Source organism: Solea solea, chromosome 17 (assembly GCF_958295425.1).
Source record: "Solea solea chromosome 17, fSolSol10.1, whole genome shotgun sequence".
In the NCBI taxonomy this organism is placed as follows: domain Eukaryota; kingdom Metazoa; phylum Chordata; class Actinopteri; order Pleuronectiformes; family Soleidae; genus Solea; species Solea solea.
The window spans coordinates 20,047,825-20,118,255 of NC_081150.1; the positions used below are offsets into that span (position 1 = coordinate 20,047,825).

Sequence of the window (70,431 nt, forward strand, 5' to 3'; positions counted from 1 at the left end):
TCAGAACTATGACTTTTATCTCAAATTTCTGACTTTTCTCCCAGAATTATTACTTCAATCTTAGAATTATGACTTTTATCTTAGAATTATGACTTTTATCTCAGAATTCATGCTGTTTTATTTGTATTATTTTTTTATTTAATAATTTTTTTTTTTTTTTTTTAATAATCTTCCGTTTACAGCTCACATCAGTGTCTGAAGATTTTTGGACAGAATCCGTGCAGCATTTGAAATATATGAGTTCTGCTGCTGCTGCTTTGGGTTGTATGACGTCATCGATAGGGCGGTGCTTTGAGGGAGGATGTGAAGTCGGTCACTCCCATCTTCATCATCATCATCTTCCTCCTCATCCTCTGAGGGGTGTCTGTGTCGGAGTCTGTGTCTGTGCCGCCGGAGCTTCAGACGGTGACCAGAGTAAAACCGAAGCGAACCTCTGTCTGTCTTTCTGTCTCTGTCTTTGCTCGTGATTCCTTCACGGAATCCTACACGGAAAATGGCGTCAAAATGTCCCAAATGCGACAAGACGGTGTATTTCGGTAAGTGAAACATCATCATCATCGTCGTTGTCATCGTGTGACTGTTGTTAGAATCAGCTGTGACTGGTGTTTCCACCAGAGACACCACTTTTATTAATGATCATAATAATAATAATAATAATAATAATGATAATAATAATAACAATAATAATTTAAATTTCATCCAATATAATTATAATTATTTTATTCATACGACTGTCAATAATCTCAACGTCTGCAGTTGGATTATTTCAACTGCTCCCACAAAAAATAAAAAGGAAATCAAATTAATAAAAGTAATTGTTTATTGCCTTTTAAACTGAATGTTTGAAGTGTGCCCTCTACTGGCTAACCTGTGTAACTGCAAGACAGAAACAAAAGTCAATTCTATGTTTATTGGAGGTTTAAGTGGAGAACTCGAAAAAATGTCAGAAGATGTTTCTGAAAAACCTTGACATGACGATATTCTGAAACGTCTGACGTTGACATCGAAACTCCGAGGTCGGAACTGAAAAGGATGGGCCTCCCAGGTGACCGTGTTTTCCAATTGAGAATATGCGAAAAAGAAAACTTTGAAGCGAATGTATCTTGGGCTCGCCGTTGTTAAAAATGACGGATGACTACAGACGGATTACAGCATTAAGCTTTTTACTATTTTTTTTTAACATTCGCTCCAGTATAGCTATAAATGATTGTTTATTACCGTTTAAACTATTAAACTGTGAAGTCTGCCCTCTACTTGCTAACATGTGTTACTGCAGGAGAGAGAGAAAAAAAAGGTTGGTCGGTTTTCCAGAGTGACGTCACCTCCGAGTTCTGACGTAAATGTAAACATTATAAAGTGAAACGCTACACGATATTCGCGTACATTTCATAATCCGGTTTAATCTGGTTAATCTGGGTAACCGGGTTAATCTGTGGTGACTGGACACGCGTGGTAATAAGATTAAAGGTCAGTGACGTTTGCTAAATGTCAGTGTCGTTAGTTTTTATGTGTGAGAGACGCAGAGAGAGAAAGAGAGCGGCACCAAATGTCACGGTGTAAATATTTAATCCACTGCACATGTTCAATTTCTCTGGAGATTAGAGGAGGACCACGCCCCTTTTTCCATTAGCTCTCTTGTATAAAATACCTTTAAAGTGATACTTGAGTAAAAGTACAAGGATGATTTTTGATACTTAAGTACAGTTAATGCCATAAACCTTAAGACTTTTTACTTAAGTAATAGAATTCTAGATATTTCTCATAATTCTGGATCTCTCTCATAAATCTGAATGACTTTATTCTCAGAATTCTGACTTGAATCTGACTTTAATCTCAGAATTCGATTTTTCTTCTCAGAATTATGACTTTAAAGGCGACATAGACCAGAAGCTCCAAACAGTTCAACAAACAGTTCAACAAACAGTTCAACAAACAGTTCAACAAACAGTTCAACAAACAGTTCAACAAACAGTTCAACAAACAGTTCAACAAACAGTTAATGACGTCACTTCCAGTGCTAATGACGTCACTTCCAGGTACCTGGCCAATCACAGGACAGTGGGAAAGCTCTCGTTGGCTGGCCAATCACAACACAGTCCACGTTCTCAGGGTGGGATTTTGGTCTGAAACAGCACGGCTGACGAGAGCGTCGGTGAGGAGATATTTTGATCGGCTCGTTTGCAGCGACTAGCAGGTTTTTAACCACGAAAACAAGTTAATATATGCAAGTAGGTAATAAATAAATTAATTAATTAATAAATTAAGGTTCATCATCGAGTAATCTGTCGACTATTTCCTCGATTAATCGAGTCGTCAAACACTGTAAATGACGACATTCTCAAACGTCTTGTTTTTGTCGACAAACTGAAATGATTCAGTTTTTAATGTTTTCTTTGTTTCATGGAGCAAAGAAACCAGAAAATAAGATGAAAAAATCAGAGAAACATGAGTTGATTATTAAAATAGACGACGACTAAACGAGCTATTGTTTCAGCCCTGATTTTAATACGACGATTTCTAAATTAAACGATTAAAAAAATGCGATTTCATTCACTCACTCAGCTGAATACATGAAACATGCCCCAAATTCCATTCAAAATTCTCCCTATTTTAGATTATTCTTTGCAAAATGTCGGTGAATAATGTTCATTCTTGATTATACGTGTGTATTTTTTATTTTTATTTTTTTCTTAAAACCCGCTTGGTCATGGAAATATTAAAGTGACTTAATGGACACACTTATGTGGACACACGTGGTTGACCGTGAAGTCCTCTGTTCCCCCGTGTGACCGGCGTGACGTCCTCTCACATAACGCAGTGACAGCTCCAGCCGTCAGGGAGTCTGAACAGGAAGTGCCTCGTCGTATCTGCGTGGGATATTTTGGGAGACGCACACACACAGATAAATCACAGTTCAAGTACTTGGGTAAAATTGGACAAGGGCTTTTTCCTTTTGCAGAAATGTTTGAGGTCAGAGGTCAGACTAAGACTCACAGGAGGTTTGGTAGTTCATTTTTGCTGACTGAGGTCGTGTCCAACTTTTCAGGCAACTTCTTTCTCCTTATTACCGATTCATACAGTTAAAAATTAGCTTTTCGTTGGAGCTTAAAGCTATTGTGGACAGGCAGCTAACTTAGCTTAGCATTAAGACTGTAAAATGTCCCCTGTCCTTGTCCACATTTGTCCCAGCAGGAAATATTCCAATACAAATACTATACCAATACTTAGGTTTTGTTGTTTCTCCCCTTATTTTATGCATTGTTATGCTAACATAGCTTAGCATAGAGACTATAATCTCTTGTCGTTCTCCAAGAAATAAACTAATATAATAACTGACTTTTAAACTTTTTTTGTCTTACTTTATACTAGGTTTCAAAGCTAACGTGAAAAGAGACCATAGCTAGCTTTTATTACGTTATATTTTAACCTTTTTTTGGATGTAAAGTCCTGATTTCTTTCTGTTTCCTTTTCTTCTGCAGCTGAAAAAGTGTCGTCTTTAGGTAAAGATTGGCACAAGTTCTGTCTGAAGTGTGAACGATGCAACAAGACGCTGAATCCCGGAGGCCACGCCGAGGTGAGACCAGCTCTCAAACTCAACAACTACAAATAACTACTGATGAAAAATGTAATTAGAAATGATGTAACTTAATCAATTAATTGTAAGAAGTAGTAAATCTATTTGACCAGCGTCTAAAAGTCCACTGCAAAAGAAATCTTTTGGTTTGTGGACAAAACAAGACATTTGTGGACATCATTATTTGACTCTGGACTCAACTGCTGTAAAAACACCATTTCCTCTTTGGGTAAAAACATTAAAAAGACGTCTTTTCTTACTCTTCCCTTAGCACGACGGGAAGCCTTTTTGCCACAAGCCATGCTATGCCGCCCTCTTTGGGCCGAAAGGTGAACTACAGCCCCCGACAAAACCCAGAATATGCTGAGCATTTTCCACGTTTTTATAAATAAGTGTTTGTTTTCTTAACGGTGTTCCAGGCGTCAACATCGGCGGAGCCGGTTCCTACGTGTACGACACTCCTGCCAATGAAGCGCCTGCAGCCGTTTCCATGGAAACAGATGCTAAACCGGAGCAAGGGGAGGGGGAGCGAAAAGCCCCTGTGCGTGGACCAGTGAAGGGTGAGGAAATAATGTGTATGTGAGGAAGAGGAGGAAGAACAGGAAGTCAGTGAGTGTTTGTGAGGTCACTTTATTTTCAGGGATAATGACTGTGACGTTATTTGTTTGTAAACATTAAAAAAAAGTCAGAAAAAATAAGTTTTTTGTTTGTTTTTGTTTTTTGCCGTCACAGCTGCGAGTTTCTCGTCTTTCTCTGGAGGACCCAACATCTGTCCCAGGTGCAACAAGACGGTGTATTTTGGTGAGCGGATGACTCATGTCTTCATTATTCCTGTGTTTGCCAAGAAATAACTCAGCCACTGTTACCATAGTGACCGTCTCCACGGTGTGTGTGTGTGTGTGTGTGTGTGCAGCTGAGAAGGTGTCGTCTCTGGGTAAGAACTGGCACCGTCCTTGTCTCCGCTGTGACAGGTGCAGTAAGACTCTGAGCCCCGGCAGCCACGCCGAGGTGAGCAAGTGAACGTTTTATACAAGCGAAAGAAAAATGTCATCTTTGTTTTAGTTCATTCATTCACCTAAAATTGTTTTTTAAAAAAGGGCTCTGCTTTTACAAAGTTTTTTTTCTGTTTTTATGAGATTTTGTGAGTGAGTGAATGACTAAGTGAGTGTTTGAATGAGTGAGTGATGATCTGGGTGAATGAATGAGTGAGTGTCTGAGGGAGTGAATGAGTGAGTAAGCATCTGAGGGAGTGAATGAGTCAGTGATTTAATGAGTATCTAAGTGAGTGAATGAGTGAGTGTCTGAATGAGTGAGTGAATGTCTGAGTGAGTGAGTGAGTGATTAAATGAGTGAGTGATTGAATGAGTGAGTGAGTGAATAAATGAGTGTATGAGTGAGTGAATGAGTGTCTGAATGAGTGAGTGACTGAACAAATGAGTGAGTGATTGAATGAGTGAGTGAATGAGTGTCTAAGTGAGCGAATGAATGAGTGAATGTCTGAATGAGTGAGGGAATGAACGAGTGAGTGTCTGAATGAGTGATTTAGTGAATGAGCGAATGAATGTGAGTGAGTGAGTGAATGTGAGAGTCTCTGAGTGAGATAATGAGTGAGTGTGTGCGTGAGATGAGTGTGAATGAGTGAGTGAGTGTCTGAATGAGGAGTTGGATTGAGCCATAGTGGATCAGTGGTAGGGCAATTTGTCTTTCAACTGGAAGGTTGTGGGTTAAATTCCTGGCTCTGCTCTTTTACATATCCTTGAGCAAAGACTTAAGAATGAAGAGACTTTTATCCATGGATGGTTCAGTTCAGTTCTGTTGCTGTTTCAGCACGACGGACAGCCGTACTGTCACAAACCCTGCTACGCTGTGATGTTTGGACCCAAAGGTATGAACTCTGACGCACACTCAGTACGTTTACAGTCACAGTTTAATCCGGCTAAGGTCATAGTCTGACTAAGACAGACACAATCGGATAACTTGCAGTACCAGTGTACACACAAACCAATTTATTGGACACATACGACGGACCCAGCCCCTGTAGTTGTCTCCTTCTACTCCCTTTGCGTGTGCAGAACAACAAGTCCGACTCCAGTCTGACTAGGTGTATACATGCAGGAGTAATCGGACTATGAATCGCATTATCCAGGTATCTTAGTCCAACTAAGACTAACCTCGATTTTAGTCAGACTATCATGTATTAATGACATTAAGAAAACTGAATTATTGTCTTAGTCCGACCAAAATCAGACTTTTAACATGAATGTAAAAGCACATGTCCTTAAAGTGTCCTTAAAAATTTACGTCCACATGTCCAATGTAAATGGAACGAACCATAATTCTGGTTCTAGTTTTAATTTAAAGTCACATGTAGTATCGCTAACAGTCTAAAACATAAGTTTAGCATAAAAAGAATCTAAAGTAAAGCTGACACACTGTCACTGTCTCTCAGGCGTAAACACCGGCGGCGTCGGCAGCTACATCTACGACGACCCTGAAGCCAAAGAGGAGCCTTGAGAACTCGACCCGCCCCCTAGAGCTCAGACGAAGAACAACCTCCAGGTCCCTCCACGTCTCTCTCTTTGATCTGCCTTCAAGCGTCCTGGCGACAAATGATACGTACTGTACTCCAGGGACTGATATTCATATGTTTATGTTGTATTTGCACATTGTTTATATTATTATTAGGGACCGAGCACTCACACAGTGTGCGAGGACCTATTGTAATTCAAGGAATTATTATTATTATTACTATTGTTATTGTACTATTTTTTTGTACTGAACCTTTGATATATCCTCCCAGTGTGAGCTCCTTGGTTGTCTTTGCCAAATAATGTATTCGCCTCAAATTATGACTTTCACGTTACCCCCCCCCCCCCCCCCCCCCCGATGATTGTGCACTTGAAAAACATCGTAACTTAACGCAGAGAAGAAGAAATGGTACCAGCTGCCACATGTATGTACTGTCAGTGTTGAATTCTCTAAAGTGAACGCGGCGCAGTGACGAGACACATTTTTACCGAATTTTGTGAAGCTTTTAGAGTTTAGAGTCTGACAAAATAAGTGGTCGAGCACATTTTCTACAGTAAAACTGTGTGAAACCAAACCTGTGTGTTTTCTCATATTTATTCTGTATTTCCTCCTATTTTAAAATCAAAAACAAACATGTCACATAATAGATTTTCCTCCGACTGATGTTATTTTCTCCTAATCGCATATAGCACAATGAAACTTTATCCCAAAACTCCAGAACATAGAACCATTACCTTCAACTTTTCTTATATTTACCTTTACTTTCCCCCAATGTAAATAAATACAGACAGACAGACAGACCGCCCGACCGCCCGCCCGCCCGCCCGCCCTCACGTGCCCCTGATCTTGTTGTGGAGGTTCCAAACTCCTGTTTCTGTAACTTGTCCAAAACAGATGAAAAACAGAGAAGGCAATGTGTTTTTAAAGTCGTTGTATTTCAAGAACAGTTGATGATACAGATTATATTTTTGGTTTGTGAGCGTTGCGAGGCTTTCAGGAACTCCCACATTTACATTTGGAAAGACAGAGAAATGACAGTTTTAAAAGCACCCTCATCTTCATTTGAAAAAAAACACCATAAAAATAACCTCCAGAGCTGAGTTTTAACATGGGAGTGAATTGGATGTTTGGTTTCTCTGTGCTTTTAGGTGATTTTAAGAAAAACCACAAGTCATATGAAAATGAAAACAACACACAGAGTTAGACGACAACTATTGCAACATTTTTTATGTAAAATGATCTGTGTAGGTTGGAAGTTGTGGGCAGGAGAAGAGTTTGTTTAGAGATTTTTGTGATTATTTTGATGAACCTCAGCTTGAGTGTGGCACTGCGGTGCAATACACACTCATTATAAAATCCAAAAAGTAAAAAAAAGAAGAAGCACAAAACGATTGTTTAAAAACCGTAATGTGTATCAAAACTTTGATTTAGGTGAAAAAAGTGTCAGGACCTGTTTCAAGTTCCAACCGCATCTCTACATTAAAGTGTGACGACGCTGTGAGGCTCCAAAGTGGGCTGGGTTATGATCTTTTTTTTTTCAACCGTTTTCCCATTGTGTGTATGTGGAAGTTATCACAGTTTTTTTGCGATTTTTGTCACCATGGTTTCTTGAAACGCTCAGAAAAGTCATAGCACACCATTCCAAGGTCAAACTGCACGTTTTGATATAGGATGTGTGGGGTTTTTCGTACTCCATTATTATACTGCACTTTTTTAATTTTATGTGTTTATGTTTTAAATAACAAGCATAAAAATCACAAAAAACATCTCTTCTCGGAAAAGCTTTGTTTACTAATTTCAAAATGATATAATAGGTGTTAATTAAATCAGTTGTGTCATTAGGCAAAATAAATGTACTCACTAATCAGGATTTACACTGTGATTCAAACAATAGTTTTCCAACTTTATAAAGTTGGTCCATGTGTAGAATTTCCCCCATTATAGTGGGGAAATTAAAATAAGGGTGGGGTTGACATGGTAGTTTATTTTTACAGAAAAAGGCTTAATTTTAGCATAAAAAAAATAAACTTTTCTAGTTTTCTGTACATTTAATATACACAAAAAAGTGTATAAATGTGTTCTGCAGCTCAATCCCCCAACATTTGTCTTCAATTTAAGGATATTCCTTGTTGTAATCTGTCCGTGGACCTGAAATAAATTCATCTTTAAATCACTTTGAGGAAAAAATGTCTCAACCTCACTCACAACAATCCAGACACCTGACTCACTGTGTTTCTGAAGGTGCAGCCAAACAAAAAAAAAGGTATAAAAAAACAAACACAAAACGTCACTGACAGGATGAAGTTTGGCAACAACCTTCTTACCGGAAGAGGAGATTTGTCAAGCTACAAAGAATGAAGACATTTTGGAGGAAACGTCTACAAAATAATGGCGCAGAGAGACGTGAAAGCAGGTACTGGTATGAACGTGTTTACATCTCTCTGTTCATTCAAGGAACTTCTGGAAAGAACCATTGGACAGTTGTCGATTAATGGAGGGATAGACAAACAAATGGAAGGACAGGCAGACATTCTGCTACTATTAAAAGAAACTATTAAAAGAAAACTCAGACTGTTTAGTTGGAGATGCTGCGTTAGCATTCTCAACTAATAACAACAAGTACACAGAAATTTGAAAATTATTTTTATTTTTCAGGCCCGTTATACCGTTATACAAGTACATGTTCCATGGATGGTCTTTTATCTACCAGGTGACCTTTAATACCTTATTTTGAAACGTAATAACCGGAAGCAGACCTGTGTATTGGTTAATTTACCGTTGGTGCTATATCCGTTTTTTCGGACTCGCAGTGAAACGTCCGTCGGTGTTATTTTTAGCAGAACACCCAGTTAAACCACGGTTATGGTTTTACTCGCGACACGATAACATTTTATATAAGTACTCGCACCAATTCTTGTCTTTTTGAAAAAGCAGGAGGAGAATAATCGTTCGCTCGTAGCTAGCTGTTAGTCTGTTACGTTGTTAGCGGAAGCGTTGAGCCGCGGGGGGATTTTTGTTTTCCACAACTCAGTTTATGTGTTCGACAATTCACAGAAATGTTGGACGGTTCTTTGACTCCGGGCGATGAAACGAACATCGGCAACGCCGAGAACAACAACAACAACCACCTGATGGTGAAGTTGTTGTGCGGCGGCGATGCGTTTCTCACCGGGAACAAAGCGAGGCAGCCGATGCTGCTCAAGAAAGGAGGGAAGAAGCTGCGGACAACGACTGCGGCGACGACGCAGCAGCTCAACCATCAGCACCAGAAACACGCGAGAATCACTCCGATCATCCGTCTGTTCGACCACAACAACAACACGACCGGTCTGACTTCTAACAAAGCCGCAAGTCAGTCCGGAACCGAACCTGCTGCTGTAACACAGACGGTTCTGAGCCTGCATCCTCTCAAACAGGGCGCCAGGAAAGACGTAAGTCACTTACCGGTTTATAATGCGACAATACAGCGGTTTAAGTTTACTGTACGATATTTATCGTGAATTTATCAAAATACATTTAACCTATTATTAGTCGTTTCCTAATCGATTAGTTTATTTTAAGTTCGACCCAGCAAATTTAAAAACAATGCCGAACTGTATATCATTTAAAAGTACACATATATAACAAATCAATTACCATGTTCTCCAACATTCTGCGAGGAATCGTTGAAAAGATCAAGAATTTTAAATGGACTTTGGTTAGTTTGTTTCATTCACATCTGTGGAGCTGTGGATCTTGCCTGTGCACGTCAAGAGATTGTGAGGTTTTGTTTTCTCTACATGAAACTACATCAAAATGTTTTTTAATCAAATAATTGAGAAATCGTCTTATTAAGATTAGGGCTGAAACAATTACTCGATTAATTGATGGCTAAATTACCAATTTTGAGTGTTTTATTACTGTTACTAATAAAAATAATAATTGTTATTGTTATTATAAATAATAATAATATTATTGTCCGGTTTCTTTGCTCCATAACGAAGAAAGAATAGACTATTGAAAACTATTAATTATAGTATCATACATAGTAGAAAAACTATATTTTATAGTAATTTTAGGTTTAGGTCTTTTTGAAAATGATCACAATAATGTTTTCAATTGCAGGATTATTGAGACAGGACATTCTCATATCATCCCCTTCCTATTCAGCACCAAGTTTATTGATTTATGCCCCTATATTTTAACAAAGGTCAATGTTTCAAAACAATATTCAGACATTGTTTTTGAAACTAAATTATAACTGATTGACTCCAGGTTAAATATACTGTTTAGTCACAGTAATGTTCACACATGTGTGAAGAACTGAGTTGTATTTGAATTAAATGGATTGATTAAATCCACTGCAGTGCCTGAGGCTCTTTGCAGTGACGCACTTCCTAATCCTGGTGCTGATGAAAGTCGTCATGTGACAGAGAAGTTGAGTCTTCCGCCTTCTTACCAGCTGTGTCACAGAGGGAGAACAAAAAAACCCAAACACAACATGCTGCGGGCGGTTTATTGCCGTCTAATTTGTCTGTGAAACCAAAAGGGAGCGGAAGCTACAGCTTTAGAATCAAAACACGTCGCTGCCCCGACAGTTCCAATGTTGTTCACTCAGACATCAAGGTGAAATAGACGTATTAAAGTTTGATCACCACAAATGAGATTTAACAACTCCTCTGAAACACAAAACATGTTTTTTATGCCTTTGGGTCACATGTCTGCCTGTTATTTACCTTTAGATATTATATAGATATTGTTTCGTATTTTGGTGGTGAAATTACCAAAAATGTCCTCCCGTTTTCACAAAACAAAAAAGTTTGACTTTTCCTTCATGTATGAGCAAAGAAATTATTTACAATGTAAATATATAAAAAATATTTACTGTGAGAACCCTTTTGTTTGAAATTTTGCTTGGAAAATGGACTACATCTTATCTATCTTATACCATTTTACTCTGGTACCCCAAGGGAATCATCCCAAACAATGGAACAGTTGGGGCTGCTTATTTTGGTACTTTTCCCAATGGAAACGCAAAAAAAACGTACCATACTGTACAAAACAGAACTGTTGCACTCAACAGAAATGCAGCTTAAGTGAATCTAAGCCCAAGTTGGGCTCACAACGCCCTCTGCTGGACCATGTACTAATGGCTCCTAATGGTCCGATGTGCATCGAGGCGATATCATTTGAATTTGAAAGGGTTTCAAAGATTCTGAGGTAGATTTTTGCCTCAAGTCCGAACAGATATCGGAATTTCAGATAAAAACCTTACTGTACCGCTTTACTTTGGTACTGCAAGGGAAGGTTGCCAATCAATGGAGCGCTTGTAATAATGACTTCCAGTGGTCTGATGTGCCGCTATATCTTTTGAATTTGAAAGGGTTTTGAGGTAGATTTCTGCCCCAAGTTCAAACAGATATGAGAATTTCAAATAAAAACCTGTATCTTTCGTCTTTATAGGTGCTGAAATCCAAAGGTGGCAGATTGGATCGCGGGCCCGGACAGACAGGAGGACACACCATCCACAACCTTCCCAGACACGACCACCTGGCGTCCCAAAATGTCAACAACCATGGCCACAAGCCCAAGACTGCGAGCCAAACGCCCGGTGCTCCTCGCGCAAAGAAGCGTCACGACCACCACCACAGCAGCCCCAACAAGACGTGCTCTCCTCACCAGCCACCATCACAAGAGCAGAAGAGGCCTCTCCACGCCTCCAACAACGTGAAGACTGTGAGCGCGCCACCGCCCGCTGAAACCACCACAGAATACCTCAAAGACGGCGAGAAAGTCTACGCGGGAGCTAAATTCAGCGAGCCACCGTCACCCAGTGTCTTACCCAAACCGCCCAGCCACTGGGTCGGAGAGAACCGGCCTCACCACGGTCACCAGAGCCGAGAGCAAATGGCCGTTCAGTTAAAGTCACTGCTGAAAGTTCAAGATGTGCCGTGACGGCGCCCTGGTGCGCGCCTAATCTGACCCAACAGCAAGAAAAGGGAAATGCCAACAATCAGAAAAATTATAATCCCACAAATGGAATTTGACCTTTAACACACTGCAATACCACGGAGGGAGTTTTTTTTTCTTCTCTTAATCAACATTAGTACAATTTCAACGTTACGCCCACGCGTTTCCTGCATGTGTGAACATTCCGGTGACATCATGCTGTGTCAGGAGATACAGATGTTTACTGTTACCGATGATACAGACTTTATTCTTTTGGCATTGTGTAGAATTTTTGACCAGTATTGGACACAATATACCGATGTGTATCGTATCAGCTTGTGACTGACATGCTGTGTATGTCAGTGTTTAATCAAATATTCTTCTTCCGGGGTTTTTTTTTGGTCTCCAGCAGCAACGTGATCGGTGTTTACGTTCTGCAGAAGAAGAAAAACCTGACGACGACGGCACTTTGTTAGCGTGGACGCGTTTGAAGAGGCAGCATTTGTGCGATTGACTTTTTACTGAGCGTTTTTTTTTTAAATATATCATATCTGTGCGTAATTTTAGTTTTGTTACTCAGTTATTATTTTTATTATTTTTTTACTTATGTTATTTTTGTTCTGCTTCAAATGTCACCCTGCTAACTGAGGCACTTTGCTACGGATCCTTCAACGCAACACACAGTGGACGTTAAGAAAGAACGCTTCTTACGCAGTTGCACTGAAAAAAACAAACAAAAGACGTGCGTTAAAGGGCAGGAATCCTGGAGTTGACCAGCCACTTTGATTAAGGAGAGGACCTCGGAGGGAGTTTTCCTCTTCTTTGAACGTGGGTCCTGCTGGTGGGAAGTTTCGTGTCGCATCAGGGACAAATGAAGCTGCCGAGGCCGTTAAGGCCGTTAAGGCCGTTAAGGCCGTTAAAGCCGTTAAATGAACGGAGTAAAACATGATGATGATGAGAATGATGTGAAAAGTCTGAACCAGCTGCTACAGAACGTCTGTAATCCAGCAACTGTAGTTATTTCTTTTACTTCACCGCACTGATGTCGGCACGTCCACATCAAACCGGAACTTTGCAACGCTTTTTCTCTGTGGAGCTCCCCCTGCAGTTTCGGAGTGCATGTTTTCTCGAGGCCACCGCAAACATCCATTCATCCATCCATCGTCTATCTCTTTATCCTCACTGTTTAACGGAGCCGGCAAACACAAGTCGTGGAGTCATGTCCATGGCGGCCGGCATCCGTTTTTCACGCTTCTGTGTTCTTAAAATGTCCGACATTTACCCGTGTGTCGTTTCCTCTTCCTCTTTTCCTCTGGCAACGGTTTTCTCTGCGTCTTTTTCGCCGGCTCTGCCACGATGAGCGTCTAAAATCACAACATCACTACCTTGATCTTCTCGACTGTTTATGTTTTAGTGCCATGAAGCAAAATTCAAAAGCAAGATTCTCCTGATTCGTAAGGACTCTGCGTCGCCTGCCCTGATCTTGCAAGGCTGGTTTCCCGCTAAGACAGTAGGGGGCAGTGGTGTCAGCCCCTTAATCTCCTCACAACAAGACATTTAACTGTGACAATGACTCTGAAGATGCTACATTTCGCCGCCTTTTCACACCAAGTTGTTTTTTTATAGTTCATAAACGGGAGTTTTTCGTGTTTTATATAAAGCGGGAGTATCGCGTATCGCTACGTCAGCACATTCCATTCTTTAAAAAATAATGTTCGATAATAAAAATGCGTTAATTCAGAAAACATCTTCTATTTCCCCCGTGAATGCCACGTGCTTCCGAACTAAATTACTCGTGTCATTGTTGTCTGTCGATAAATTTGATTAGCGCTGGAATAATTTGTAGGATAAACTACGTGAATCCTTGTAATTGTTCGAGTCATTATCCAGATGTAAAATGTAACATTTTTGTGTGTTTGTGTTCAAATCACTTAAGCAGTAAAATAATAACGTTATTGATTCGCCGCGGTCGTTAAATATTACACAGATCCACTGAAGTTCAGACAGGTTTTATATGCAACATTTGAATCTGTGTGCACAAGGCATTTGTTATAGATTTTATATTTATAAATAAATGTATATATATATATATTTTTTTATTATTGTTTATTTTTTATTTATAAATGTCGATAAATATCTTTTTTTCCCTCGACTGTTGGGTTACAGTTTGCAGCTACAAGAAAAACAAAGTCGTAGTAGAAAAGCAAACAAACACGTGATATTTATCGATGTTTTATCAATATTGTGCGCACAAGAAAGAAAACAGATCTGGATTTTAGCTGCTCCGTAGGGAACGACCGCTGGTCTGACGGTTTGTTCCAGACAAATAACGATGATGCAGCACAACAGTGGTGACATAATTACTAGCGGTGTTGTGCACGCTGTCCACTGTCTTGACATGAGACTCCATGCAGAACAATGAGCGAGCAAAGTTAAGCAAAGAGAGCGCAAATGCCTGGGAAATGAAAATACCAAGATCTCTGTCTCACCAAAGACAAATGACAAACTTTGACCAAGGTCCTAAAAAGGACAATCACTTGTCCAGAGCGTTGCTGCAGATCAATAAAAGCGGACGCCATCATGGACGAAGACAACACTCGTCCAAGCTGTCCTCCCGTCTTAAGCTGCGTCGGCACATTCTAGTTCTTGAATTTGATGGAAAGACCTTGAAAAGTCCTTGAATTTAATGTCAACCAAGGCGTGGGAACCCTGCGTTAAAGAAAATGGCTGCTGTTCTAAATCGGTACGATTTTGTTGTTTTTCAGGCGTAAATTATATATAGTTTTACTTCTTTCTTGTTTTCACACAACTTCTTTTCACGCATTTTTTTTTAAAGACATTGGAGCACATTCATGTTTACGAGAGCGGTGTGGTGTGGATTTATCACAGAATTTTCTAATTATGTAAAAAAAATTTAAATGTATTCTTTCATGGTGCAGGCAGCTTCTGTGACGTCGCACATAAATGGCAAAAATGTATTAATGTTGTTAAAGGAAAGAACCCCTCCCCTTTTTTAAAAAAAAACAAAAATATTGCAGTGTTTTAGTTCCACGTCACTATTTGGAAAAATGTTTTTATGAAGCCTTTAATAACAAAAATCATATTAAAATATTGGTTTTCCCCGACGACAAAGTTGTTTTTGTGTTTTTTTAAGAGTGAGGTCTCAAACTCGTGCCCCATTATTGTTATGAAATATCGTAGTATAATATTTTGATCTAATTTTAAAATCACATCGTCCACCCTGCTCAATCAACTGTTGCCTTTTCCCCCTAAAGTTGAACTTCTTGTTATTTTAACAAGTAAAACAATTTATTCAAATGTTTTACAAGGATGAAAAGGAATAAGGGGGAGGTATAAAAATAATTTTACTTCCTCTTTTCATCCAGTAGAGGGCGTAGTAGGATGTGGCTCAGTGTGATCCGTTGACGAGGCTTCCTATCCTTCAAATAAATACTGCAGTGTTTTCACATGAGCTTCATTATCGTCGTTGTTTTAACAATACAAATTATCTGAAATGTCCAAATCCATTTTATAAGAAAGGGTGGCCCTTGGGCCAAAACTGCGCTGCCAGCATGAGTATCTGGCCCTGGCAGATGATCTAACAAATCTGAACTTCAATTATTTGCTCATCTTCACCCCAAAAAATTTAAATTTCATATTTGAGTATGTCGGTGAGTTCGACAGGATTTTTAAGTCACTCACATGTTTTTTCTTCTATCAACGATAAACACAATAATAGATAATGCTTTTTGTCACGAAAGCAACAAAGATGTTTTGAATTTAACTTTACAAATCTCTACCAAAGCATTTACGGAATATTCTTATTCTTGGAGTTTAATATACAGTCACATACAGTCACATAAGTCATAGTTTCATTATCTGTGTGTGAAAACACGTGGTTTTTCGTCTCACGGTGAAACAGGAAATGGTGGCTAAATTTAAATCGTCCAACTTCCTGTTGGGTTGAGTTCGTCAGACATGTTCAGGGTTGGTCTCTTCTTTTGAGGCGATCGGTCAACGTATAGCGGAGTTATAGGGCACTTCCTGTTTCGTGGCGAATGGTCGAAACAAACACCAAAATTCAAAACGGCCGACTTCCTGTTGAGTTGAGGCCGTGGTTCTGGTCCACTTTTTTGTAGACCAGAACCAAAGTAGTGCGGCCCAATTTCGGCCACGGGCCAAAACAGTGGCGTTTCGGCGCGTGGCATTCGTGCTCGCGCCCTCATGATACACAAGGTTTTATTTATCGTATGTGTCTTTAAAATGGCTGTTAATTTGTCCGTCACTCATGGGGCCAACATCCTCGTCCTTCCTCGAACGTTTATCAGCGAGTGAACACAAACTCTGTTAAATGAACAGTTTTCAAACAGAGTTATAAAGAGTGAGATCTTTTTATGTGAAATTCACATTAAATAATAATAATAAAAACTACTTTTTAACCTGTTTTTATCACTAAACACAGACAAATTCCCACTGCGTCACCTTAACTGAAAAGTAAAAAAACCAGAAAGAAACAAGTGTCAGGGTGATGCAGATAAAAGGAAGTCACATCTTCACAAGGGTCAGTGTGTGTGTGTGTGTGTGTGAGAGGCACAAGCTTTCAAGTGCAACGCTCCTTGGGAAGAAAAAAGACGAAGAACAAATGGCTCCAACGTCCAGAAACATTTTGTTTCTCGTGGTCCTGCTTCATGTGACGGGTAAGAGTGTTGCTTTTCTAACATTTCAATGACTTCTGACTTCAATCCCAGACAAAAAGTCCCTAATCCTCTTCTGTACTTTTTAAATGAAAACTAAAAACCTTCAAAAAGCCAGTAGTATGTGCTGCTGTATAAGAGAAAGTGTTTTTCTTCTTTTCCAGCCTTTAAGTTAAGCTGTATGTGTATATGTAAAAACTCATGATTCATCATTATTTGCCATCTTTACATCTCCTTTAATGTAATAATAACGTATAAATAACCACGTAGAGTGTGTGTATAAATATGTATGTGAGACGTATGAACCCTGTAAATGTTCAGTAGCTGTTTGAGTGAGGTTTCTCTGCGACAGTGTCCAAAAAGCACAACCACAGCTCAAAACGCTGATGTTCTCATGGACTTTGGTGTTGGAGAGTGAGTGGTTTACAAAGTGAAAAAGTCTGTCTCACAGTGAACTTCCTCTTCACCCTTCGTCTGTTTCACACTTACATCAGACGAAAAGATCAGCAGCGTATGTGTGAGGCTTCTCAGTGGTTTTGTGTTTTAACAAACACAAAAAAACGGAAGTACACAATAAACAACGTCGCATCAATGGAAAATAAAAACTTCTGCATGAATTGTACTCGTTAACGATGTTTCTGACCTGACTGAGAAAACAACACATGTCAGTGTTTGTCGATCAGGTTGAGAAGCACACTGTCTGCAACATTCACAGTTTTAGAGACTCAGAGAAAAAGAAAACATTGATCAATGATAGCAGGTTTGGTTGCCATCAGATCGTCTATCCCGAATTTATTACAGGTTTCTAATCAGAATTAGCTGCAACTTTGACGCCCCCTGGTGCCAAAACTGTGTGACACTAAGTGAAGCTTTAGGTAACTTTTAGTCCTTATCTTGTCCACAGTGAACTCACCAAATTTGACGTTGATCGCAATGAAACTCGAGGAGAAATCCGTCCGAATGCTAAAACGCTGTGATTGATGATTCTGTATGAAGATAAGGATTGGTCCACATTTATGTTATTTTAATGACACAATCGTTACAAACTGAAGCTCTGTGTGTATGTTGGATGATAGGATACATTCCAAATATTACGAGCCAAGAAAGTCCTAAAAATCGATCACTAGCGTGAAAGTTGTGTCGTGTGTTTTTGCCACATCTGTGTAGTGACGCGAGGACCCTGTTGTTGCTTCTCCTCAGGTATCGACGCCACAGTGGACTCCTCTCGTGTTATCGTCAAAGCTGGAGATAATGTCACGTTGTCCTGTGGTGAAGTGAAAAGTACTGTGGACAGATGTGATGGCACGACATGGCTCTTCTCAAGAAGAAACACTACACAAACACTGTTTGAAAACAGCAAGTGTCACACAGGCGCCACATCTAAATGCAACAGACTGAACGTGTTAAGCAACTGTTCTCTGGTCATAAAGACGGTCGCAGTCAGGGATGATGGTTTTTATTCCTGCAGATGGTTCAACAGATCAGGAAAAGAAGAAGGTGAAGTTCGGACAGAATTGTCTGTTGTCAGCAGTGAGTATTTACATCATTTAAATTATTTTTTCTTTTTCTAAAATTTGTTCTTGAAAAGATCCCCTGACAACTGTAATTCTTACAAAACTCCAGAGGAAGCTCTGCTGCTTCCTTGTAGGGTGAACGTGACAAAAACTAAACTCGGTGCATCCATCCACTCTTGCACCGTTCAGTCCAGCTTCGGCCGAAGTCCGACTAAGATGGACAATCGGAGTCAGTAAGACGATTTCCACCAGCAGTGCTGCAGTTTATACGTTGGCGCAGTACGCCAACGCCATGTTTCCACCAAGTGGAATTGTTAGGTTTGCTACGGTACATAGTTTTTGCGTTTCCATCAGGAATGGTACCAAAATAACCAGCCCTTTTTGGTACCTTCCCTTGTGGTACCAGAGTAATGGTACCGTATGGTACGGGTGGTGCTAGACCCACGACAGTCAGCTGACTGCCGTCAGAAAATTGGCACTCCTTGCAACAAAGCTTGACGTCCTCTTGAGACAAAGTGAGCAGAAAAAAGCTGCTGGGCGTCCCGCAATGTTGTCCACTGTGTTGTTGTTGGCTGTCGCACGGCCATCGGGCACAGTGCACGCCCCGCCTACCATGTGAAGGTGCTGTTTTCAGTCGAAACACAAGCCTGACCGAAGCCTTCACCGTTCCAAACTGTACCGCACTGTACCAAGATGGAAACACCTCACATTTGTATGTGTATACATGCAGGAGTCTGCATTGTGTTAGTCCGACTAAGACTAGATCCATTTTAGTCCGACTAACATGTTTACATGACATTAAGAAAACTGGATAACTGTCTTCGTCCGACTAAATTTGCATGTTTAACACGCATGCAAACGCACTGCCGCAATGAAATTTTTGAAGAAAAGCAAAAAATCACAAAAACACACAAAGACAAAGCGGTGGAAGAATCAGAAATATTATCAAACAGATAAAGGTTTTTCATGTTCCATGTTCTCTAACAACGTTTCCTTCTTCTTCACCAGTGACTCAACAAAGAGGTGATAAACAAATGGTGGTAAAATGCTCCGTGTCGTCACAGTCACACTGTGACGGGGAGTACACTGTGAACTGGCTGTCCAACAAGACGGACACCAATCAAAACAAACCCCAGGAGAGATCAGGGAAATCCTTCTGTGAAATATCTCAGATTTTTCCACTGACTTCCACTTTTTTGTCATGTAAAGTGACTGATGTCAGAACCAAGAAAGAGTTCATCTTTAACCTCCAGCTCACACCCGAGAAGTCAGGTATGAACATTACCAGCTGTCATTCACGGGCATTTCTGCTTTCGTTTAACCGTTTACTGCGTTTGTCCAATTGTCCAGGTGACAAAATACCAGTCAATGAAGCTGACGCGACCACGTCCACATCCACGTCCACGTCCACGTCCACGTCCACGTTCTCATCCACGACCACGTCCTCGTCCATGACCACGACCACGTCCACGACCACATCCCAAGAGACTGGTTGAAAGCTCTACTCTGAAGAGACTACCAAGCTGTGGCTAACGTGCTAATGTGCTTAAAAAATAATTGTTGTATTGTCTTTCCAGACTGGTGGTGGTTGTACGTCCTTGTGGCTGTAGTTGTGGTTGCAGCGGTGGCACTTTGTTGTATTTTAGTATTTGTAGTGATGAAGTGGAAGAGAACTAAAGGTAAGAACAACAAAAACGTGACACTTTTTCATTTTTAAAATTTGAGTTCGAGTAAACTTTTTTTTGTTTTTTTTCAGGGAACAAAACGCAGACAAATGTTGATGACGTGAGTCAAAAAGCTGTTTAAATGTATAATCTATGCTATATTCAGAACATGAAACTTCATAGACATATACATATATATATATGTGTGTATATATATATATATAGTTTTTTGGTGTATTTAACCCACATTGAGAGATAAACGTCATTAAATGGCTGATCTTGTTTGGCAGATATAATTCAAATAAAGTTAAAATGGAATAATGTTGTTGTAACTGTATATTTTCTTCTATAGGACGATCCTGAGGAAGGTGTGGCCTATGCCTCCATCAGCTTCACCCAGAAGAACAGCGCTAACGCCCAGGTAAACTGTCATTTTGACTCTTCATTTTTTAAATTAATTTGCCAGGTAATAATAATAACGTAACTGTTGATGGTGAAGAAGCTGTGAAATGATAAATAATAGGCCTTTATCACACTTCCTGGTTCCCATTTCCGGTAAATCGCAGTGTATTGGCACGTGCTGTTGTTACCCTAGTTCAGGGGTGGGCAATCATTTTGCCCAAGGGGCCACATGAGAAACAAAAGAAATTGTTGAGGGCCAGGCCAAATTTGAATTAATTTGAATTAACTTTTATCTCTTTTATCTAAAAAAGCAGTAAATTGTATTGTTTTGGTGTAAATTTGGCAGCAAATAACACCCACAATAAACACAATTACTAACCAACTCTATTCAAAATATCAAATGACTACACTATATAATGAATACTATTATACTATACTACTGTGGTGTAGTGCAGTGACCACAACCCTCCTGCACAGAGCGCACCTGCACGCCTACGCGCGCGCGCGCACACACACACACACACACACTTATTATGCAATCACACCTGATGAGTTTACATACGAGTGACGGTGCTTGGCTGGTTAAATAATAAGATAATAAACAGGGAGGGAGATAATGATAACTCCTGAAGTTAAACCGAGACACTTCCACGGACATCGTTCTTAACGTTGTCTTCGATATCGGCTGCGATATAGTAGCGATTCAGATTGTAATTCTTAAACTCAGCGACTTTTGTACCACAAACTAAGCACACGGTTTTACCTTTGACGACTGTAAAGAAATACTTAGCAGTCCATGTCTTGTTGAAAATGCGCCATTCAGAATTAACGCTAATTTTTTAATGTGAGCCGACATTTGGGCCAGGGGTAACTGATTAGCGTCACCTGTCGCTGTGCAGACAGGAGCAGATACGTGTGTCCATACGTCAGGCCTTTCAAAATACGGGGCAACACAGTTGTATTGCATGCGCAGCATACTTGTTCATCTGTGATTATGACTGACATACCGCGGGCCGGACTGAGACGGCCTACGGGCCGGGGTCTTATGTTTGAAAAGTTAAAATGGAATAATGTTGTTGTTACTGTATATTTTCTTCTATAGTCCGATCCTGAGGAAGGTGTGGCCTACGCCTCCATCAGCTTCACCCAGAAGAACAGTGCTAACGCCCAGGTAAACTTCCATTTTGACTCTTAATTATGTTTTTAATTTGCCAAGTAACAAGAATAACGTAACTGTTTTGATACTTTGAATTTAATATTGTCTATGATTTATGTGTTTCCTTCCAGGCTCTGAGAAAACACAAAGATGATGATGCGACCTACTCTTCTGTCGTGCAGCTGTCAACTAGCTAAACAAAAATCCACTAAGGAATTGGTTCATTGGTTTTAATTTGTTGATGATTTTCAGGCAGAATTGTGTTTCTTGGGTTCACATCTCTTCCTCTTCACTGTGTTACTTTGTTTTTTATTATTTGATATGCAATAAAAAAAAGTGAACTGGCGGACTGTCCAGGGTGTAGCCCAACTTTTGCCCTATATGCCAGCTGGGATTGGCACAAGCTGCGACGGTCGTGTCGATGATAAAGCTGTAGACAATGGATGGATAGATGGAATATCCAGAAACTGTGTTTTCCCCGACCCACCTGGACCCCTGAACATCCATGTGCTCCCTCGGAAGAATCCTTTCCTGACCAACTTTTGCTATTAAAAAAATAATAAAATGCGTACGCACAAAAAGACGGCTTTCGCTTGCTTTCACGCACAGACGGCATGTATAAAAATGTACTTGGCGTGGATGTATCTGAGAATTAATAGATAAAAGGCGGGGAAGATAAAATGGCTCACGAAGGAATGAAATACAGATAAAAAATAAATTTAAAAACTGATATATAATGTAATTGTATTTGGACCTTTAAAAGCCAAGGAAATGGGAGGGGTTTAAAGAAGATTGTTTGTACAAGAAATGCAAGAAAAGGAGTTGAGAACATAATACTTAACATAACATAAGCATTAAAAAATAACTAATAAAGAGGACATGAGCAGTTATGATCCTGTGAGCCTTTGTTTGATGTAACTTGTGATGCAGTGGCCTCTAGTGGCCGGCGAGAGCGTCTCGCAAACACACACACACACAGAGGCGTGGACGGAAACCACAGGTTTTTACTGCAGGCCTCAGCGTTTGTTTACATAGCTCGAGCTGAGCTAATACTGACACAGAAATAGTTTCATAAACTTCCAGATAAGCATGTTAAAGTTATTTTTTCCCACTTGATAATAATTTAAAACTGTGAAATCTTGAGTAACAGTCTTGTGTAATAATGAAAATAAGCAAAAAAAAAAGCTCTACATTTCTGATTGAGAGTCTTTAATTATTCTTATAGGCATTAAGGCATTAACAAATGCCTATAACAAAGGCGGCATTTGTTATAGATTTTATATTTATAAATAAATGTATTTTTTTTTATTATTATTGTTTATTTTTTTATTTATAAATGTCGATACATTTTTTTTCCCTCGACTGTTGGGTTACAGTTTGCAGCTACAAGAAAAACAAAGTCGTAATAGAAAAGCAACACAAGATAGAAAACAGATCTGGATTTTAGCTGCTCCGTAGGGAACGACCGCTGGTCTGACGGTTTGTTCCAGACAAATAACGATGATGCAGCACAACAGTGGCGACATAATTACTAGCGGTGTTGTGCACGCTGTACATTGTCTTGACATGAGACTCCATGCAGAACAATGAGCGAGCAAAGTTAAGCAAAGAGAGCGCAAATGCCTGGGAAATGAAAATACCAAGATCTCTGTCTCACCAAAGACAAATGACAAACTTTGACCAAGGTCCTAAAAAGGACAATCACTTGTCCAGAGCGTTGCTGCAGATCAATAAAAGCGGACGCCATCATGGACGAAGACAACACTCGTCCAAGCTGTCCTCCCGTCTTAAGCTGCGTCGGCACATTCTAGTTCTTGAATTTGATGGAAAGACCTTGAAAAGTCCTTGAATTTAATGTCAACCAAGGCGTGGGAACCCTGCGTTAAAGAAAATGGCTGCTGTTCTAAATCGGTACGATTTTGTTGTTTTTCAGGCGTAAATTATATATAGTTTTACTTCTTTCTTGTTTTCACACAACTTCTTTTCACGCATTTTTTTTTAAAGACATTGGAGCACATTAATGTTTACGAGAGCGGTGTGGTGTGGATTTATCGCAGAATTTTCTAATTATGTAAAAAAAATTTAAATGTATTCTTTCATGGTGCAGGCAGCTTCTGTGACGTCGCACATAAATGGCAAAAATGTATTAATGTTGTTAAAGGAAAGAACCCCTCCCTTTTTTTTAAAAAAACAAAAATATTGCAGTGTTTTAGTTCCACGTCACTATTTGGAAAAATGTTTTTATGAAGCCTTTAATAACAAAAATCATATTAAAATATTGGTTTTCCCCGACGACAAAGTAGTTTTTGTGTTTTTTGAAGAGTGAGGTCTCAAACTCGTGCTCCATTATTGTTATGAAATATCGTAGTATAATATTTTGATCTAATTTTAAAATCACATCGTCCACCCTGCTCAATCAACTGTTGCCTTTTCCCCCAAAAGTTGAACTTCTTGTTATTTTAACAAGTAAAACAATTTATTCAAATGTTTTACAAGGATGAAAAGGAATAAGGGGGAGGTATAAAAATAATTTTACTTCCTCTTTTCATCCAGTAGAGGGCGTAGTAGGATGTGGCTCAGTGTGATCCGTTGACGAGGCTTCCTATCCTTCAAATAAATACTGCAGTGTTTTCACATGAGCTTCATTATCGTCGTTGTTTTAACAATACAAATAATCTGAAATGTCCAAATCCATTTTATAAGAAAGCAACTGTTGGCCCGTGGGCCAAAACTGCGCTGCCAGCATGAGTATCTGGCCCTGGCAGATGATCTAACAAATCTGAACTTCAATTATTTGCTCATCTTCACCCCAAAAAATTTAAATTTCATATTTGAGTATGTCGGTGAGTTCGACAGGATTTTTAAGTCACTCACATGTTTTTTCTTCTATCAATGATAAACACAATAATAGAAAGTGCTTTTTGTCACAAAAGCAACAAAGATGTTTTAAATTTAACTTTACAACTCTCTAACAAAGCATTTACGGAATATTCTTATTCTTGGAGTTTAATATACAGTCACATAAGTCATAGTTTCATCATCTGTGTGTGAAAACACGTGGTTTTTCGTCTCACGGTGAAACAGGAAATGGCGGCTAAATTTAAATCGTCCAACTTCCTGTTGGGTTGAGTTCGTCAGACATGTTCAGGGTTGGTCTCTTCTTTTGAGGCGATCGGTCAACGTATAGTGGAGTTATAGGGCACTTCCTGTTTCGTGGCGAATGGTCGAAAGAAACACCAAAATTCCAAACGGCCAACTTCTTGTTGAGTTGAGGCCGTGGTTCTGGTCTACTTTTTTGTAGACCAGAACCACAAAAAAGTGGTTCTGGTCTACAAGAACCACTTTGTAGACCAGAACCAAAGTAGTCCGGCCCAATTTCGGCCACGGGCCAAAACAGTGGCGTTTCGGCGCGTGGCATTCGTGCTCGCGCCCTCATGATACACAAGGTTTTATTTATCGTATGTGTCTTTAAAATGGCTGTTAATTTGTCCGTCACTCATGGGGCCAACATCCTCGTCCTTCCTCGAACGTTTATCAGCGAGTGAACACAAACTCTGTTAAATGAACAGTTTTCAAACAGAGTTATAAAGAGTGAGTTCTTTTTATGTGAAATTCACATTAAATAATAATAATAAAAACTACTTTTTAACCTGTTTTTATCACTAAACACAGACAAATTCCCACTGCGTCACCTTAACTGAAAAGTAAAAAAACCAGAAAGAAACAAGTGTCAGGGTGATGCAGATAAAAGGAAGTCACATCTTCACAAGGGTCAGTGTGTGTGTGTGTGTGTGTGAGAGGCACAAGCTTTCAAGTGCAACGCTCCTTGGGAAGAAAAAAGACGAAGAACAAATGGCTCCAACGTCCAGAAACATTTTGTTTCTCGTGGTCCTGCTTCATGTGACGGGTAAGAGTGTTGCTTTTCTAACATTTCAATGACTTCTGACTTCAATCCCAGACAAAAAGTCCCTAATCCTCTTCTGTACTTTTTAAATGAAAACTAAAAACCTTCAAAAAGCCAGTAGTATGTGCTGCTGTATAAGAGAAAGTGTTTTTCTTCTTTTCCAGCCTTTAAGTTAAGCTGTATGTGTATATGTAAAAACTCATGATTCATCATTATTTGCCATCTTTACATCTCCTTTAATGTAATAATAACGTATAAATAACCACGTAGAGTGTGTGTATAAATATGTATGTGAGACGTATGAACCCTGTAAATGTTCAGTAGCTGTTTGAGTGAGGTTTCTCTGCGACAGTGTCCAAAAAGCACAACCACAGCTCAAAACGCTGATGTTCTCATGGACTTTGGTGTTGGAGAGTGAGTGGTTTACAAAGTGAAAAAGTCTGTCTAACTTCCTCTTCACCCTTCGTCTGTTTCACACTTACATCAGACGATAAGATCAGCAGCGTATGTGTGAGGCTTCTCAGTGGTTTCCTCAACACGGTGTTCAATCCACTCACTTTATTTGAGTCTCTCATGTTCCAGCTCGGTGACTTCGATGACCTCGGTGACCTCCGATCAATCTTTATTCCGTTTTAACAAAAAAAACGGAAGTACACAATAAACAACGTCGCATCAATGGAAAATAAAAACTTCTGCATGAATTGTACTCGTTAACGATGTTTCTGACCTGACTGAGAAAACAACACATGTCAGTGTTTGTCGATCAGGTTGAGAAGCACACTGTCTGCAACATTCACAGTTTTAGAGACTCAGAGAAAAAGAAAACATTGATCAATGATAGCAGGTTTGGTTGCCATCAGATCGTCTATCCCGAATTTATAACAGGTTTCTAATCAGAATTAGCTGCAACTTTGACGCCCCCTGGTGCCAAAACCGTGTGACACTAAGTGAAGCTTTAGGTAACTTTTAGTCCTTATCTTGTCCACAGTGAACTCACCAAATTTGACGTTGATCGCAATGAAACTCGAGGAGAAATCCGTCCGAATGCTAAAACGCTGTGATTGATGATTCTGTATGAAGATAAGGATTGGTCCACATTTATGTTATTTTAATGACACAATCGTTACAAACTGAAGCTCTGTGTGTATGTTGGATGATAGGATACATTCCAAATATTACGAGCCAAGAAAGTCCTAAAAATCGATCACTAGCGTGAAAGTTGTGTCGTGTGTTTTTGCCACATCTGTGTAGTGACGCGAGGACCCTGTTGTTGCTTCTCCTCAGGTATCGACGCCACAGCGGACTCCTCTCGTGTTATCGTCAAAGCTGGAGATAATGTCACGTTGTCCTGTGGCAAAGTGAAAAGTACTGTGGACAGATGTGGTGGCACGATATGGCTCTTCTCAAGAAGAAACACTACACAAACACTGTTTGAAAACAGCAAGTGTCACAAAGACGCCTCATCTAAATGCAACAGACTGAACGTGTTAAGCAACTGTTCTCTGGTCATAAAGACGGACGCAGTCGGGGATGATGGTGTTTATTACTGCAGATGGTTCAACAGATCAGGAAAAGAAGAAGGTGAAGTTCGGACAGAATTGTCTGTTGTCAGCAGTGAGTATTTACATCATTTAAATTATTTTTATTTTTCTAAAATTTGTTCTTGAAAAGATCCCCTGACAACTGTAATTCTTACAAAACTCCAGAGGAAGCTCTGCTGCTTCCTTGTAGGGTGAACGTGACAAAAACTAAACTTGGTGCATCCATCCACTCATGCACCGTTCAGTCCAGCTTCGGCCGAAGTCCGACTAAGATGGACAATCGGAGTCAGTAAGACGATTTCCACCAGCAGTGCTGCAGTTTATACGGTACATAGTTTTTGCGTTTCCATCAGGAATGGTACCAAAATAACCAGCCCTTTTTGGTACCTTCCCTTGTGGTACCAGAGTAATGGTACCGTATGGTACGGGTGGAGCTAGACCCACGACAGTCAGCTGATTGGTCGACAGAAAATTGGCACTCCTTGTGACAAAGCGTGACTTCCTCTTGAGACAAAGTGAGCAGAAAAAAAGCTGCTGGGCGTCCCGCACTGTTGTCCACTGTGTTGTTGTTGGCTGTCGCACGGCCATCAGGCACAGCGCACGCCCCGCCTCCAAACTGTACCGCACTGTACCAAGATGGAAACACCTCACATGTGTATGTGTATACATGCAGGAGTCTGCATTGTGTTAGTCCGACTAAGACTAGCTCCATTTTAGTCCGACTAACATGTTTACATGACATTAAGAAAACCGGATAACTGTCTTCGTCTGACTAAATTCGCATGTTTAAAGGTGACATAGAATGCTTGTATCACACATATATGTTAGTTATGGAGGTCTACTTACATATATTAACTTGTTTTCATGATTAAAAACCTCCTAATCGCTGCAAACGAGCCGATCAAAATATCTCCTCACTGACGCTCTCGTCAGCCGCGCTGTTTCAGACCAAAACCACACCCCCAGAACGTGAACTGTGTTGTGATTGGCCAGCCAACAAGAGCGTTCCCACTGTCCTGTGATTGGCCAGGTACCTGGAAGTGACTTAATAGATAGGCCAGCTCTCAGATACACAGCTCCCCCTCTGGCACGGTGGATGCTCTGCATCTCAGCAGCTACAACCAGAGTAGTTCTTCTTCTTCTTCTGCGGTTGAATGTACGCAACCGGATGTGCCCGGACTAGTGCCCGCACCGGGAGGCGCTACGGTGGCGAGAGGAGTGGTGAGGATTTCTGATGACGACATCAAACTAAGGAAGTGCCGATCCGCTTCGCAGAGCCCAGGAAAACAATACAACACTATTTTCTCAGCAGTGGCTGAATTGTTTGTTCTGAAGCTTTAGGGTTTCATAAACGAGGTAATGACGCAGATACACACACAAACGCAGCGTTAATTGGAGCTTCCGGTCTATGTGGGCTTTAACACGCATGCAAACGCACTGTCGCAATGACATTTTTGAAGAAAAGCAAAAAATCACAAAAACACACAAAGAAAAAATATTATCAAACAGATAAAGGTTTTTCATGTTCCATGTTCTTTAACAACGTTTCCTTCTTCTTCACCAGTGACTCAACAAAGATGTGATAAACAAATGGCGGTAAAATGCTCCGTGTCGTCACAGTCACACTGTGACGGGGAGTACACTGTGAACTGGCTGTCCAACAAGACGGACACCAATCAAAACAAACCCCAGGAGAGATCAGGGAAATCCTCCTGTGAAATATCTCAGATTTTTCCACTGACTTCCACTTTTTTGTCATGTAAAGTGACTGATGTCAGAACCAAGAAAGAGTTCATCTTTAACCTCCAGCTCACACCCGAGAAGTCAGGTATGAACATTACCAGCTGTCATTCACGGGCATTTCTGCTTTCGTTTAACCGTTTACTGCGTTTGTCCAATTGTCCAGGTGACAAAATACCAGTCAATGAAGCTGACGCGTCCACGTCCACATCCACGTCCACGTTCTCATCCACGACCACGTCCTCGTCCATGACCACGACCACGTCCACGACCACATCCCAAGAGACTGGTTGAAAGCTCTACTCTGAAGAGACTACCAAGCTGTGGCTAACGTGCTAATGTGCTAAAAAATAATTGTTGTATTGTCTTTCCAGACTGGTGGTGGTTGTACGTCCTTGTGGCTGTAGTTGTGGTTGCAGCGGTGGAACTTTGTTGTATTTTAGTATTTGTAGTGATGAAGTGGAAGAGAACTCAAGGTAAGAACAACAAAAACGTGACACTTTTTCATTTTAAAAATTTGAGTTCGAATAAACGTCCAGGTTTTTTTGTTTTTTTTCAGGGAACAAAACGCAGACAAATGTTGATGACGTGAGTCAAAAAGCTGTTTAAATGTATAATCTATGCTATATTCAGAACATGAAACTTCATAGACATATACATATATATATATATGTGTGTATATATATATATAGTTTTTTTGGTGTATTTAACCCACATTGAGAGATAAATGTCCTTAAATGGCTGATGGAATAATGTTGTTGTTACTGTTTATTTCCTTCTATAGTCCGATCCTGAGGAAGGTGTGGCCTACACCTCCATCAGCTTCACCCAGAAGAACAGTGCTAACGCCCAGGTAAACTTCTATTTTGACTCTTAATTATGTTTTTAATTTGCCAAGTAACAATAATAACGTAACTGTTTTGATACTTTGAATTTAATATGGTTTATGATTTATGTGTTTCCTTCCAGGCTCTGAGAAAACACAAAGATGATGATGCGACCTACTCTTCTGTCGACTACAGAAGAGTAGAAACTGAATATCCAGAAACTGTGTTTTCCCCCGACCCACCTGGACCCCTGAACATCCATGTGCTCCCTCGGAAGAATCCTTTCCTGACCAACTTTTGCTATTAAAAAAATAATAAAATAAACATGTATCTGAGTCTTTGTGTCTGCGTTGTTGTGTACAGCTTGAGTAATGCTTGATATCATCTGTATATAAACAAGCATTTTGCCATGCAATCTGAAATTGAAGGCAAAGAAGCAATAAAACAATGAAACAATAAACAATAGGCCTTTATCACACTTCCTGGTTCCCATTTCTGGTAAATCGCAGAGCAGTGTATTCGCAGTCCGGTTGTTACCCTAGTTACTTGACAAACTATGGCTGCCTCCTCTCGCTGGTGCTGTTGCAACATAACGGGCTGTTCAACATCCATACCACAATTTTCCAACAGACAAACATATTCTCCACGGAAGCACGTTTGTGTGCAGCTTGCACTTTGACAAAGAAAGCCTGCATGTCAAAAAGTGGGCAGAAGAGCGGATTTATGTGAAATTATTAGGGAAGACACGGGTACTTCGTCAGTTGCTTTTCAATCGGGTTAATGTGCACATTGGAAAAGGCGAAGAGGCTAATGCTCGCATCTCCACTGTGGAGGAAGAGGACAAACAGCCTACAGTCGGTGAGGCTCAGGAAACCCGCTACTGACCATAACTACGCCTACGGAGTACTAACAGTCCTGGCCAACTTTTGGGAGATGACAGAGCTAAGTTGTCGAGCTATAACTGGCAGTCATGTTTGTCCACTGCTTCGGCGAATTTCGAGGGTTACTTCCGGGAACCAACTGTGACGCGATAAAGGCCTATTCTCATTATTATTAGATCAGGAGCAAAGCAGTGACGGAACCTAGTGTGACTGCAAATACAACAATAACAAACATGAAGTACGTGTTAACCCAGTGAGGGATGGTGCAGCAGTTTGGTTCCAGCATCAGCTGAGTGCAGGTTTGTATGTGTATGCTCTTAGCGACGCGTTCCTCCACTGTCTCATCTGGCTCAATCAACAAGGTTCTCACTTCCGTGCCAAAGGTCTTTGTCAGTTGTTTAACCACACGCTCAGCCACTGGCCTGTACATGGTGATGCATAGCGTGTGCTTCTCTGGAAGATTAAGCACTTCCTGCGTCACCTCCACCAGTCGCGTTATGCGCCTGGCCGCAGTCCTGGGAGGAAAGCTTGATAGTATCCCAGTCAATAGAAAGACATGGTGAATTGTCATAATAAGAAACAGATGGATTTTGCTCTGCATATTATTCTGCATATCTGTCATCGATTGGGATCTTTGTGGGCTCCTTGGCTGCTGGGGTTCCTGTGTCCCCCTCACTTGTCCTTCCTCTTGTGCCTCATTTGGTTGTTGGTTTTCGAGAGTCCTCCTCTCTTCTTGGGCCTCCTGTGTCCAACTAACCTGTTTGTCCTCCTTTGGCCCCTTTGCCTGCCAGTCCTCCTCTATCCCCTTCACATGCTTATCTTCCTGTGTCTCTTTTGCTTGTTGACCCTCCTGAGGTTCCTTTGCATGTTGGGTCTCCTGTGTCTGCCAGTTCTCCCATTTCCCCCTCACTTGCTGGGCTTCCTGTGTCCTGTTTGACTGCAGGGCCTCTTGAGTCTCTTTTGGCTACTGAGCCTCCTGTGTCCCTCTCACTTGCCAGGCCTCCTGTGACCTCTTTGTTTGACGGTCCTTCTGAGTCCCCCTTGCTTGCTGGGCCTCTAGTGTCCCCTTTGCCTGCTGAGCTTCTTGTGTCCCTTTCAGCTGCGAAACCTTCTCTATCCCCCTCATTTGCTTGGCCTGCCGTGTCCCCTTTGCCTGGTGAGCCTCTTGCGTCCCTCTTGGCTTCCGAGCCTTTTGTGTCCCACTCACTGGCCAGGCCTGCCGTGTCCCCTTTGCCTGGTGAGCCTCTTGCATCTCTCTTGGCTTCCGAGCTTCTTGTGTCCCACTCACTGGCCAGGCCTCCTTTGTTCCCCTCGTTTTTTGGTGTTCCCCTGTCCCACTTGCTTGTTTGGCCTCCCGTTTCCCCATCACCTGTCGGACCTTCTGTGTCCCACTTGTTTGACTGTCCTCCACTGTCCTCTTTGCTTGCTGTGTCCCCCCTGACCCCAACACTACCTGACCTACCTTGTCCCCCATGGCAGCTTTGCTGAGGGGAGTACCTCTTCTACACATGTGTTTTTTTGAGTGTTGGTGGGAGAGGCACCAATTTTCATGTCCTTGGAATGCTGAAGACATGGTTTGAACAAGACACACATTCAAATTACTTGGGTGGTCATCTTGGCTCTACGCGGACACATCCTATTCTTTGATGTCATGATATGAAATGTTGCAGAACACTGACATGAAAGTCCAACAACTGAGGACACCTCACGACAGATCTGTGATGTCACCAGAGACATGTTAATCTTATATAATAATCATTTTCTACGTGACATTTATATTTCAGCATCATTTTTAAACTGTAGGTTTGGTTTGGATCAGAACAGACAATAAAGTTGAATCTAATCTAAACACGGATACTTTGTGTGGGTTGAAACAACGGAGCATTTATTTTACGAATTTAGATTTGCTCATGTCATTTGTGTTGAAGCTCAACATTTCTTTTTATAGATCAGAATAATAAAAGAAAAAGTAAATTATGATATGATTTTTGAGGAATGCTACTTATGACTTGGCACTTCATGTATTCATTAACCTTGGAAAACTATAAGACTAAGGCCTTGTTTAAACTGCAGCCCAAATCAAATTTTTAAGCATATCCAGACTGTGTCTAGCTTGTTTTGTTTTTTGTTTTTTTCCAAAAGTGATTCAAACCACATACGGAGGCGATTCTGAAAGTCTCAGTCACTCAGATGGGATTACAAAGTGTCTTTCCTCAGGATTTCACTGAATGTGTATCTGTCGGAAGTGATCAGGCATCCATTTTAGTCAAATTCTCAGCTTCCACCGACTCTGTTTGTCGTACCGGTTCCATTGTTGTTCCGTCAGTCCGTTGCTCCCGTAGGAAATACACAAGTGTTCTATTTTTGCCAGAAGATGGAACATAACGCTTCAATTCAGCAGAATTCAGCACGAGTGGGCCAGGAAGTCAAACAGATACATTAATGGCCCTGGTATACTTCCGAATTGTGTAATCAACGCACAGGCTATGCGTGCAGCCCAGACTTTGGAACGCACGCAGAGTGCGTTGGGTGTGTGTGTGGAGAACTCATGTGAAGTGAACTCCCGCCCCACTGGTAGGTGGTGTATTAAGCCCCGCTCACCAAGCAGAAAAAACATTTTGACAACAGAAGAAGTCGTCGCCAAGGATAGTCATCCAAGCCTCGACCCTTGAACCAGCTGACAACCCGACTCCCCTGCCTGATGGGGAGTTGTAGCATCGTTCTCTTCTTCTTTGGTAGGAATGCGTCCTATTCCCTGCGTCCAGACTTGTACCATCACCCGATGGTGAAGTGGGATACTATAGAACCCTGCAAGTGTACCAGGGTCCGCACAATTGGATGCGCACATGCCACACACGCTGCAGAAGTATACCACGGGCTTAAGCGTCCCTTATTTACATGCATGCAGTGCATGCATGTAAGTCCCTCACAGCATCGAACAACAGCAACTTCAAGAACAATGACGTCAGTTGGAGGCATGTAATGACCTACCCAGTGGAAGAAAATAGTTCAAAAATCTGAAGAAAGTTTGCCCCATGGATTGGCATAACCATTTGGGACCTACACAGGCACAGATGTCTGTCGTCCATTTTGTTTAGGCTACTTGTTTTTCCGGGGCGTGGCCTGTAACTAAAGAAATCCATGTGAAAGACTAAAAACTAATTGACAATGTGAATAATGGACACACTAACAGTTGGTCAGGAGGATAATTACTTTCTTTCACTGAAATTATATAGAGAAAAAAAGCGATCACTCTTCATAACTTAAAACTAGAGCTCAAGATATTTTTTTTTATTTACATTTTGTCTTCTGTCTGTTTTATCAACTTTAGTTGCCAGAAGTGTTCACCTGTTTGTTTGTTTGTCATATGTTATCATATCCAAACACTTCAATAAAATGTGTAAAAACTAGTTTTTAGTTTTTATTTCAGTTCAGTTTTTGTCATTTCGTTAAGTATATCACCTTGTTTGCTAATACTGTTATGTTTGAGTGGAGAAGGAACCGGAAGTAGTTGTGCGTTAGTTCCGGTTGACCTACAAAATGGTTTTCGGTTTAATGTTGGAAGGATTTTGATGTCGGTGCTTGGCTTTTTTGTTTTATTTTTAACGCACATAGGTAGAAATACGCAGAAGTGTATTTACGAAAAGCCAAACTTCATTGAAACACAGGGGTGAGGAGAGGAGAGCTGCTCGGTGAGTTTTACCGCCCGTAAAAGAAGGGAAAATGAACCGAGTTAGTTAGCATGTTGTTAGCTGACGTTTGTCCGGGTATCAAATATCCGCCGCTGTAAACAACACAGCTCAGCTAGCTTCAGATAGCCGTCGCGTATGAATTGTAGCTGAATTATGACTTTATTTTTCTCTCCCACTAAAACGTTAATAACAGCCTTTGAGGAAAAAACGCTAAAAATAAACACAAGCTTTCGATTTGTTTTGCGCGTGCCACTATATTTAAATGCCATGCTAGTTAGCGCTTAGCATTAACTATTTGCGTTGTTTATTTGTTCGTATTAAAACATCATTTATGAAATATCACACTGTTTGTGTGTATGATACATCGGCATCGGACACACGACTACACTTATACCGTTTTGTCCATGCTTTTTTGTATTGTTTTGCTGCTGTGTCATAACAATTTCCCCTCGGGGATGAATAAAGTATTTCTGTTCTATTCTATAACAGTGGCGATTCTGAGATCCTCTACTCACTGCAAGACTATCTCATTTATGATCTGTCACATAGAGCTGCAACGATAAATCGTTTATTAAACTCCATAGAACAAAGACATCAGTAAAACTTTGGTATAATGTAGCACCAAATATAGTAAAATAATCACCAGATTAATTTATTATGAAAATAAAAGCCTTATAACAGCCCTAATATCATGTTGTATGCATAACAGAACAGGAAAACATTATTTCCTTACAGTGTTTGTATTCTTTCACAACAAAATATCTATCAACTGAGATCAAAGAACAGTACTTTACAAAGTCTTAAATCACTACATGAATTAAATAATAATATCAAATAAATAATAATATCAAGTCAGTGCATAGTTGAATGTATGTCTGTGATTTTTCTGCTCTTTCTTGGCAGTGTCCAGGAGTTTGTGGAAATGTGCCTTTCAGTGGTGCCTTTTCCTTGAGTATTTAATTACAGGGAAGCCGGATCTACAGGAGCCGTTCCTTTCAAAGAGCCGTTCAAAACACTCGGCTTGTTCTTATATTTCATTATTTTTCAGAAAAGAATCACTGGTTGTAGGTTATAAGGTAAAATTTGGATCAGAATGATTCAAACTTGCACATCCCACCAATATATTCTTTATTGGTGGAAGTTTTTCTGAAATAGTTGTTATATTTTCATTTGGCATGTGTTTTTATTGTCAACATTCCATAAGGTGGCGCCATGTCTCCATGAGATCACTATTTTGGCTTTTCCCTCACCTAAAAAAACTTTGTGGCGCAATTTAAAAGAAAATTTGCTGGCTACAACTAACTTCTTGCTAAGTTTTCCTCACGTTGGCAGTGTCATTTTAACTTTATCTCCTCCCTTTCTGTGTGTCAGATGTGACTGTGGCTCTCGTCGAACCATGAGTAACAGTCACCCCCTGCGTCCACTGGCCTCTGTCTCAGAGATCGATCACATCCACCTGCTGTCGGAGCAGCTGGGCGCCCTGGTGCTCGGCGAGGAGTACAGCGATGTCACCTTCATCGTGGAGGGGAAGCGTTTCCCGGCGCACCGGGTCATCCTGGCAGCTCGCTGTCACTACTTCAGGTATTTGTACATGTCTGAAGCCTGTGGTCGATGTTTGTTTTCATGGCTTCTATATAACCCTGCAGACTGTGTAATTGAAGATGTAGAGTCTTTCTTGCCAGACTCTCTGAACCTCCCTTTTTCTTTATTTTCTTCACCTTGTCCTTCAGGGCTCTGCTGTACGGCGGGATGAAGGAGTCCCAGCCTCAGGCGGAGGTGTGTCTGGAGGAGACGCGGGCGGAGGCCTTCTCCATGCTGCTGCACTACCTATACACGGGGCGCGCCAGCCTCAGCTCGGCACGGGAGGAGGTGGTGCTGGATTTTCTCGGCCTGGCTCACCGCTACGGCCTGCAGCCGCTGGAGGACTCCACCTCGGAGTTCCTGCGCACCGTGCTGCACACCAACAATGTCTGCCTGGTGTTTGACGTCGCCAGCCTCTACTCTCTGAGTGCCCTCAGTGCGGCCTGCTGCGCCTACATGGACAGACACGCACCTGAAGTGTTGAATTCAGACGGCTTCCTCACTCTCTCTAAGGTAAGGACGCTGCAGGATTTTGTCCATAAACTATAGAGCTGCAACGATTAAAAAACTGTTTATGTGATTTTTCTTAAATGTGAATATTTTCTGCTTTCTTCCCTCCATAAAACAAAGAAATCACTAAAACTGAATTTTTGTGTTTGTTGACACAAGACATTTGAGAAACATAATTTCCAGATTTTCTGAGATTTTATGGACCAAACATTTACTCCATTAATTAAGAAATAGAATATGGACAGATAAATTGATTTTTAAAAATGTATTTATGTTTTTATTTATGTGCAACTTTGGGGTTAATTGTCTTGCTCACATTAAGTCACTGTTTTGAACCGCCTGTTTGTCTTTTAATTGCGTAAATGTCCAACGGTGACTCTGTAACATCACAAGTGTGTCCAACTTTACATCCTTTGGATAAGAAATACAAGAAACATCGGTAGAAATATGACGGTTTCCACTCTCTCACATTTCCTTGATCTGTATGCGCGCTAACGCGGCGACCTCGGCAGTAAAAGTTACACGCTCAACATTATAATAACATTCAAGCATGTGTGTGGTGCCCACTTTGACATATTTCTAGTCCAATCAAGTGGACGAAAGTGTCATAAGAGAAGAATAAATGAATAGATAAAAGGCAGGGAAGACAAAATGGCTCACACGAAGGAATGAAATACAGATAAAAATACATTTAAAAACTGATATAAAATGTAATTTCTGACTGGACCTTTAAAAGCCAAGGAAATGGGAGGGGTTTAAAGAAGATTGTTTGTACAAGAAATGCAAGAAAAGGAGTTGAGAACATAATACTTAACATAACTTAAGCATTAAAAAATAACTAATAAAGAGGAACGTGAGCAGTTATGATCCTGTGAGCCTTTGTTTGATGTAACTTGTGATGCAGTGGCTCTAGTGGCCGGCGAGAGCGTCTCGCACACACACACACAGAGGCGTGGACGGAAACCACAGGTTTTTACTGCAGGCCTCAGCGTTTGTTTACATAGCTCGAGCTGAGCTTATACTGACACAGAAATAGTCTCATAAACTTCCAGATAAACATGTTAAAGTTATTTTTTCCCACTTGATAATAATTTAAAACTGTAAAATTTTAAGTTACAGTCTTGTGTAATAATGAAAATAAGCAAAAAAAAGCTCTACATTTCTGATTGAGAGTCTTTAATTATTATTTCTTGCTTTTTGTGCCACTTGTAATGACTTGAACCCGTCTCTGTGTGCGTTTGCAGACCGCTCTCCTGACTGTGGTCAGCCGTGACTCGTTTGCCGCCAGCGAGAAGGAGATCTTCCTGGCTCTGTCGCGCTGGTGCCGCCAGCAGGGGGACGGTAGTGGGGACGTCGGGGGTGGGGACACACGCGTGGTGATGTCGGCCGTGCGGCTGCCTCTCATGACGTTGACGGAGATGCTGAACGTGGTGCGGCCATCCGGCCTCCTGAGCCCCGACGACCTGCTGGACGCCATCAAGACCCGGTCGGAGAGCCGCAACATGGACCTGAACTACCGGGGGATGCTCAGTCAGTGCTTCCACACTCACCGCCGTGGTCTTGATTGATGGACATTTATCGAATTAATTAAAAACCGGTTTTCTTTTTGTCGTTGTGCAGTACCAGAGGAGAACATTGCCACCATGAAGTACGGTGCTCAGGTGGTGAAGGGGGAGCTGAAGTCGGCGCTGCTGGACGGAGACACACAGAACTACGATCTGGACCACGGCTTCTCCAGGCACCCCATCGAGGAGGACGGCAGGGCCGGGATCCAGGTCAAGCTGGGTCAGCCGTTCATCATCAACCACGTCCGCCTCCTGCTGTGGGACAGAGACAGCAGGTACGGCCAGGAACATGCACCCTGTTGTGGTGCATTTTTTGATGTTTTTCGATGATTTTTTTTCTCTTAACCTCATTAAAATATCCCTGCAAACGCAGCATGAGACTGTTTATGTTGTCATTTAATTTTATACCTGTATATATTTTGTTTTGTGAAGGTCGTACTCGTACTACATCGAGGTGTCGATGGACGAGCTGGACTGGGTGCGCGTCGTGGATCATTCCAAGTACCTGTGCCGCTCCTGGCAGAACCTTTACTTCACGCCACAGGTTTGCAGGTAAACCCCAGCAAACCATTTACAGCCATACACGCGTTAACTTTTTTTTTTCTGCTTATTTTAACCACAAAAGGACCAGAAATTGTCCTGTCAGTGCTTTTGCCCATATTTCCAGAATAACTTTCGATATCTGGCAGTTATTTACAATGTACTGCCATGTTAAAAAAATCCTGTAGTTGTACATAAACATCAGATTTTGAAATTTGAACAGTATAAAACATGATATAAATGACATTTGTTTGAGGTTGTTTTTGTCTCAATGTGCCAAAAAACAGGCAATAAAAATGGAAACTAGCTTTTGTCCAGGTGATTTTCCCACTCTCTCTGTCGATTATTTCCTTGATTAATAGAGCACTTGTTTGGTCCATAAAGTGTCCGAAAATCCTCGGTGTTCACCTGTTAACATGTTCTCAAATGTCTTTGTTTTGTCCACAAACAGAAAATATTCACATTTAAGAAGCTGAAAAATCACAGAAACTTGTTTTAATATTGAAAAAAACACTATAAGTGATCGATTAATAATGGAATAATCCTTGCAGCCCTAAACACCAACAACTACGTATAATTGTGTATTATTTTTGGTGCATTTTCACCGGCTCTACTCGCCTCGCCACGCCGCGGCACGGTTTAAGTTGCGTTTTCACTAGCATAGTACCTGGTACCAGGTACTAAAAATAGTACTAGTACCTCTTACCAGGTACTATTTTTAGTACTTGCTCCGGCGAGGTTCCAAGCGTGCTAGTAGTAGGTACTATGCGGTGATTAGTCAGACTGCCGGCCACTGACTGGCCAGAGTCCCGTCACAGGAAGAGACGTCCTACCCACAAATCAAGCCAAACTGTAGATCACTTAAAGGGGACATATTATACCTTATTTCCCCCATTAAAATAGTTCCCTGGTGTCCTAATGAACATGTCAGTGACATGCCTTGGTCAAAATACCATAAGGATGAAGCACAATAGCAGTTCAATAACCCTGCTAAACCCGCCCCTTTCAGAACGCTCGGTTTTCATGCATGGTCCCTTTATATGCAAATGAGACACAGGCAAACACACACCCACTTCTTCCAGGGGGTTTCTGATTTGTCCTCTTTACAGCGCTCACTCGCTCAGCTGCTTCTCGTCTCCCCCTCCCTCCACTAGTTCTCTGACAATATCAACATGGCAGCATGCGCAGAAAACAGCGAGAGTGCCGTCACAGGAAGAGACGTCCTACATAAGGATCGAGCCGAACAGTGCCGAACTGTAAATCAGTTAAAAACACTTAGGGACAGCACAGCTGATCGCCACCGCTGATCGCCAGCAGCGCGCGGCGAGCTGAATAAACTGGCGCTGTATGTGGCTGTATCAGACCGGTGACTGTATGCTCCGGAGCTGGCGATCAGTTTAGGCAGCTCGATCAGCGGTGGCGATCAGCTGTGCTGTCCCTAAGTATCCATGTGTCGGAGGTCTGTTCCTGTGACGGCACTCACACATACAGCGCCAGTTTAGGCAGCTCACCGTTCGCCGCTGGCGATCAGCGGTGCTGTCTTTTTAACTGATTTTCACAGAGAGTGCAGCACCGCTGATCGCTACCGCTGATCGCCAGTGGCGAGCAGCATAAACGGCCGCTGTATGTGACTGTATCAGACTGAACATTAGCTTCATATATAAAATCCTCTGAGGCTGGAAGTTTGTGTAAAACACTGTGCTCCACTGTGCAGCCACGACAACACACTTGTCCCTCCGCGTTGACATAATACCGCTCTTCCCCCCTTGGCCTGCACTCTCGCAGGGTGGAGCTAAGGTGGAGCTCTCGAGGTAAACTTACTGGTGGGCGGTAACATTCGCGGTGAAATGCGCATGCTGCCGTCATAAGCGCAGGGAATTCAACATCGCGTGTTTTATCGCCTATACTTACACTAAGGGGGACCACGAAAACATGACGGAGTATTCTTTTTCCACACTTTGGTGACTGGTAGGGCCTCCAGAGTCCCAAATATAAGTATTAAAATGGTTAAGAGGCTGGGCTCCGGAGACGTGTGGACAGAAACTACAGAAGTGTGGTGTAAAGTCACTAGTCACTTGTGTGTGTGTGTGTGTGTGTCGTGTATAAAACAAGTCACCGCAGTTTCACTCAGCCGTGCAGTGATGACTCTGCCCACGTTAAGTAGATACTTTTTTGTAGTGGAGATGCAACCTAATCGTGCCGTGTCCTGCCGCGAGGCGAGTAGAGCCGGTGGAAATGCGCCATTAGAGTGCAATCACACAACATTTGTAGATATATTTGCCCTTTACTTTAAAGGTTTTTCATAGCTTCTCTTCTTCTTCCTGTGTTTTTACCGATGTTTCCTTTTCTCCTGCTTGTTTAAAAAGATTGGATTATTTATTTATCTTTTTTATTTTTCTTTTGCGTCAGATACGTTCGCATCGTGGGAACACACAATACCGTCAACAAGGTCTTCCACCTGGTGGCGTTTGAATGCATGTTCACCAACCGCTTGTTCACCCTGGAGAGCGGACTTGTGGGTAAGATTGCAAACGTCGTAGTCGTCGTCGTCCGTACTTCTGACCATACTGTGATATTGTGGTGCTTTTTAAAAAGATTTTATTTCAGTCACTGAAATACTGAAATATACGACGGCTTGTTAGGGCCAAGAATGAAAAAAAAATATATATACAGACCCGGGGAGGGGGGTAATATTAAGAGAAAAAAAGTTGCAGATTTATGAGATTAAAAGTGGCAAGTGAGCATTTTCAGCACCACAGACAGCTTCAGATTGCGCTCACATGAAAGAACAACCAAGCAGGCCACCTGTGAACCAGCAATACAGAGGAGATTGTAGTAATAAGTGGGTTCCCAGCTGCGGTGGACTGTTGTATAGGTGGTGCTGAGAATGTCCAACATAAATCTGCTACTTTGTTTCTCGTAGATTTGCTACTTTCAATCTCATAAATTTGCAACTTTAGTAGCAAATTCTCGTGGCTTTGCTACTTTCAATCTCATAAATTTGCGACTTTATTTTCTCGTAGATTTGCTACTTTTAATCTAATAAATCTGCAACTTTATTTTCTCGTAGATTTGCTACTTTTAATCTCGTAAATCTACTTTATTTTCTCGTAGATTTGCTACTTTCAATCTCATAAATTTGCGACTTTATTTTCTCGTAGATTTGCTACTTTCAATCTCATAAATTTGCGACTATTTACTTGTAGATTTGCTACTTTCAATCTCATTCATTCGCGACTTTATTTTCTCGTAGATTTGCTACTTTTAATCTAATAAATCTGCAACTTTATTTTCTCGTAGATTTGCTACTTTCAATTTCATAAATCTGCTACTTTTTTTTCTCGTAGATTTGCTACTTTTAATCTCGTAAATCTACTTTATTTTCTTGTAGATTTGCTACATTCAATCTCATAAATTTGCGACTTTATTTTCTCGTAGATTTGCTACTTTCAATCTCATAAATCGGCTACTTTATTTTCTTGTAGATTTGCTTTTAATCTCTTAAATCTACTTTATTTTCTCGTAGATTTTCTACTTTCAATCTCATAAATCTGCTACTTTATTTTCTCGTAGATTTGCTACTTTCAATCTCATAAATCTGCTACTTTATTTTCTCGTAGATTTGCTACTTTTAATCTAATAAATCTGCTACTTTATTTTCTCGTAGATTTGCTACTTTCAATCTCATTAATCGGCTACTTTATTTTCTTGTAGATTTGCTTTTAATCTCGTAAATCTACTTTATTTTCTCGAAAATTTGCTACTTTCAATCTCATAAATCTCCTACTTTTATTTTCTCGTAGATTTGCTACTTTCAATCTCATAAATCTGCTACTTTATTTTCTCGTAGATTTGCTACTTTCAATCTCATTAATCGGCTACTTTATTTTCTTGTAGATTTGCTTTTAATCTCGTAAATCTACTTTATTTTCTCGTAGATTTTCTACTTTCAATCTCATAAATCTGCTACTTTATTTTCTCGTAGATTTGCTACTTTCAATCTCATAAATCTGCTACTTTATTTTCTCGTAGATTTGCTACTTTTAATCTAATAAATCTGCGACTTGATTTTCTCGTAGATTTGCTACTTTCAATCTCATAAATCGGCTACTTTATTTTCTTGTAGATTTGCTTTTAATCTCGTAAATCTACTTTATTTTCTCGAAAATTTGCTACTTTCAATCTCATAAATCTGCTACTTTTATTTTCTCGAAAATTTGCTACTTTCAATCTCATAAATCTGCTACTTTATTTTCTCGTAGATTTGCTACTTTCAATCTCATAAATCTGATACTTTATTTTCGCGTAGATTTGCTACTTTCAATCTCATAAATCTGATACTTTATTTTCGCGTAGATTTGCTTTTAATCTCGTAAATATACTTTATTTTCTTGTAGATTTGCTACTTTCAATCTCATAAATCTGCTACTTTATTTTCTCGTAGATTTGCTACTTTTAATCTCATAAATCTGTGACTTTTATTTTAAATATTATCCCCCTCCCCCGGGCTCGTTATATTTTTTTCCATGCTTGGCCACTGAAATACCACTGAACATGGTCGTGATTTGGCTCACGATTGTCTAGACTCTGTTAAATATTGACATTTTTTCAAGTTTTCAGGATTATTAAGTCTTTTTAACTTTGATTTACAGTTCCTCATCGTTGGCTTGTTTCTTGTGTCGGACGTCGCACTCATGACACTCTCTCATGAGTGACACTCTCTCACCAATCAGTGTCCGACAGTCTGTTGACATCAGATTTTAGTATCGGCTCAGCTGAACCTCACACCAAGCCAGGTCGCGCTGGAACATTTTGTGGCAAAGCCTCATTAGAACTCTTTTTTTTTTTTTGTCTTCCTCCACGTCCGCAGTGCCCAGCGACAACGTGGCGACCATCGCGTCCTGCGCCAGCGTCGTCGAGGGCGTGAGCCGCAGCAGAAACGCCTTGCTCAACGGCGACACGCGCAACTACGACTGGGACTCGGGATACACCTGCCATCAGCTGGGCTCTGGAGCCATCGTCATCCAGCTGGCTCAGCCGTACGCCATTGGATCCTTAAGGTAGGTCCAGACACAGATGTCGGACCTTTTAAATTGTACCTTATACACGTACATAAGGTTGTGTTTGTGTGTTCAGGCTGCTGCTGTGGGACTGTGACGAGCGCTCGTACAGTTACTACATCGAAACCTCCACCAACCAGCAGCAGTGGACGAGGGTGGTCGACCGCACCAGGGTGGCCTGTCGGTGAGGCTCCTGTATTCCTGTTTCCAAAAAACACTCTGTCTCTGCCTGTCGCATAAATCACAAACACAACGTGTTCCATGGCCCGTTTCAAAGTAAAAACGTTCCAAAGTCGAGACGCAGGACCACACTGGTGTTGGTAATCAAACGGTTTCAGGGAGGAGATTCCTCTAGGGATGTGGGATCTCACAGACTTGGGAATATAAACAGACTGTGGATGAAGTCATGGCTGAGAAGAATCAACTTGTTCTTGTACAAGTTATGGTTCTAAACTTAAGTTCCTGATTTAAAATCAGGAAGACTCCGACGACATTAAAATCACGTCTGTTAATCCCTCACACGACAACATAATCTGTTTAAATCAGAAGACGCCTACTATTGTCGGAAGACACCGAAATCTGACCCTTACTTTAATGAACTGGAACTGAACATTTTTATTTCGGTATTTATCAATGGGAGTGTTGTTTTTATTCTTCTCTTCTTCTTTATCATTCTTTTCATCAGATTTTCCAAATGTGGACAGTAATGTATCTTTATCTGTACATAAATGTTCGTGTAAAGAGGCTCAGCATCCTCTGAATGTTGTTTCTTCCAGATCGTGGCAGACGTTGAAGTTTGATAAGCAGCCTGCTTCCTTCATCCGAATCGTTGGGACACACAACACTGCTAATGAGGTGAAAATATCGACATTTCGACTTTTAACCCTGGCATAGACACTACAGTTCTTGGAATCATTTTTGGAAAACCTAAAACGCTATTTTTGAAAAAAAAAACCAACTAGTATGTTTTGGAGTTAGTGCAAAGATTAGTCGCATGCTTTGGTGTAGCTCCGTTACAGCGCCTCACACAGACCTGGCATATGAACTACAACATTATTATTTCCTGAAACAGTCGTACAGGAAAGGCTTCTGTTTCAGTGCCTCGTTTGACGCTGTGTGAATTCTTGCCGCAGGTTTTCCACTGCGTTCACTTCGAGTGTCCGGCTCAGCTCGACACCGAGGTCGCTGAGGGCAGTCCCGGCGTCAACTCGTCCGACTCTGGCGCCGCGCCCCTGCAGCCCCGCCCCCAGCGGCCTTCACGCACGCACAGCCTGCTGCCCACCCAGTCCTCCTCCTCCTCCTCCACCTCGCCGCCGTCCTCACATCATTAAGAGTGGAAAAGAGAAGCCTCAGAAATTCCATTTTTGCACAGCCGTCATCATCCAGACTACACTGCTGAGACGCTGCTAAAGGAAAGGCTCATCGTCATTCACCGTGGTCCTTCTGTCGTCAGTGCAACGCTAGGGACGTGGTTTTTTTGATCTGTAGCAGAAACACACGTAACAATCTCCACAGTCTTCCCAGTTTTAAAAACTGAAAAGTTAGATATTGCATCCACTGGCTCATAACATTTTTGTGAAGGTAACTTTTTTAGACTTAACTAGAGTTTTATCCCTGAAAAGGTGTAAAAAAAAAAAAAAAGAAGTGTAATCTTGTCCGGTGACGATAACACGTGCCCACACACACACACTGAAATCAGACAGACGTGGGGTTGTTGAATTTTATGGGTTAGAAATATTTCCAAAACAGAAATGGATTTTATCTCCAAACAAGATATTTTTTTAAAGAAACTCGTCTTAAAGAACGTCTCGGCACTTTTCATACCATCGGGCTAACAGAGTACAAGTCCTAGTATTTTTTCAAACGTTGGAGTCCTTGAGGGTTTTTTGTTTTTTGTGCCAAAGCCGACACTTTCTGCGGCATTTGTGTGCAAATAGCACTTAATTCATTTTATGCATTTGCATTTTTTAAGTAATCGCTGCTTGAGTATTTTGATTGACGGGCAAATCCCGATCTGGTCGTTAAAGTTCGTACCCGAACAAAGAAAACCAGCGCTTTTCCATGACACTGTTCTAGTCACGATATCGACCTTCTAACGCAAAGGTGGAGTTGAGGATCTGACCATGCCCCCCTGTTTTAGCTGCTGTAGCACGACTACCAATGTTAGCTCCTCCCCCTAACCCGAAGCTGTCGGATGTTGTTAACGAGAAAACGTGTGAACAACGTTTTGAGCGCGTAGCAAAGCACAGGAAGTCCTCAAAATTCAACTCGATAACTAGCGCCATAGATGGGTTTGTAGCATCAGTCATGTGACCTTAGTTTAATGAATATAGTGGAACCACGCTACGGAACGCCAAGCAGGTCACGACTCACTACAAAGGTTTCCTTCCATGTGTCATGGCATGTGATCATGCCATTGGAGGTCAGAGGTCACAGGTTAGTGATTGCTGGACCTTCAGAGCGAGTTATTACGACATAAAACCAATGATCTTAGACCAGACTAGAGGAAGACAGATCGAGGATCTGGAGAATCGCTACATGCCTACAAAGCGGTCGTGTAACTGAATCATTAGACTCAGTTTAGATTGAAAAAGATTTGTTTCACAGAATCGTTCAGTACTCGCATTTTAACTCTTTTTAAACCAATCTACAGGTCGGCTTTGTTTGTCTGTTGCCATCACTGCTCAGTTCGCTTTGGATTAATGGAACTGAATCGTGGAAAAGTGTCATGAAACACGCGTTTTTAAGCACAAACGATTATTGCGGCTGAGGGATGGAATCACTAGAGTTGTTAAACATTGGCGCTGAGAGGCCTCGGACCAAAATTTGCACCCCCCCCCCCCCGGTGTTAGTATGTGGCGGTCACGTGTGCAGCTGCCGTCGGCACTTTACTTTTCCTCGTGTGAACGAAGTTGAAAGGCTTTTTTCTGACTGAAGAACAGAACTCGCTGGAGCTGCTGGAAAAAAACCTTTGTTTGGTGTTAAGTTAATTTAAAATGTACTTTGCTCGCTCTCGGGTCGGTGGGGTTTAAGCTGTGTGTGTTTTTATTTTGTGTGTGAATTTAAGCTCGGTGCTGTGGTTTACTGTTTTTGTTTCTCTGTGTCCTGATGTTGCACTTTTGAGTTTGTCCTTGGAAAAAGCTCTTTTTTTGTTTTTATTTGAAACCTCTCGTTTGACGTTAAAGCTGCTGTCAGCAATGCTCGCCGCCGTCGTTGGGATAACTTCCTGTTCGTGATGTGTTCAAAGATATAGAGAAGCTGACGTCACGCGTGTGGCGCGCTGGGGATTCTCGTCCGTGATTGGACGCTTGTCCCCGCGGGAGTCCCGAGGTTCTGCTCTTTGTGGAGTCCTGGCTCCTGATTGGATGAGAGTGTAGAGGAGAATCTGCGCAAAAGTTTTGTTGTTTATTGGCTTTTTTATCCACGGCCTTAAACCCACACTTAAGCTCATCATCTTTGTCGTTTTGTTTTCCGTGTTTTGTTTTCCGTGTTTTGTATTCGGTGTTTTTTTTTTAATTAAATTTTCTGCTGTATGAAAAACACAAACATGGGTCTTTTGTCCGCAGTAGATCTGATCTCCTGAGTCACATGACTGTTTCTTTCTTCTCCTCCGTGACCTTTTTTGCCGTCTTGTACTTCGCTGACAGCAGCTTTAAATCATCGCGGACGACTTTTACCGACGTCGTCGTCGCCTAACTTTACTGTCGGAGGTTGAATGAAGTCTTTTGATTATGTTACAGTGTAATGTATAAAACACACACACGCACACACACTCCCCCCCTACTTCTGACTTAACATATGTGTATAGTTTTGACTAATATATTCATATATATATATGTGTGTATATATATATATATATATGTATATATATATATATATATATATGTGTATGTGTATATATATATGTGTATATATATATATATTTTTGTTTCTGAGCATTCATTCATGTGTGATTGCATTTCACTGCCTCTCACTCACAAACAGACGTGATTTCGTTCACTGACAGATTGTTTGTTTGTTTGTTTGTTTGTTTGTTGGGCCTGAATCACTCGCTCTTTGATCTTCAGGTGTTTGATCAGTCGTCATGTTTGTTCTGCTCCGGGAACTGTTGCCCCTGTTTGCTCCTCAGGCTGTAATGATGTGGGTTTGTTTGTTTTGTTTGTTTGTTTTGTCATTAAACATTTAAAAAAAAGTCACAGTTTGAACATTGAATGGTGTTCGTTTTTTATTTGGTGGGATTTTCTTTATTTTGAAAACCAGAAAAGTCACATCTCATGTAGGAACTGGACATTAAATGTGTTAAAATAATAATAACAATAATAATAATAATAATAATAATCTTTACCTGAAACACGAAGAGTTGTTTAAACATCTTCAAGAAAACCTTCGACTCCGGGCTGTGGATGTTTTGGTTTTAGAGCTTCAGTCTGCCTAGCTTTTTTGATCATCCCGATCTAATGAATGCGTGTACCGAATTTTGTTCATGCACGTTAAACCTGCTGCTCAGGCCAACTTGTTTTGGGGGCGGAGCAGTTATTTGCCCCTCCTTCCAATTTTCCATGCTTTGTCACCAAACGACTTTCACACATACATTTTCACTAGGATTGATGCAGATCGCAGAAATCCGTGAGTGTTGGGGTTTGTTCAGGGCCTCAAAAACACGATTTATTTTGAGGAAGAAGAAGAATCCTTTGCATTTCAATAGGGTTCTACGCACCTTGTGCTCGAACCCTAATAAAAACAAAAATGGACTGTCCAAAAGAAAGATCTAAAAATAATGAAACTAAACCCTTTTCTACCAAAAATACAACAGATTAGATTAGGTAGAACTTTATTAATCCCTCAGAAATGAATTATTAAAACATACTGTATATAACCAGTATATAACCTGGGTGACGTAGAAAATGAAACGAATACCACATTTTAAAAATAATATTCTCTGGCTGTCTTAATCTGATGTCACTGCACCAGTGTGTGAAGTCAGTGAGGAAGAGGAAGATGATGATGTTTACACCGCTGTAGTTTAACGTTACAGAGAGACATCAATATTGTCTCACGTGGTTCTGGGTTTAAAAAGTTTGACTGAAAATGAAACAAATGGATGCTGATGTGTGTGTGTGTGTGTGTGTTGTGTACACAAGGCGTAGACACACAACAGGGAAACACAGAGGTTAATGAGAGATCAATTAAGGCTCATGTTTGCCGACATGTGTCCAGTTAATCCAGCTCTGCTAACTAACTGTTAATCATTAACTACTATTAACTACCATTAAAGTCCTGGTGACACATCAGCGCTTAATTTAAAGTAAACTCTCTCATTACAAACGTACGTTTTTTTACACGAACCAGTGTTGTAAATGTAACACATTACAACATTCACGTATTTGTACTTTTCTTTGTTATTTATATTATTATATTTATTATATACTTTTACTCTCCTACATTTCCTCCAACTGTCTTTGTTACTTATGACTAACAAATAAAATCAGAAGAAGAAGAGTTGGTATTATGGTCCGTATTTATATAGTTTTTCTAGTGTCGATGAACTGCTTTACACTACAGTTTTCACCCATTCACACGCTGCAGCAGGGGGTTAAGTGTCTTTGCCCAACAACACGAGCAGAGTCAGGAATTGAACCCACAACCTTCAAGTTGAAAGACAACTCACTCACTCACTCACTCACTCACACATTTCCTCACTTTTTTAATACTTTTACTTCTAAAACTTCAGTAAATTTTAAATCAGAAAATTACTTTTTATACTTAAGTCAATGTCTTAAACTGTAACTACTTTTACATCATTTTTTATTATATAAAAAAGTGTCAGTTTCTGCTAACATACTTGTACTTTTATGTGTAAAATGTGGATTTTCCCCAAACTGGAATGCGATTAACTCGGAGATGACGTCACTCCCAGTTACCATGGAACGCAGAATTTTTCAAAGGTGACCCAAAAAAAACCAACTTTTCTTTTTTCGTGTTCTAAATCAATGATACACTCACACAAACATATTTATGGGACGTAACTTCAGTTTCTACAAATAAACACTGCTAAATAATAGAATACGATACAATTTGTGTTGATTTCATTTTATTTTGCTCATTCCAGGAGAGTTAAGCCTTTAATGTAATCTGGTAAAAACGGATTACAGTGATCAAAGCGTGTCATTGTCGATTTTTGGCTCATTTTAAGCGTCTAGAGCCGTGACTGTGTTCAAGTTTGAGGTTTTAAAAACGGGATTTAGTAGCGTTCGCTGTCGTATTTTTCATGAATGTGTTTTCGTTTGGCCAATATTGACATTTCTGGCTTTGATGGACGCGTTTCCGGGCCCAGCGTAACTCGGTGCCAGCGACGTGTGAGGAGGAGCAGGGGTGGTCCCGGAGTGTTCGGAGTGGAAGGCCTCGCGTTAATCTGTTTATTTTCTATTTTCCCGTGGCCTCGCACGCGTCTAACGACCCGCCGTGTGCGTTCCGTCCGCTCCCGTGGACGTCGGGTGATATTTCGGTGCGTTTCGTCGTCGAGCGAGACACCGGGACGCCCCCGCGCTCTCGGCCCTCGGTCGACTCTTCCGAACGTCCAGCTGATCGAGCTTTGAGAGCCTCTCAATTCTTCCAGTTCAAACTGAGCCGTTTAGCGGAAGCTGTATGCGCTTTGTGGACGAAACGACGCCTGTTTCCCCCCCGCGTGTGGACTTTAAGACAAAAAAGAACATTTATATTGTTGTCTTTCTAACTTGGGAGTCGGGTTTTACCCCCCCACCCCATCCTCACTTGAAGAAGGAGCAGGCCCCGGTCTCATCCCCGGCCTCGCGTGTCCATATCGGGCTTTTTGTGTGTGTGTTTGCGTGTGTGTGTGTGTGTGTTGGAAGTCATGGGAGACACCAGTGAACGAAGCAAACCTCCGAGTCTACCTCCCCGGTGTCCCTGTGGATTTTGGGGGTGAGTTTTAACCTTTTAACATTGTATTTAATTAAATGTGACGGGGGGAATGTGGATGAAAATAAGCTCCACACGGGTTCACCTCGTTCAAACCCCCATTGTTGTTGTTCTAGGCCGACAGACAGGGTGGGGGGTTGGGAAGTTAGCTAATAAATAAACCTGCTAGCCGGAAAACTAGCCACATTTTCCGCCGTTTTTAAAGCCCCCGACGCCTCTGTCGTCGCCTCCGACAGCTGCCGCGGCGTTTGCGGCCGCCGCTGCCCGTGTTTAAGTGTGTTTTTGCGGAGCCAGGAGGTGACGTACCCGAGAGAGAAAATGATTTATTGCCAGCAGGTTCCCTTTTTTAAAAATCTGCCCCCTGTTTTGTGCTCTTAAAGCGCCTCGGAAGAAAAAGCGACACTGGCACCGGTTCGCCTCTTTACTCCCCTCGGACCCGTTTCAATCCAAGCCCTGTCATTTGAAACTGGGGTTTAAAGGTTTTTTTAACACCTTTTTAACACTCGGGTCGAGTCAAGTGGTGGATGTGTGTTGCATACCGGATGTGATTCACTCGGATCTCCTGAGTGTTAACCCGTGAGTGTTAAAAGCTAACAGCTCTCTGACGATTCGATACGTTATCGCGATACATGAGCTACAGTGCGATTTTTATTAAGGGACATTGTATCATGGTGGAATCAATTTGAAGTGAATCGTATGTTACAAGTAATTGTGTGATGTAATCCGAGCATTGTTTTCATAATCTATTAATCTGTTGTTTAATTTAGTACTCGTTAAATCCACAGAATGTCTTATTTTGACCACAAACCATATGAGGACTGCAAATTACACTTATTTTCATAATCAACTATCGTGTTGATTGTTATCTCGATTAATCAAGTACAATGTCTGAAAATGTCCACTGGTTTTCCCGAACTTCAAAACAATGTTCTTTGACCACAAACTATATAAGAATCACAACTAATGATCATTTTTTTTATAATTGATTGTTTGATCTAGTGATTGTTGTCTCTGTTAATTGTGTACTTGTTTGTTCTGTCAAATGTTGAAACCTGGAAATCATGATGTTGTGAAATGTCTTGTTTTTGTCCACGAACTAAAAAATAATTCACTTTTAATCTTTTTTTTTGTTGATGAGCAAAGAAACCAGGAAAATATTCACGTTTAATAAGCTAAAAAAAAATCAGAAACCTTGTTTTTAATATTGAAAAAACCAAAATAGTTGACATTTAACTTGGTAATCTACTTATGGACATCTGCATGTTTTTTACAATTGTCGACACCTGCCTTCACTGTATGTCAGCAAACTGGAACCAGTGACCCACCTGACGCTCGTGTGTGCGCGTGCACGTGTGTGTTAGCAGGATGGGCTGTGGCCTGGGGCTGCTGGTTTACTGTCCCCACACATGTCACTGATACTCAAGGTCTCTCTCTCGCTCTCTCTCTCTCTCTCTCTCTCTCTCTCTCTCTCTCTCTCTCTCTCTCTCTCTCTCTCTCTCCCTGAAGAAGGTTGAAGGATTGAATTCCTTTGTTGGAGCTCACATGAGATCAATCTGTCAACTTCTTTCTCCCTGGATTAATCACGTCGTCTATAATTTGTCAGAAAATGTTGATGTTTGTCTTCATGAACCTCAGAATGACCACAAAATGCTTGTTACTGTACTTGAGTACACAATTCACGTATCTGTACTTTGTCATTTATATTTCTGCCAACTTGTACTTTAGCTGCACTACGTTTCCTCTAACTGTATTTGTTACTCTTTACCCATTTACACGCTGCAACATGGGGTTAAGTGTCTTTGCTCAAGGACACATATAGACTAGCAGTGCCAGGAATTGAACCCACAACCTTCCAGTTGAAAGACAACTTGCCCTACAAATAATATCTGTAAAACCCATAAAGAATTGGCCTTCAAAAGGCTTTGTTTTGCTGATTTTAGTTTGATAATCTGGTCTCTGCCCTGTGGGGAAAATAAGGAATACTCGAAGTGTGCGTTGACGTTGTTGTGTGGTCACGTGACTCTGGAGCTGCACGGTGTCGACACACCTGTAGCAGCATGAGAATTCCAACAGTTGTGTCGTAAACGTGATCTTTGAAGCCTGTCACGTTTCAGCCTTTTTGTTGACACCCATGTTTTCATTGATACCATGTGGCATGTTTACCTCCACACCTCCTCCTTTTAGCAGTTCCCCATCTACAATTTTTGTCCGATCACTCTGAATTTCCGTGATGACCCAAGTTGTTGTTCCCAAGAATATACGCACTCCCTAAATCCCTATTTATTATAATCATAAAACATGTATATCTAATTGGTTTGTGTTTTCAGATTCAGACCAAACTTTCACCTGGATCTAGATTATAGATTTGGTGGTGGTTGAAATTAGGGCTGACCGATTTTCAGACGGTTCAGTCCCATTGAACAAGTTAACGTGTGTTTATCTTAGCGACGTCTTCACAGATCACGATGAATTCTGTCCTGTTTGTGTAAGACAGTCCCAGCTATGAGTGGGTAAAGTTCTTCTGGATCCAGTGGTTTGTAAAAACCACAGGTGATGTGGTCTGTCCTCTCTGAGTGATCTTGTTGTAAATGAGTCTGTGTTTGCAGCTGTAGCCCAAATTTGGAAAGACGACAGATCTGGGTCACAAACAAAGTCCTAATGAGTTGTTCCTTTTTGTTTGAGCACTGTGTGTGTGTGTGTTTTAGAGTAGTTAATCAATTTGTGGCTGAGATATCTGGGTGACTCACTGGTGTAGAGACTACTGTACCAGGTTTTATGAAAAAAACAAAACAAAACAAAAAAACCACAGTGGCTTCTTGGTGAAGGCGAAAACAGTCTGTGCCGGCTCGTCCTGCCGCATTAGTCACATAGCTCCTGCAGGAACAATGACATGAATAACCCACGGAGTTCCAGCATCTATTGACTATTGACAGGACTCAGAGCTGACAGAAAGTAGCCAGCCTCGTGTTTTGTAGTGTGTGAACACGACAGAGCGATCCAGAAGCCTAGGGGGGAAAACTACTTATTGTCGGTTTGTCTTTCTGAAGCCATTTTCTGCTCAGAGTCTTTTTGCGTCCCGCTAACAACATATTTAACAGATCAAAATCAGATCTCCAAGATACATCATTTTAAAAATTTAGATACATTTTCTTTTTGAAAGCAGATTCCAGACCAGAACCTCCTGAACTTCTCTCCAAAATGGGGCCACAGAAGGGCAAAGGCAGTGATAGTGATTTGCTTAAATTTGCAGTTTTAGTATTGAAGTATTGGACATAAACTGTCCTGTGGAAGGTCTGAAAATGATAGTGATATTTAGTGTCTGTCATTGACAGTAGTTGGTAAAACTGTCAAACTAAACTATTTCCAAAGACAAGACTATGAATGACAACGCAAGAGAGAGCTGGGAATATGATGTTACTGTTTTCCCAAACTCTGGGAGTTTCTGTTCCCTTAAAACACAGTCTCCGCGTAGACAGAACGCCTCTCTGACATAAAAAGTATGCGCATTCACCTAAACCCATTTCCCTTGTGGACAGCCCCTAAATTTAAGCAGGCAGAACTGCTATAAAAAGAATTACATGTTGATTTTATCTGCACGTTATGATATGGAGGTTTTGGGATTGTTGCTATGGAACAGTTGACCTGAGTAAATCTTTTACAGTGGATTCTGTAAAAATGTAGAGGGTGGAAATGTAGAAAACATGTATCGTTAAAGTTTGATGGTGGACGAGTTTGACGTTTGGAGCGACTGCAAATGTTGCTGAAGTCCAAGACCAGGTACCATTACGTTGATGAATTGTTTCAGCTCTAGACGCCAGCATAGACATCACGGAGCTAGCAGCCTCTTAAGCCTACTGCTGTAGTCATTAGTCATATTAGCTGATATTGGTGTTTGCCGAAATACGATAATATATTGTAAAGCTGATATTGTGCCGATAATATTGGGTTATAAAAACAATGACGACCAAATTTGTGCTACATCTTATCACAAAGGTGGGAGCAGCAGGATCAGAGGTTGCGCTAGACTTTTTCGTTGTCTGTCATTTTGACTGACAGGGTCATAAAAATCCCATCATAATCCATTTTTACCGGTCACTTTAAATGATAATAATGACATATTCAATTGCATTGTTCATATTGCAGTGGAATATGAACAGTTCACCTGTGGCCTAAACGCACAGTCTCACACCTTCCTCCTGGTCCACATGGACTTAAATCGCGTGCCTGCTTGCGCGTAGTTGCGCGTGGTAGGAAAATCCCGCAACATGCGCTCCTTCTGCACCAGTGGATCAGCTGCACCGGTCACAGACGCGCTCCAAAGCCTCCTGTCCATAGCTCTTTAACACGCTGTCAGCACTACAAGGATAGCGAGATGCATTGAGTACGGTGTCCAGGTCAGAAATTATGCTTAGATTCTCCGATGGGAATCTTTATTTTGTCGCACAACATTTTTCTATCCGCCCTCCTCAGCCAGGAGAACTCCCGCTCCCACTGAACTCGTCTAACCTCCTTACTGCCGCTTCCTTGCTCCGCTGAGGCCAAGGGCTGGGTTTGTCCTTCATCTGCATCTATCCCTCTTTTTTCACCTCTTTTATCAACATAGGTTTTTGGGCTTTTTAAAGAAACTTCTGACACTCAAATGCCGTGACATTTTTCTTCTTTTCTACTTTCAACTTACTGTAATATGCTCTTCACCACCAAGTGGTCAGGGGTGTGAATTGCAATCTGTCAAAATGACGGATGGCTCTCAGATTTTTCCGTCACCGTTTTAAAAAAACGGTCAATGACGGAAAATATTCGGTTAACGCGACCCCTGAGCAGGATCTATCTAGTTTGGTCAACTTAAAGATTGTTTACAGACATTTACATCTTGAAGTTGCTCACGCTATAGATTCCACAGAAGTGATGAAAATTTTGGATTAGAATATTTGAAGAAAAATAGCATCAAAATATTTGAGTAGTACTTAACACTAGAAATGCCGTCCATAGCATAAAGCGTAAACTGATCCACTGGGGATGCCTTAAATAAATAAGGACCTGGGTCTCAGCAAACATCTTTGTCAGTGGACAAAGGACTTAACTGACCAACCCACACACAGACAATGAGACTTGACCTGCCACACTTCCCCACAAGCCTGACCCTCAGCACAGCAGCACCTCAGCTCTGCTCAGTCCACAACAGTCCAAACACCCCACTAACACAATCATTCCATTCGCAGATGATACAATTACCATTTCTCCTCTGTTTGGCATAGATAGGTTTCCTGTTAATCCAACAGGTGGCGGTGTTGTGTAGATACGGAAAGCCTAGTCAAAAAAATCCTTGTGGCTGATTTAAATCATACGTGCAGGAGTGTAGCTCTTGCCTGTGTTCGTGTCTGACATGTGTAGAAATATCCACAGAAATCAAACCTACTGTCTTCCAGAAGATGGATCTAATTTCCATATTTTGTTTTTTCTTCTTTCACAAAAATGTTGAAATTGGGAGTGTTGTTGGTAGACATCCAAGTTAAAAAAGGGTTTTGTTAAGTGCCAAATCACAACATGTACTACAGGCATGTCCAAGGTCCGGCCCGTGGGCCAATCACGACCCTCAACCAGATTTTGTTTCGCTTTTATAATGTCTTATTTATGGCCAGGGACGGACTGGGACAGAAAATCGTCCCCGGTCATGTGTCGTCCTCATTAGCTCAGCTGTTAAGGAGTTCCTGAGTGCCATTCTAAAACCATGCATTTGTGTGTAACTTTTACTGGTTAAAAAAAAAGGTCTGAAGTTTGGACACCCCTGATATACTATCTCAGGGTGTGGTTGAAACTAAACATTATTGTTGTTATTATATTAGAGATAAATGTTACAGTTGCCAGACTAAGCAAACATCTAAAGACAATGGAGGAGGGAAAATCCCTTATAGCAGGAAGAATTTCAGCAGAACCATATATGTAACCATAACGTGTCTATATGTTGGTGTTTTACAATATTCAAATAATTCCAAGAGTACTTTTGCTCTAAATGTCCACCCCTTACGCAAAATATGGTTTTGTTGAATTGTGGGAGAGCTAAAGTCAATCACATCTTCTTTTCCTTCCTCATCGTAGGTGTTTTACGACATTTTTCATCGGTAAAGTTGCATTACCGCCTCCTTCCTCCACATCCTCCTTACTTCTGTCCCCAAACCCCCCAAATAAATGCTGCCGACATTGGGTTCACCTTGGACTGTTCTCCAGACACACAGAGACTCATTTGCATATAAAATGTGATATTTAACGCAGTGATAATTGTTTTGACATTTAAACACATTTAACTTTTTGAGATTGTGTCAGAAAACGTTGTTTGAGTCAGTCAATAAAAAATATCTGTCTTTTTTTGTTCCCTCAGGTCCAGCAAAACCATGAACCTCTGCTCCAAATGTTTTGCTGGTGAGTCTCAACGTTTGATAAATGTAGAATAAAAACTGTACCAATGAGAAATGATGTGTTGGGATGAGAGAATTAGCTGTATGTGGAGCTCCTGTCATGATACGCTATTATTATGATATTTTGGCAATATTTAAGTCACGATACGATATTATCACAATATTTAAGTTACGATATTTATGTCACTATATGATATTATTGTAATATTTTAGTCAAGATATAATATTATCACTTTGTTATTCAATTGGTTATGAAATTAGTCGACAATGAACATAGTACTTGATTAGTAGTAGTAGTAGTAGTAGTAGTAATAATGATGATGATGATGATGATGATGATAATAATGTATATAATAAGCCATTCATCGTTATAGTTCCTAAACAGGATTGTGGATTTTCTAAGTTCAGAATCCTCTGCTGAATCTTTGTCTCTCGACAGCTTTCAGTCACAAAAGTCCTTGAATGTAAAAAAGATGATTTAAAAGTTTGAAAATGTCAAGTGTTTCGTCTCCTGTCTGTTTGGGGAAGACCATTTGTGAGGGTGCGCGACAGCCACTGTCGGTGTCCATGGCAACCAGTATGTCAGGAGTCTAGTATCAGTCAGAAAAGACACGATGCACATGAACCCACACGGAGATCCCTGGCCGACCTCGGTCAAGCGTCCCCGGAGTAAAGACGATCTGCTCACGGATCAATAACATCTGAGATAATTCTGCAGTCAGGGTTCAAAGTCCAGTCTCTCGCTGAGTCCTGTTTCAACTGGCAGACGTGCTCATTTCAATCTGAGCTTCTTAAAAACACACTTTCCTTAAAAACGTACATCGGAGTAGCCGCTCAAGTTTATCAAAAATAATAACAATAATGATGATAACAATAATGATGATATTTGCGCTAAATCTAAAAATATCAGAGAGGACGTTTACTACGTCCTCCATAAAAAACGAAAAACATTAAAAACAGAACAACTTGCTCCTGTGAGTTTCGCACAGATGCAGCATGAAGACACAGTGTGTTATTATGTCAGAACAGAGAACAGCCTTATTAAGGCATTTTATTGACAAAACAACTATTCGATTGTAAAATAATCAACAGATTAATCGATAACGAAAATTGCAGCTGTAAATCAGACGTCAACGAAACACGCTGCGAGGGAATCGCAGGGAACCTCGAGATACGACATGCGATACAACAATTCTGCGTTAATCAACATACAATCAGAGAGAGACAATCATAGAGCGATATCTGTCTGAAGAAAATGTTAATGTGAAAAGTTAAAAGTGTGGGATTCCTCTATTTATTCAAAAGGTAAGAGAACACAGGTCAAAGTCAAAATACTAAAAATAGTTCCAGGTACTTTCTCCACCGTTATATAAACTCCCTCTTCTTCAGCCAACTTTCTCCTCATTCATTTGAGCGCCACCGTGTGGGGACATGAAGTGGTGACCCCCGGCGAGTGAAACTGGCAGCGTCTGTTTACTTCAGAGCGCCTTCATTTATTAATTAAAATATTGGTATTTTGAGGTTATCCGAGGTTTGCCTTCACTTCAATTGGCTAGTCCCATGGTTCTCAAACTGTGGCGCTTGGACGTGGTACGCGAGGAAGGTTGTAACTAAATATTTTGACTTTTTTCTTCATTTAGTCTCAAAAATGTGACAAAGTGGTGTAAAGTGTGTTTCCCAAACCTCAAAACGACAACGTCTTCATTTAATTTTAAACAAGTAAATGTTGTATTCTTCATTTCCTGCTAATCGCACTCTCTCTCTCTCTCTCTCTCTCTGTCTCTGTCTCTCTGTGTCTTTGTGTGTGTCCTCGACCGCAGACATCCAGAAGAAGCAGCCAGGTGACGACTGCACCTCCAAACCTATCCAAAGCACTGGGAGTAGCCAATCGTCCGTGTTCAGCAGCGAGACGAGCAGTAGCAGTAGTCAGTCTCTATCGTCGTCGCCGCCCTCCGGCTCCGAGCAGCCGTCGACTGAAGAGCCCTCGCCGACGTGTCCTGGCTCACAGCGGGAAGGTGAGAAACAATCCTTTGTCTTTGTTTAACTTTGAGTTTTTTTTTAGTTTATTGTTTTAGTGCTTTTACAAAATCATCTTAGATTGTAAAGAGATCGTACATTTTACTTTGTTGAAGCTGTAGTACGTCATTTTTAAACGTAGACAAATGTCCACTGGATTTAAACCATTGTTACTTTCCTCACATCCTTCTTTCATCATTTCTTTATTTCCTTCTCTTCCTCATTTCTTTACTTCCTTCTCTTCCTCACTTCTTTGCTTCCTTCTCTTCCTCTCTTCTGTATTTAACTAAATGTTAAATCAAAATGTTATGTTTGTGAAATATACACAGTGTCTGGTTCATTTTTATATTTTTCCAAGCATTTTAACATTTATATTCAACTCTTTGACACAGAACTAAGTTAAGTACTTACTTAAGAGAGAGTGTGAGTGTGTGTGTGTGTGTGTGTGTGTCCACTGTGTGACGGTGGTTTTGGATGTTTGGTGCAGGAATGACACGTTTCTGTCCTGTTTTCCATGTGCAGGCGTGTCGTCCACAGAAACAGCCACAGGCACACTCTCACTCTGCACACCCACAAAACGTCCCAGAGAATCAGGTACAGTCCCCAGCGTGTGTGCGTGCGCGCACGTGACCTCTTTGAGCACTAACCATTAATCCTGCCGTGTGTTTTGTTTGCTCAGCCTCGGGCTCAGAGAGCGAGGAGACGCCAGAGAAGCGGCCTCGGACAGACGAGAAAGACGGGAGCAGCGAGGAGAGCCGCGGGACGCCCAAGCAGAAGAACCGTCGACGCTGCTATCGCTGCCAAACCAAACTAGAGCTGGTGCAGCAGGAACTGGGCTCCTGCCGCTGCGGTCAGTGCACACGCACACACACTTTTCTATGTTTATTCTGACATTTAGATTCTTGACAATGTTTTACTTTTAAGAGAACACACGATAAAAATCCATATTTCTATAAATAAACAAATACGTTTCCATAAGAAATGAATAATTTTATCCCACAAATGACACTAAACTAGAGTTTGTTTATATTTGTACGTTTTTATAGATTTATAAGAATAAAGAAAACCTGGAAATCTTAAATAAACCTCATAATGATATTAATGATATATAATGATATAAGTCACAATATGATATTATCACGGTGCTTAAGTCACAATACGATACTTAAGTCACAATACGATATTATCACGGTGCTTAAGTCACAATACGATATTTAAGTCACAATACGATATTATCACGATATTTAAGTCATATGATATCACGATATTTGAGTCACAATACGATACTTGAGTCACAATACGATATTTAAGTCACAATACGATACTATATTTAAGTCACGATACGATATTATCACGATATTTAAGTCATGATATGATATCACGATATTTGAGTTGCAATACAATACTTAAGTCATGATACAATATTATATTTAAGTCACAATATGATATCACGATATTTAAGTCACGATACAATATCATCACGATATTTAAGTCACAATACGATACTGAAGTCTTGATACAATATTAATTTTAGGTCACAATACGATATATTTAAGTCACAATACTATATTATCACGATATTTAAGTCACAATACAATACTTAAGTCACAATACGATATTATCACGATGCCTAAATTACGTTCAGTATATCGCGTTACACTAAGTGTTTGCCAAATCGTATCTTGCGGTATACTCGCACACCATCTTGCAGTTACGCACGTTAGTCACTAGACGTCTTCTTCTGTTTTTTGGGTGTATTACTTTGGAGTCACAGCGCCACACACAGGCCTGGTATATGTACTACAGTGTGTGAAGACGTTTTTTATTTTTTGTTTTTGTTTGTTTGTTTTTATGGAAACGTAGAGGAAAGATCGTAAAAGTGAAAAGTTCTGTTTCCGTGTTAAAGACCCTAGCAGGGGGCCACTTCCTCTCCTCCGCACCTCACGTTTCCGTTTTCTGTCCCCCGTCCACCAGGCTATGTCTTCTGCATGCTCCACCGTCTCCCCGAGCAACACGACTGTCTGTTCGACCACCTGGGCCGCGGACGCGAGGAGGCTGTCCTCAAGATGGTGAAGCTGGACCGCAAGGTGGGCCGCTCGTGCCAACGCATCGGGGAGGAGTGCTCCTGATCGGTCACACCACGCCGTGACTAGCCACCTAGTTTAGAGATGAGGCGCTTACATCAGGAGGAGGAGGAATGACTAATGGGAGGGAGGGAGGGAGGAGGAAGAAGAGGAAGAGGTGTGGTCGTAACACCCTGCATCTGACCCGACAGTTCTGGATCTTCAGCTCGACCCTGTCGTCGCCCTGATTTCCCGCCCCCGGAGTCTGTTTGGACTCGGCTCTGGTTTGCGAGGCAGCTCTCGGCGGCCAACAGGGGGCGCTGTGGCCGACGTTTTCAGTATCTCGCATGTTCACACACACACACACACACACAGCCTTATGCCCGCCCCCACCCCGCCTCCACCTCGTCTTCAGAGGAAGAATCCTCTGAAGACGCTCATTTCCTCTTTGATCACGCTCTGATTTTTATGGAAGAAACCATTTTTTTGTCCCACGGGTGAAGGGGTCCAGGTCTAACCCACCACCAGTCCTCAGGTTGTCATCCAAAAGGGGGAGGAGTTTCAAACCTGTAACCCCGCCTTCCTCACTCTTTTTTCACGTTTTTTCCCCACTCCGTGCACAACACCGCCCCCTACAGGCTGTACATGGATGGTTCCATTTTCTTTCTTGTTTTTCCCAACATGGTCGTCATGGTGATTATTTTCCGTCTTAACCCCGTTGTTGTCGACGTCATCGTCGTGGAGGACAAATACAGCCGACCCCTGCCTCTGCTCACACACACACACGGACTGTTGACAACAAGAGAAATACAAACTTTGAAAAACAACAACACACTAAAAGTCAAGAAGAATTCTCTTGTGTAGCAGTTCCTCTTCTCCTCCTTTCCAAACTCCTCCTCCTCTTTTTTTATGATTTCTTCTTTTTTTCTTCTTCAATTTAATGAGTGGTACTGTTGTTCCTGGTGCATTGTGGGTAAACGCGACTGAATCAAAGAAGGAGTTCTTCACCAAAATCCCCCCCCCCCCCCCGAGTTAAACTGATCACGTGAATCACTTAACTACCCCTTAAAAAATACTTTATTATAATTTATTAATTTACTTAGCGTTTGTTTGTGTGTTTCTGTTCTTTTTCGGAGGTAGAATCAAGTTTTTTGCGACGAGAATCTTTAAAAAGGATCGGTGATGTCATATTGATACGTGTGAGGAGTTAACCAAGTGCTGGTTAAGAAGAAATTTTATGAAAAATTTAAAAAGTAACGGCGAGTAAAACTGCAAGTTTTGTTTTTGAAAAATTTTGGCTAAACTTCGTCAAAAGTAAGAAATAATTGGGGATTAATTCACTTCTGCTCGGGAATAACTGTATTGAGATGAAATCAGCTCGACTAACACGCATGTTTATTATTATTTTTGATCTTGTCTAACGATGACTCTGCGTTTCTCGGCGGGAGAAAAATGACATGTAAATTCTTAAAAAATATATTTCCCTTCATCTCGTCCTTAAAGGGCTGTTCCACTAAAATCAACTTTTTTGATTTTTTTTTTGGGTGAAGGTGATTTTATTTTGAAATTTGATTAAAAAACACTGTATGCATATTACAGTCATTATCATATTATATTATTATTATTATTATTGTTATTAATAATAATAAAATTGACTTTGCAGGAAGTGTGAATCACAAACAGGAAGTTTTTTTTTTCTCGCTATGACTGAAACGTTGATTCATGCGTACAGCCCTTCACTCACTCACACGCATTCACACACATTACCCAACTATGCTAATCCTCATGCACACGTCATCGCCCCTTCTCACAGTCACCTCCCCCTCTGCTCCGCCCCCCTCTGCTCCGCCCCCTCCCGTCTTCTCCAATGAGAACACAGCGAAGGATAAAGGGAGTTTGGTGGAGAAAAAAAGTTGCGGCTGGTTCTTATTTTGATATTTGAATATTTGACAAAAACTTTTGTTGTTTTTTTTTTTTTTTTTTTCGAGTGATAAATGAGAAATGGAAGAAATCTTTCTGTACCTTTTAAAAAGCAAATTATTTAACCTTATATCAGTTTGAGTTACTTACACCCTATAGCATAGAGTGGCATATTTAGTTCAATGTATAAAAAAAAAAAAAGCAAGACCATAATTCTGTCCTTTTTTCTCTTAATTTTATCGTGTTCCATTTTTCTGCTGAGGAAAATAAACTGGATTAGAGGATGTGTGTGTGTGTGTTTTTCTTCATGTTCACTGTGTGAAAGTAAAAAATAAATAAAAAGCTTATCAATTGTTCTATACAATCTAAGATATCTACAATAATCTGTATCTAAAATAATCCAATCCAAGATATCTACAATAATCTGTATCTAAAATCATTTAAAATGGTATGAAGTAATATAATCTAATTGTATCTAAAATAATCAACAATCTGAATTTTATTTACAATCTAATTTTATCTAAAGTAATCTAAATCTAATCTACAATAATATGTAATCTTATCTAATTCTATCAATTTTTGTATTTTAAAAAAAATCGCAAATTTCCCCCCAAAATAAAAAAGAATAATCATGACCATAAACCACTCTAAACCATGTTAAACTTTGTTAATAATAAATAGAATTTTAATAGAATTCAGCACATTGTATCTTTATCTAACTAAAACAAAAATTAAACAGATTGCTCGGACGTATGAACACCAGGATCTGTAACTGTGTGTACTGAAAGAAAATAATTGAAAAAGCTCAATTTAAAAAATCAAAAATATTTTCAAAAATGTTCCATATCCAAGAGGTTGGCAGTTTTAACAGTGTAGTTTTCCTAGTAGGAAAAGAAAGCACAAATAAAAACTTGGTATTAACCAACCATGACATAAACAATTTTACCTGCTAATCTGGATTGAATCCACATGAAATTTAGTCCGATTGTAAGATTTCTGATCCTACACATGTGCACCAAATTCTGTTCAAATCCGATGAGTTTCGACAGAGATATTATCATTTATTTTCACACTTTTGCCCATTATAAGAGAATGGGAGTTCTTGAAAGTTTGATCGTGCTTTGTGATGTCATAAGTGGGCGGAGTCTCACCGACATTGAATGGTAACATACTTGGGTGATCACCTACCCGTCACAAAAAATTCACATTGATCCAACAAAGAAAAAAAAACTGCAGACAGGAAGTTGCTCACGGAAGGACAAACTTACAAATTAAGCCATGAAAACAGAACCTGCTTAATGGAAGTGAATATTTTCATCACAAAGAAAAGCAAAAATAATGACATTAATGACACAAAACAACTGTAAATGAGCCAAAAATATTTTATTTTTTAGATTTAATTTAAACTATCACATCATGTCAGTGTGACGCTTATATCTTTTTATAGAAAGATCATTCAAACACAGACTGATCATTAGAAACATTACTCCGTGTGAACAGCAGATGTTGCTGTAGGACAGCAGGTGGAAATGTAAAGGTTTTCATCATCTGTCTCTTTTCAGCTCCTGTTTCCATCATTTTTCCTTTTTCTCATAATTAACGAGGAAAATATGGAAGTAATGTTTTTCAACATTAATCTGACAGATTTTAAAATGTAAAATACCTTTTTAAATTTTGTTATTATTTTGTTTTAATCTGTGACCCAGGGACATTTTCTAATCTAATCTAATCTAAAACTAAAACAAAATGTATCTAAAATAATCTAAAATAGGATACAATTATCTAATGTAATCTAATCTGAGATAATCTACAATAATCTAATTGTATCTAATGTAATCTAATCTGAGATAATCTACAATAATCTAATTGTATCTAATCTAATCCAGTCTAATCTAAAATAATCTACAATGATCTATTTTTATCTAAAATAATCAATTTCTATCTAAAATAATCTAATGTAATCTAATCTGAGATAATCTACAATTAGATTCAAGATTTCTTTATTATCTAAGTGTATCTACAATTGTCTAAGTGTATCTAAAATAATCTATTTGTATCTAAAATAATCTACAATAATCTAATGTAATTTAAAAAAATCTACAATAATCTAATCTAAAATATTCAATAATAATCTAATTGTATCCAAAATAATCTAATTTTAAATCATGTACTGTAATCTAATCTAATCTAATCTAATCTACAATAATCTAAAAGTGTGACATGTTAAAGAGCAGGACAGATGATTGACCCAATGATAGAGGAGTACAGTGTGTGTGTGTCAGCAGGTGGCGCTCTACTCTGTTAACATTGACACACTCAGGAGGGTCCTGAACTCACACACAGTCTCTCTCTCTCTCTCTCTCTCTCTCTCTCTCTGTGTGTGTGTGTGTGTGTGTGTGTGTGTGTGAGTTGAGACTCAGTGTTTCACCGTCAGCAGCTACACACACACACACACACACTGACAGTGTGACTCGGTTGAAGCAGCTTCTGTCTCCTCTTCAGTATCTCCTGTGTGTGTGTGTTTTTTTGTTGTTTGTTGTTGTTGTTGTTGTTTCGCGGGAAACATGATGAGCTCGTGCTGACAGAAGGACCGGGGCTGCGGGCGCCGCCGCCTCCTCTTCGCCGGAGAATGAAGCGCGTGTGTCGGAGGCTGGCGGTGGCCGTGGCGGTGCTGGTGTGGCTGGGAGCGCTCGTTTACCTGCTGGTGCTCAGCCGGAGGAGGCTGCCGGAGCTCGGCACCGGACCCGGAGCGGGACCGGGACCCGGACCGGGAGAGACCGCGTACAGCAGCAGCAGCCAGGTGAAGTACAACACCTTTACTCCGTGTGTGTGTGTGCGTGTGTGACGACATTCAAACTCACGTTTACGCCGTAAACTGTGATAATTATCATTTAAAACAAACACTCATGCCCCGTTTGTGTAGTTTTGTTACGTGTTGTTGTTGTAGTTAAGTTTTAATGCTCATTCTGGTGATAAATCCAGTAAAAAATCACTATAATATATGTCACATAAATGACATATATTATGACTTTAAATTGACATTAATGTCACTGTTTTATTGTTTTAAAGGCTCTTTATTTGTTGTTATTGTGCTCTTTTGCTGTTGTGTAGCTCACTCGGGTGATACATTCAGCAAAACTGCATCAATAGAGGCTTTAATGTCACATTAATGGCTCTTTTTTGTTGTTTTATTGTTATTTTTCTTGTTGTTTTACAATATTTTCACGGCACTCTTGAAGTTTGTCTGTTTTTATCTGTGTAGTTTGGTTTTAAAGCTCACGCTGGTGATAAATCCAGTACAATTGCATGAATGATGACCTTAAATTGATTATTGTCTAATTTTCATACTTTTATGGCTATTGAATTGTTGACATTTTGTTGTTCTTCACCTCCTCGTCATTAAACATCGTAGTTTGGTCCTTTTGTATCCGTGTAGTTTTGCTCAGTGTGGTTAGAAATCGGATAATATCCCCGCGCATCAATAGAGGCTTTGAAGTCACATTAATGGTTCATTTTGTCGTCGTTTCTCAGTATTTACACTCACGTCTCTGTGTGTCTGTGTAGTTTGGACTCAAATCTCACTGTGGTGCCGTAAAACACATCATTTTCTCTTATTTTGTTCATGTGTTTTGTTGCTGTTTTCTTGTCGTCCACATTAACTCTTACACTTTTATGCGTCGTTTTCAGTTCAGGTCGTAAAACAGAAAATATGCTCATAAACTGAGACTCTCAACTATCAAATATTAATGCCTCCTTTGTGTTCTTTTATGAGGATTGTACTTAATTTCAGCTGCAAATGAACAAAAGGCTCAAAACAATTGAGCTGTTTCCTGTTTTAGGAAACGTTTTCAGGGTTTTTAAGGTAAATTTAGTTTAAAGAAGAAAGTTTGTGAAATACATTTTTTTTGAATAGATGCTTCAATGTAAGAAAAACGTTTATGATGTTTTAGAATGATTTAAGATGTTTTCATGATTTTTAAGGTGTTTTGCTTCAGTGTAAATTTAGTTTAAACACATTTATTGAAATAAAATGCTCAAATTAAAAATAAAAAACATTGAAAAAGTTTTTACAGTGTTGTTTTGCCCCATGTTATAATTAAATGTCCCGCCAAATCCGTAATCTGCATCAAATCTGAATAAAGTGTGTATGACAGGGTGTCTGACCCTGCACACACGTACCACATTTTGTTCAAATCCGATGTGTGTTGACGGAGATATTTAACTTTATTTTTACAGTTTTGCCCATTGTAAGAGAATGGGATTTTTTGGAAAATTTGACAACCGTTTGTGACGTCATCGGTTGGCGGGTTCTTACCAAAATTGAATGGGAACATACTCCGGCAACCGTCTACCCGTCACCAAAAATTCACATTGATCTGACAAAAAAAAAATGTGTTAAATGAAAACCTAAAAACTGTCTTCCATATTATTTTTATATAAAAGCAAAGAAAATTCTTGTTTTACGTAAAAAAAGATAACATTTTACCTCCTGTGTGTGCGTCACACGATCGTCTCTGTAGATTATGGTGTAATTTGTAATCTCCCAGGACGAAAAGCAGCAGCGCTGCAGTCGTACGTCGTTCCTCTGTCGGAGCCGTAATCGTTCTATAAATTAATTATCAGATTTGCTGCGGCTCCTTTTTGAAGATAATTAGGTTTGTTATGGACATGGTTTGATTCCTGACTCTGTGTGTGTGTGTGTGTGCGCGCGCGTGTGTTATATGCAAAACACCCACAGCGTGTTAGCGGTAGCCGCTGAGCTAAATCACACAAATGATCCCGACTTTCTTACCTTTACTTTATTGAACTTGAAACACAAAAAGTGAAAAAGGTATAAGAATATTTAGTAATATTTGATGAACACATCTACTGTGTATATATATTTAAAATATATTTAATAAATCACCGTGACTATGACATGTGACATAACGACGATGTCCTCTGTTCAAGATAAATGCAACACTTTATTATATACTTGACCAACAGGGTTCAAATGGTCTGTGATATCGTGAGAATATGCTTTGCCACTTTATTTTTACATCACAGGTCACACAGGAGTTGTCAGTGCTCCGCTGCCTCCGTCAGTGAACTCACACAAGTTGTTCAGCATATTTGGCCTTTGAATTCCTTCTTTTGGACTTATTTTAGTGACACAAAGTGACCACACGAGGCAGCAGTAGACCGGCAGCTCCTGTGTCACCGCGAGCCAAAATCGCTGATTTTCTCTATGGAGTTTGGTGTGGGAGAGAGAACCGTTCACAAACTTCACTTTTCCTCTCATAAAAGCTGTTAAATGATGAGATAAAGTGACAAACACGTTCTTAAGACATTATAAGTGTATGAGCCTTTTATTAAGCGGCTATTTTATCTTTTTTTTATTATTATTATGACACGAATCCTCCCCTTTTTTAACACTTTGATATGAGTTCACTTCAACTGTCACCGGGTTGTGTGTAATTTAATGTTGTTTACTCTCCCGCACTCCTTATTATTGTCCTAATTACAGAATAATCACGTTATTATGAATGTCTCCCGCGGTCGCGTTGGGGCGAGAGACGATGTAAGGCAGGTCGCAGCTCGTACAAAATCCTCCTGTGGAAGTGGAAAGAAAATGTTTTAAATCAGCAGGTAGTTCCTGAGAACTCCTCTGAATATAGACATATATATAGACGTGTGTGTGTGTGTGTGTGCGCGCGTGTGTGTGTGTGTCGCAGGAGTTGTTGTGAACTTGTGACAGTGAAAGACTAAAATCCTCATCTTCCCGTTCCTCGCAGGATTAACTCGCTCTGCTGTCGAGCTCCAGCGCAAGCACACAAGCGCTTATGTGCAGGATCACACCCTCATCTGCATGTGCACACACGTGTGTGTGTGTGTGTGTGTGAGAGTGTGAAGCAGCAGTTTGGCAGCTCGTGTCCTCAGGCTGGCACAGAGTCTTTCTGGGTTTTTTCCTCTCTCTTCAAACGTCCAAACACTGAAGAGGACACGATCCGTCGGTTCAGTGAGGACACACGCACACACACACACACACACACACAGTCAATGACACCTCACCCTAACCTTTAACCTTTAACCTAATTCTAAGTCTAAAACCAGGTCTTAAACCCAGATAAAGACACACACATGAAACCCATGGAAAGTGGGGACATTTTATATTTTAACAACTTTAAAGGGCTTTTAACCCTTTTTTTTAAAGGGTTAAGAGTTAAGTTTAGGGGATAATTTAGTTTAAAACTGAGGATAATTTTCTTTGAAAAACTTAGATATTAAGGAATTAAGACACAAAATACAATTTAAAATTATGAAAAATGAAGGACAGGCCTATCCTACACACAAACAAATAAATAATTAAAATAATATAAAAGGTATGTAAAAAAAGATCTTTGTGAGGACCATAAAAAATTTTTTTGGGGGGTTTAAAGGGCTTTTGTAAGGGATAAGACTTACAGTAGATTTATTATTAATATTAAGTGAATAGAGATCATTTCTGCTTTATGACTGCTTTCTTTAAAGGAATTTGGTTAAAAAAACAACTTGAAATGAAGGAATTAAATAAGACAATTTAAAAAAAGATGAGGTAAAACTCTGCTTAACGGTCAAGGAGTGTCCACACTGAGACAGCTGTGACAGAAAGTGTGTGTGAGTTCTTGTATGTGTATCTTTACGAGGACCAAAATAAACTTACTGGTTTTGTCCTCACAGGACCTGGTTTTAGGCTTAGAATTAAGGGTAAAGATAAGGGGTTTGTTTAGTCTTTTCTAATGCAGAGTCCTGACAAGAATAGCTGCACAAACCTGAGTGTGTGTGTGTGTGTGTGTGTGAGAGATAAGTGAAGTTTTCTTCTTCTTCAGCAGCAGCAGCAGCAGCAGTAACAGCAGCAGTAACAGCAGCAGCAGCGGTAACAGCAGCAGCAGTAACAGCAGCAGCAGCAGTAACAGCAGCAGTAACAACAGCAGTAGTAACAGCAGCAGCAGCAGCAGTAACAGCAGCAGTAACAGCAGCAGCAGTATTTAACTCTCATCACTGTCAGGGAGATTGAAGTGCTAATGGAGACGACTCATGTTTTGTTATTAAACCCAAGCGACGGCTCAACACGAGGTCCCGCGCGGCGGTGGACACTGAAAGACACTTAGAGACACTTAAAGACACTTAGAGACGCCTTAGCTGTGATTTATTTGCCGCACAGACGCACATTTGTCCACTTGACGAGACAGATCTGGGTCACAATTCACAGGATTGTCTGACTCCGAGCCCTGGACGTGACAGTTTTAGGACACAAATTAAAAAGCGCCGCGCTGAGAACCAGGCAGACATGAAACTGTAACACTTTTACATCAGCGTCGCCGCTCTGCATTATTGATTTATTATACAGTGAGAGTCCATTTTGCTCAGATATGAGGAGGAGGACAAATATTCTGAACCTGATCTTAATCGTCTCGTGTTTGAGGAAGAAAAAGAAGCTGCCAGTGGATTAAAGGCGACATAGACCGGAAGCTCCAATTAACGCTGCGTTTGTGTGTGTATCTGCGTCATTACCTTGTTTATGAAACCCTAAAGTTTCAGAACAAACAGTTCAGCCACTGCTGAGAAAATAGTGTTGTATTGTTTTCCTGGGCTCTGCGAAGCAGATCGGCACTTCCCTATGCTGATGATGTCATCAGAAATCCTCACCACTCCTCTCACCACCGTAGCGCCTCCTGGTGCGGGCACTAGTCCGGGCACATCCGGTTGCGTACATTCAACCGCAGAAGAAGAAGAACTACTCTTGTTGTAGCTGCTGAGAT

General features: G+C 40.6%; 6 protein-coding genes and 1 long non-coding RNA gene across 8 annotated transcripts in view; all 7 read left to right on the forward strand.

Annotated features, from left to right (window-relative positions):
- Positions 1–322: 322 nt before the first annotated feature.
- Positions 323–6,677, forward strand: crip2l (cysteine-rich protein 2-like). Its single transcript, XM_058612622.1, has 8 exons — positions 323–536; positions 3,480–3,574; positions 3,846–3,903; positions 3,994–4,134; positions 4,307–4,375; positions 4,488–4,582; positions 5,402–5,459; positions 6,024–6,677. Exons 1-8 carry the CDS (start codon positions 494–496, stop codon positions 6,086–6,088), a joined length of 624 nt encoding a protein of 207 aa, XP_058468605.1. The 5' UTR covers positions 323–493; the 3' UTR covers positions 6,089–6,677.
- Positions 6,678–8,871: 2,194 nt separating this feature from the next.
- LOC131444060 (proline-rich nuclear receptor coactivator 1-like) lies at positions 8,872–12,590 on the forward strand. Its single transcript, XM_058614183.1, has 3 exons — positions 8,872–8,962; positions 9,158–9,534; positions 11,546–12,590. The coding sequence occupies exons 2-3, from the start codon at positions 9,160–9,162 to the stop codon at positions 12,035–12,037; spliced, it is 867 nt and encodes a 288-aa protein (XP_058470166.1). The 5' UTR covers positions 8,872–8,962; positions 9,158–9,159; the 3' UTR covers positions 12,038–12,590.
- A 5,567-nt stretch (positions 12,591–18,157) lies between these two features.
- Positions 18,158–22,116, forward strand: LOC131443906 (uncharacterized). Its single transcript, XM_058613975.1, has 8 exons — positions 18,158–18,255; positions 19,248–19,511; positions 19,590–19,730; positions 19,817–19,918; positions 19,996–20,024; positions 20,256–20,324; positions 21,408–21,476; positions 21,593–22,116. Coding segments are annotated over exons 1-8 (741 nt in total). The 5' UTR covers positions 18,158–18,254; the 3' UTR covers positions 21,659–22,116.
- A 6,733-nt stretch (positions 22,117–28,849) lies between these two features.
- LOC131443134 (uncharacterized) lies at positions 28,850–29,742 on the forward strand. Its single transcript, XR_009233571.1, has 3 exons — positions 28,850–29,234; positions 29,431–29,499; positions 29,616–29,742. It is a non-coding gene; the product is annotated as an uncharacterized LOC131443134 (long non-coding RNA).
- Positions 29,743–33,883: 4,141 nt separating this feature from the next.
- btbd9 (BTB (POZ) domain containing 9) lies at positions 33,884–45,372 on the forward strand. The gene is made up of 11 exons (XM_058612715.1): positions 33,884–34,046; positions 35,418–35,627; positions 35,777–36,140; positions 37,382–37,667; positions 37,758–37,977; positions 38,135–38,254; positions 40,652–40,761; positions 43,113–43,302; positions 43,379–43,486; positions 44,079–44,157; positions 44,436–45,372. The coding sequence occupies exons 2-11, from the start codon at positions 35,443–35,445 to the stop codon at positions 44,631–44,633; spliced, it is 1,860 nt and encodes a 619-aa protein (XP_058468698.1). The 5' UTR covers positions 33,884–34,046; positions 35,418–35,442; the 3' UTR covers positions 44,634–45,372.
- Positions 45,373–49,576: 4,204 nt separating this feature from the next.
- zfand3 (zinc finger, AN1-type domain 3) lies at positions 49,577–62,934 on the forward strand. Of its 2 annotated transcripts, XM_058612716.1 has the most exons (6): positions 49,595–50,241; positions 56,615–56,655; positions 58,472–58,666; positions 59,190–59,261; positions 59,347–59,517; positions 60,642–62,934. In XM_058612716.1, the coding sequence occupies exons 1-6, from the start codon at positions 50,174–50,176 to the stop codon at positions 60,794–60,796; spliced, it is 702 nt and encodes a 233-aa protein (XP_058468699.1). In that variant the 5' UTR covers positions 49,595–50,173; the 3' UTR covers positions 60,797–62,934. The 2 variants fall into 2 exon arrangements, with proteins under 2 accessions (XP_058468700.1, XP_058468699.1); XM_058612717.1 differs by lacking the exon at positions 59,190–59,261 and having other exon boundaries at positions 49,577–50,241.
- A 2,118-nt stretch (positions 62,935–65,052) lies between these two features.
- galnt14 (UDP-N-acetyl-alpha-D-galactosamine:polypeptide N-acetylgalactosaminyltransferase 14 (GalNAc-T14)) overlaps positions 65,053–70,431 on the forward strand; it is a 95,671-nt gene continuing 90,292 nt past the window's right edge. Inside the window, exon 1 of the mRNA XM_058614208.1 lies at positions 65,053–65,450. Within this exon, the coding sequence (XP_058470191.1) occupies positions 65,280–65,450 (171 nt within the window). The 5' untranslated portion in view covers positions 65,053–65,279. The remainder of the gene's footprint in view (positions 65,451–70,431) is intronic.

Excerpts from the sequence above, each read along its gene's own strand:
- crip2l (XM_058612622.1), top strand. The coding sequence starts at position 494 with ATGGCGTCAAAATGTCCCAAATGCGACAAGACGGTGTATTTCG. Across the intron at positions 4,376-4,487 it reads CAACAAGACGGTGTATTTTG|CTGAGAAGGTGTCGTCTCTG; the intron begins GTGAGCGGATGA and ends GTGTGTGTGCAG. Across the intron at positions 5,460-6,023 it reads TGTGATGTTTGGACCCAAAG|GCGTAAACACCGGCGGCGTC; the intron begins GTATGAACTCTG and ends ACTGTCTCTCAG.
- LOC131444060 (XM_058614183.1), top strand. The coding sequence starts at position 9,160 with ATGTTGGACGGTTCTTTGACTCCGGGCGATGAAACGAACATCGGCAAC. Across the intron at positions 9,535-11,545 it reads AACAGGGCGCCAGGAAAGAC|GTGCTGAAATCCAAAGGTGG; the intron begins GTAAGTCACTTA and ends TCGTCTTTATAG.
- LOC131443906 (XM_058613975.1), top strand. Across the intron at positions 19,512-19,589 it reads GCTCACACCCGAGAAGTCAG|GTGACAAAATACCAGTCAAT; the intron begins GTATGAACATTA and ends CCAATTGTCCAG. Across the intron at positions 19,731-19,816 it reads GACCACATCCCAAGAGACTG|ACTGGTGGTGGTTGTACGTC; the intron begins GTTGAAAGCTCT and ends TTGTCTTTCCAG.
- btbd9 (XM_058612715.1), top strand. The coding sequence starts at position 35,443 with ATGAGTAACAGTCACCCCCTGCGTCCACTGGCCTCTGTCTCAGAGATC. Across the intron at positions 37,978-38,134 it reads CTGTGGGACAGAGACAGCAG|GTCGTACTCGTACTACATCG; the intron begins GTACGGCCAGGA and ends TGTTTTGTGAAG. Across the intron at positions 43,303-43,378 it reads TACGCCATTGGATCCTTAAG|GCTGCTGCTGTGGGACTGTG; the intron begins GTAGGTCCAGAC and ends TTGTGTGTTCAG.
- zfand3 (XM_058612716.1), top strand. The coding sequence starts at position 50,174 with ATGGGAGACACCAGTGAACGAAGCAAACCTCCGAGTCTACCTCCCCGG. Across the intron at positions 50,242-56,614 it reads TGTCCCTGTGGATTTTGGGG|GTCCAGCAAAACCATGAACC; the intron begins GTGAGTTTTAAC and ends TTGTTCCCTCAG. Across the intron at positions 56,656-58,471 it reads CTGCTCCAAATGTTTTGCTG|ACATCCAGAAGAAGCAGCCA; the intron begins GTGAGTCTCAAC and ends CCTCGACCGCAG.